We start from the raw sequence: 68,498 nt of genomic DNA, 5'->3' as shown, positions 1-68,498 counted from the left end.
GCCCAGTTACTGCATCTTAAATGAGCAAATATATCTGCTCAGCTAGAATGAAATGGATGCTGAAAGCAGTATCATCGCCGTGTAGTATGTCTCGAAACGAACGCAGACTCAGGATTCCGCACAAGGTAGACGGTATGAGCACGCTTTTTCATCCCATTCCCGCTCATGACGATGGTTAAGAGGACAACACGAGCGCTGTAGCAGCTACGCAAAATGAAAATCCCTTGCCCGCCGTAAGAATATGCGTAAAGACGGCGAATTTTTCCGGTAGGTGGGTCAGCACCTTATCATGGTAGAAAGCGGCGAAACACACACTAGGTCGTGAAGTGAAATCTCATTTGGATCGCGTTGAGTTACGCCGGCCCCAAGGGGTATCGCTGGCCCACTGAGCTGCCTCTCCTCAGCTCGCGCTGTAGAATCCATAAATTATGTGCTCAATCGTCACCTTTGCCCCTTACTAACTAACATCGCGCTCGCGTACGGTCGGATTTTGCTATAGGCCTCATGCGCTGGTATGGTGGCGCCACTGATGATGATGATGATCTGTGGACGTACCCTTTGTATCGGGCGGGCTCCAACATTGGTGCCCAGTACGTATAAACTGTTCACACACAAACCTAAAAAAGCAGCACACAAAAGCACACGAAATGACAATTTCAGAGAGCTCAGTTTCGTTCTCCGGGGAGCCGGTGCGTACGGTGACGGTCCATCACGCACTATGACTCACGTGCACACACACTGTCGTTGAGTTCAGTCTGCCTTTGCGGAATTTGAACCAGCGGCGCCCCCTGTCGATCCGCGCCGCATATTTTGCTCGTACCGTGCTTCGCCGGTCCGCGTATCCCGTGCGCAGGGCCAGCGTGACTACGCGAAGTGAGCCGTGCGTGAACTGTTCTGTGGCTTCGAATAAATAGGAAGCCCTGAGAAATACTAAAAAATAAAGGCTACTTCACCTGCGGAAAAAAAAAGAAACCAGACGCCAGCAACCATTTCTTCGGCATCAACGCAGGAAATTCAGGCCGAAACAGGGCCCTCAATATAGCCCTAGAACATGGTGTGATTCAAATGAATAGTTTAAAATGCAAGTGCGGCTGGGAGTAAGCAAAAATTATGGAATGTACATTTTAATTCGTCAGCATTTTTTGGTAATACCCCAGAGCTCAACCATTGTAACGCCTGGCATTTGCACAATAACGCACAATGGGAGATCGAAGTTAACGCGTCGTGATAGTGTAACTGTAGACCATTTGTCGAGTGAACTGAAAAATACATACCGGAAAAAGGAATAAAAATGAACTTGCTATATCGAGAAGTCTGCCTATTCACAACAATCACACGATTAACAAAACAAAATTATAAAGAACCCGGAAATGCAACCCGAACAACACAAAAAATTATTAATATGCACCAAATCCCAAACGCATTGCATTCGCACAAAAGGGCATAATTATTAAAACATTTGTTGTATAATAACGTAAATGTATGTTATTTGTATAAGAAAAACTAAAACTACCACTAGAGCTAGAAATGAACTAATGGAACAAAATGACAACCAATCCGCCGAACTCACATCTTCATTGATTCCAAAATACCACAAACTAGAACAGCAAACAAAATTACAAAAAAATCAGGCAAGCACCAATCTGGCCGTAATTAAAAGCCTCAAGTTAAACAGAAGCGGCATAGGAATCCATACACTTGTACAATTCTCTAAATTTCCCGAATTTTGTTGATATTTCACGTACATAATCCCTAGCCCTATACTACGTTGCGCAGGTTTCGTACGTGAGGATAGCAGTCGTCCTGCACTCGCCAAGGGGCGTATCATAAAGGCGTATCAACCCGTGAACGGCTGAAGAACGTCACGCTGTCTAAACACCTGCACAATTAGCGCTGCACAATTAGCCCTGATTACTGCCAAAATAATTGGTGACCATTTATTCTTAACATAAATGGTCAGCAACTATTTTGGCAGTAATCAGTGGTCACCGACATCGTCAATATATTGCATTAGCTAACTTTGACAAACGCAACCATTCCGAGCCACACTCAGACTGGTGGTTACACCCTCCCTTTTCCATTTTTAATGCGTGATCTCTCACGCCCTACTTGGCTCACTTGCCGAAAAAAGCACCGACCCCAGATTTCCGACACCGGGCCTGCCAGCAAAATTTCCATGGGCTACCAAACCAGTTAACAGAACTTCATTGGCTGCGTGTAGCCGCACACCCTTCATCAAATTCCCATTGGTTGCGACGACCTTTTTTCCTCATCACTTATACCAAGTGTTGGTAGCATGGCTGGCTTTACATTAAAAAATAGCTAACAGGTATTCGTGACTGTTAACTATGATTTTGGCCACACCCCGGCAATACCAGTTTCCAAGCCCAACATATGCATTGACTAGTGATGGTCACGTCTGTCCGATTCACGCATTTTCATTTAGCTACGACGCCTACATTCCGGCATCCCAAAAGTGCTCGAAAAGTTCACAGAAATGTGCATTTTTGTGTATATGGCCGGGATTCCAACACATGAATCCGGAACCAGCAGCAGAGCGTCTAGAACGCGCAGGGCTGGCACGGCCAGCTGCCGTGAGCTTGACATCTGGACACCGTGAGTCTTTGTTAGCTGAAGTAATATGTGCTCCGCAAAACATTGAAGCAGATGAAACAAGGTGTTTTGTTGTTTATTTGCTGCGTAATTAGCTGGGTAAAATCTGAAAGTCACTCATGTAGTCACACACAGAAAAACACGCACACACACACCCGTCACAGGAGTAAACCTTTAACTGTTTCCCTTTCTTTCAAGTCAACTTTACCAATCAAAGCCACACAGCCCCGTATTTTCAAACATTTATGGCTTCTTTAGCAGTTATTTGCAGTCACTGAGTAGGGTGCGCCGTAAGATGTTCATGATATGCAAATTTGAAAACCACATATATGTACCTGACATTGCAACACAAACATCTCTTAGCGGAAAGAAGCCCTAATTTTATTTTTATTTTGAATTCATTTATTACACGTATTAACTTCGTGTTTATTTTGCATTATCTTGCTCACAATTCATATGCCCCCTAAAATTTATTCTGATTGTATTCCCCGAATATATACATATGGAACATACTCTTCATCTGGAATGTACGTGCCACCTACGGGTGAAATGTTTTCATTTCGTCTGGAGCGAGCAACATCATCTACAGCGGCTGAGCTATATGCCCTTAAAGAAGCGATTGTTTACGTCTTACGCCACCAGCCGCGTCAGTGGAGTATCTTTACAGACTCCAAGGCAGCTCTGCAAATTCTGTCAAGGAGGAGCAGGTCTTCCCCTCACCATACCGCAGCCGCCGATATCTCCTACCTTCACCACCTCGCTTGCATTGCTGGACACACTATAAAATGGCAATGGATACCTGGCCACAGTGGTATTATTGGAAACCAAAAAGCCGATGAAGCGGCCCGTATGGGCCTTAACCACCGCAAATACCGCAAAGTGTACTTTACAAAAACAGACGGTTCCACCATGGCCCATCGATTTGCAGTAAGTGAAAGAAACCGGCTATGGCGCAGCAACGAACCCAATAACGAAGTATTTTTGCACGCGATTGACCCTGATTTGACATCAAAACTTCCTAGAGAGCTCCCTCGTAGGCTGGAGACATTATATCATCGCCTACGACTGAACTCGGCCTACACCAACAGTTACCTCTTTCGCCTCGGACTGACGACCAACGCGTACTGTGATAACTGCTCTTCCATAGAAACCGTCGAACATATCTTATTAGAATGTGTGGCCTACTTGGCACCAAGATCCCGTTTTTTTGAAGATATTGAACGCCTAGATCAAGGGCCGGTAACTGTGAAGACCATCTTAGGACCATGGACTAGCCCATCGAAGCAGCGTCAGGCCCTAAAAAGTTTGTTTTCATATTTGGAGGACATTGGCCACATTTCAAAATTGTAAATTCTGTAACACAATCTAAAAATAGTCCGCCAAGCCCGCCAAACCACGCCAGTGTTTTTTTGTTTGCTTCTTCGTTTTGTTTTCTCTCTCTTTTTTTTTCTGCCCACCTCTCTCTAGGGCCTGTTCTCCCTACATCCCCGACCCCTAGCAGAGAAGCATGTAGGTGATCACAAACGCCGGCAAAACTCTCTGCTTTTTCAATAAAGAGCCTTCTCTCTCTCTCTCTCTCATATTCAAAATATTCTAAATAATTGAAGATTCACAGAAAAGGCTATCTAAATACGTGCAAAACGTGGTAGTAATGCATTTTGAATGCGCAGAAAATACCATCTTAGATACGTGCAGAATGTGGTTGAAATTCATTTCGGAGGGACACAAAATTCTGTTTAAAATATGTTAAAAATGTGTTGCTAGTGTGTGCTAAGAACTGCCCTAAATACAATTAGAAAATTCTATTGCGCTGTGACGTAGGATGATTCGTCAACTTTCAGGACAGGAATATCTTTTTGTGGCTTCAAAAATTTTACAATAGGTTGTAGCCTAAAGATATGGCCTTTGTGTAAAGCTACACCGGCCCTGAACTGAATGGGGACAGCAAACGACTGCAAAAAACAAGTGTGCACACAAATTGGAATTGCGAACTTTGTTTATTGTACACCTAAGCCGAGTGTCCAATTTCGCCATTACAATCAGCAAGTTGGAATGAATGCAATTCAACCCCCTCTGTACCCAGCCTAGACGCGGCCTTACGCAGTTGACTCCCCCGCACTTTGCAGTTTCCAACGAAGGTAATTTCGCCAGAAGGCAGAATGAAAACAAAAGAAAAAAAAATATGAGTTAAACACAGATTTTTAGCACCAAATGCATGGCAAATCAGTCAGGTTTTGTCTCTAGTGGTGCCAACGTTATTTGATTGAATGATTGCAGTGTTTTAACGCGCCGACGCAGCGCAGGCGATGAGGCGCGCCGTAGTGGAGTGCTCCGGATTAATTTTGACCACCTGGGGATCTTTATTGTACGCCGAAATCTCGCACACACGGGCGTTTTTGCTTTTCGCCTCCATCAGAAAAGCGGCCGCCTCAGCCGGGAATCGAACCCGCGGCCTCGTGCTCAGCAGAGCAACGCCGTAGCCACTGAGCCACCGCGGTGGGTCCAACGTTATTCGATGGCTAATGTTTCTTATCTGCCCATTCAAAAGAGACCAGAGAAAAAATCTGTGATTCGCAAACAATACCACTTTAAGACACTTAAATAATGTATGTAGTATTAACCATATTGTATATTGCCTTGTGTACTTGCGTTTCCAAAAACATAGGAATGTTCGGCAAGGGGCGGTGGTATGTTTGCAGGTCATGTAGGGATGAAAATTAGAGGAGGAGGAGGATAAATTTTATTGGGAGCATCGTAATGTGGTGTGGGGCCCTCATTCCAGGACTCCATTGGAGACCCCTGCCGCTACGGCCCTTTCCACCAGCCTAAGCTGGGAATCGAGACCGGAGCTGGACAGCTCCTTCTCCCACTGCTCACGGGAAGGGTGCGCGATTCTTGGAATTTTGGGGTTTTCCGAACACTCCCATACCATATGGTACAGGGTGCCCGGGGAAGCGCAAAATTTGCACAGCTGGAAGTACTGAGTGGGATGGAGCAAGTGAAGTTTTGACGGATGAGGAAACGTATTTGTTTGGAGGAGCCGGAGGCAGTGCTCCTGCTCTTTGGTTAGGGATGCATGACCGGGGGGATATATCATTCTTTGGCACTTATGTCCCGTTATGTCCTGATACGTAACCAAAGGACACGCAGTCTCTAACCAACACCCTCGTGTCGCCTGGCGGGATAGATCTCGGGCGATGTCATGGGCGGTCGTGTTGCCCTTGAGGGTTGAGTGGGCTGGCGTCCAAATAATCTTTACTTTTCTTTCGGGTGGCTTTTGCAGCAGGATGTTCAGAGCCGTTTTGGAAATTCTACAACGAAGGAAGTTTCGGCAAGCCTGTTGCGAGTCCGTAATAACGGTATCCGCATTTGTCTGGGAGATGGCCAGAGCAATGGCCGCTTCCTCTGCCTGGGTAGTGGTTGTGAAGGGCAAGGTGATGCTGGTGAGGTGGTTCTCTGTTGAAGTAACCACGGCGGTCATGGCTCCCCTTCTGGCGTAGTCGGCGGCGTCGGTGTAAACCGTGCGGTCTCGGTCCCTGTGTCGTTTGTCGAGAGTGCGCGCTCTTGATTCTCTTCTCCCGGCGTGGTGAGTAGGGTCCATTTTGCGGGGTATAGGTGCAACGTCAATGTTTATTCTTATTTTTCGAGGTACGTCGCGTACTTGCTGGGATCTTTCTTCGGGGGACGCCATTCCCAGTCTGGTGCGGAGACTCCTCCCGCATGGCGTCGTGCTTAGTCGCAGACGCTGGCTGGCGAGGTGGGCCTCGACTAGTTCGGCGGCCGTGTTATGTAGGCCCAATTTCAGAAGCCTGTCGGTCGAGGTACTAATAGGGAGCCTCAGAGCATGCTTATAGGCTTTCCGGATCATGGTGTCAATCTTGGCCAAGTCGCCCTTGCTTAATATAGCATAGGGAATGGCGTAGGTAATGCGTGAGATGACGAAGTCCTCTACCAGACGAAGGGTGTCCGCCTCCTTCATTCCCCTCGCTTTGGTGGTTATTCTTCGGAGCATGTGGGTAATTTGTCCCGTTGTGTGATTGAGCCGGTTAAGAAGAATGGTGTTTGAGGAGTCCTCTTGAAAAGTCATACCGAGGACTTTGATGTGAGGTGACGGTAGGATGGTATGGCTGTCCAGGGTGATCTGAATGCCGGGATCTTGGACTTTTTTCCTTCTTCTCTTCCCGACCATAAGAAGTTCGGACTTGTGTGGTGAGCAGGAAAGCCCGCACGTCCTTGCGTAGTCACTCACAGCATCAGCGGCCAGCTGGAGACGGTCCTGCATCTCGCCTACCGAACCCTTGCCTGTCTACACTGTAATATCATCGGCATATAAGCCGTGGTGCAGATCCGGGATGGCCCCCAGGATGGTAGGTAGGCCTATAAGGGCTATGTTAAAAAGTAGGGGAGATAAAACCGCTCCTTGTGGTGTGCCTCTGCTACCCACGTCAATGGGACCGGAGGACAAGTCACCAAGCCTGAGGATGGCTTTTCTATTTGATAAAAAATCTCGGACGTAGTTGTAAGTCCGTGTTCCGCAGTCAAGGCTGTTCAGGTTGGTCAGAATCGCTTGGTGAGTGACGTTATCGAAAGCTCCTTTCAGGTCCAAGGCCAGGATGGCTTTCGGAGTGTGGCGGTTGGCTTGGCCCATTACATCTTCTTTTATCTGCAGGAGGATGTCCTGGGTTGAAAGGTGACGGCGGAAACCAAACATGGTTGATGGCATCTTGTTTGTTTCTTCCAGGTAGGATTGAAGTCTTTCGAGGATGATATGCTCGAGTAGCTTCCCCACACAAGAGGTGAGGGAGATCGGGCGGAGGTTTTCGATATCTGGTTTTTTCCCCGTTTTCGGAATTAAATGGACCTCGGCCGTCTTCCACTCCGCGGGGAGCGTACCGTCCCTCCAACAAGTATTCATAAATGCGGTTAGCGCAATCACCGAGGACGTATCAAGATTCGCCAATGCCTTGTTTGTTATTTGATCTGGTCCGGGAGTGGTGTTCCTGCGAATTTTTGCAAGTGCTGCCTTGACCTCGAAGATTTGAATGTCGTTGTCCAAATTGGGGTATGGCTGTCCTGTGTAGTTCAGGAAGGGTGGGGTGGAAGATTTTGGTGTATATCTTGTTTGACGTTCTTGAAGGAGGTCGTCCTGCGTACCGGGGAACGAGTGCATAACAGTGGCCATTACTCTGGCGGACTCACCCTTGCTTTTTGTCGGGTCTATAAGGTACCTCAACAACCTCCATGTCTTGGAGGTACTGAGAGTCCCCCTTAACTCGTCACAGAGTGAGAGCCAATTTTCTCGACTGAGCTGCTCTGCGTACCGGGCCGCTTCTTCAGTAAGCAAGGCAATGCGTCTCTTTAATTTCCGGTTATGTCGCTGTCGCTTCCAACGACGAATGAGACTCCTCCGGGCCTCCCACATGTGGAGTAGCCTGGGATCGACGTACGGTATTTGCGTCGTGAGGTGAACCTTCTTCGTCGTGGCTTTAATGTCCGCCCTGAATTCGCTGGCCCATTCCTCTATACTTTCAATTTCTTTCGGAGACTGAGTCTCTCGACGCTCTCGAAATTTGCTCCAGTCTGTGAGTTTCGCTTCCCCGACATAAGCACTGTAATTGTCCGCAAGGATTACGGTGGAGATTATGTCGTGGTCACTGCCCAGGTTCTCTCCAGTGTTACACCATCGAACTTGGTTAATGTTACGAATGAGCGTGAGGTCGGGGCACGTATCTCTGGTCACGCTGTTGCCCGTTCTCGTAGGTACCGACGGGTCAGTCACTAGCGTGAGATCCGCCTCCTCGATGGCGAGATTGAGTTCTGTACCCCTGCCATTCGTGTAGCCATAACCCCACAGGGGGTGTGCGGCATTAAAGTCCCCGACCACAATGAGCGGGTTACCTGCCGATTTGGTGACCGCCTGTTTAATAATAGAATGGATTTCAGACGTCCTGTGCTTTGGTCTGCAGTACATGTTTAGTATGAAAAGGCTGTTGGCCTTCCCCGCGTTTCTCGGTATCAGTTCTGACAAGATTCCTACTTGCTCTTGCTGAATTAAGGAGTGTTGAATCGCAGTTATGCTTTTCCGTATGAGGGTGCTTGAATTATGTCTTTCGGTGTCCCCGTGTGTAACATAGCCCGGTAGCTTTGCTGGCGCGTTTGTCTCTTGAAGTGCAATGACATCAGGCATTCCGCAGCCGGACCCCATGTACTGCATTAGAGAAGCGATTTTGGGTTTTATGCTCCTGCAGTTCCACTGCCATAGTATTAGCTCCTCCCTCTTCTTGCGTTCATTTGCCATGGTTGGCGATGTCGGAGTTGTCCTGAGTTTCTTGCAGTGATGGTCGCGCGTACGGTTTATCTCGACGCGAATGTCTGGTCAAAGTCTGCACACCTGGGCTTTCTAAGGCTTCTACGCGACTGGTTATAGCGGCGTTTGACTGTTGAAGCTGGGCTGCGGTAGCCGCTAGGGCGGCCACCTGTTGTGTCAGTGCTCTTATCTGCGCCGAAACCTCCGCTGTGAGGTTAGCTACTTGTTCTTTTATCATTTCGCCAACCATTTTGGTGATTGCCTCTGAGGATTGCTTAATTTCTTCTCTCATGTCTGATTTTAGCGGCTGAATTTCTGGTGAGTTTTGAACGTGTCCTTTGTTCTCGTCCACTTTGCGGCGTTTCTCAGGCGCACCCAAGTGGTTTTGAGTTTCTGCAGACTGGGTTACTGAAGTCTTTAAGGACAAAAATTCTTTTTTTAAGTTCTGAAGTTCGGCTTCCAGCTTAGAGCACTCAGCTTTAATCCTATCATTTTCAGCTTTTATCTGGTTACATTTCGTACACGCGGAGTTGGGGGCGTGATCAGTGAGAGAAAGAACTTCAGCCCAGCTCACCTTTTCATTCTCTGGTTGTGGATGGGAGCTGCTCTTCCTTCTCCGAGATCTGGACCTGGATGTAGACTGGGAGCTCCTCGATGTGGTAGTTGTCGGGATAGGAGCCGTCGACCTTGAGCTGCTGGACCGTCGCCGAGACGTGCTTCGTGAAGATCTCGACTGGGCCGCCGGAGCTTTCCGCTCGATTCCACGCTCCCGATCCAGAGCCTTACGCCGCAAAATGTAGGGCTCGCAGAATCGCTTGGGACATCCCTTGCTGGCCGTCAGATGGTTTCCCTTACACAGGGCACAGTAGGGCTTGCAGTCGTGTCCCGACTCAGGATTCCGCAGTCCACAGAGCTCGCAGGTTCGCACGTTCGGGTTTGGGCATACATCAGAGCCGTGACCCGTGGTGTTGCAGCTGCTTCAGTACGGCACAGTTTTCTTATAGAGGTAACACCTGACTTCAACCCCTTTGTAATACACGTAGAACGGCACTTTATGCCCAAGGAATGTGATCACAACCGTTCCTGTAGTGCCGAGGCGTCGACACGAGAGGAACTCATACCCCGGCAAGTACAGGTCGTCTAGAATTTGCTCCATAGTATAGTGGTTTGGAACGTCATGGATGACACCCTTTGCCGACTCGGAGGGAGCGAGCCCGTAGAGATTAATAGGGTAGATTCGGCCACCAATGTTCAATTGTCGGATTTGATTGAGAGTCCTGGCAGCTTGTTGATGAGGCGTGCTCACAGTCAAGATATTCTGGGTCTCATCTACACGAATGCGCAAGTCGGCTTCGCGCCACGTAAGTTTTGCTTCTTGCAGAAGCGCTTCGGAGAGCTGGGCAGGGCTAAGCTTGGCGAGAGCTAGGCCTTCTTTCGGCCTGATGACAAGCTTGTAGTCGTCTTTCGGCAGCGGCGGGGGCATACGCTTTGCGTTATGAATGCTCGGTTGAAGTATCGGCCGCGCAGGGGTAAGGTTCTGGTTCTTAGTGTCGCTCACCTTGGCTTTCCGTCTTTGGGCCCTACTTACATTCAATATCCAGCCTTCGTCTGGATTGCTTTCGATCGGCTCCTCTTCATTTGAACCGCATTGCATCTTGTCTTCATCTTGGGTATCGTCGTGCTGCTTGCTGAGAGGTTCAGTCGAGGCCATGGCCGAGCTCGCCATCGCCGCTGAGTGCGTACTTGTACTAGGCCAAACGTTAGGCCCAGCGCGGCGCCGCCGCCTCAGGGAGAAAACCGGCCATGAAAAACGAAGTGGTGCGCTAACGGGCAAACCTTTGGTATGCACAGGGTCCTGATGACTTCACGCACAACGTCCTTATGCTTTCGCAAGGAAGTATTGAAGTAGCGCACTTCTGGAAGGTCGGTTTTAGCAGAGCATCGCAGACTTGGCTGTTCAAGCCGACATCTTAAATTAGAGCAAATTTAGGAAAAATATTTGCTCATGCTACTGGACTTCCGCGAGCAGCAGCCGCCTACAAGCGAGTAATCCCGATAAGCAATAACGAGCAATTACGCCTGCTGCAGCACACACTGAAATCATTTTTATCATCCTCTTGTTGAAATAGAAAAAGTAAATACGTGCGTACTCGAAAAAGAATTCCACACAAAACTCGCACAAACTGTTACAGAGTCTGAAATTGCAAGTGCCTGCAGATTGTAAACGGATTTATGTTGAGAAATAATATAAGAAAAATGATCGAAGCCTCCGAAAAAATGCTAAATATTTGATTGAGTGTAATGCACAACTCCCCTAAGCCCTCTGGGTGACTTCGTTTGGAAAAATTTTTGTGTTTGATGAGATTAGTTACGCTCATTTTTAAATCACGCAAGCGTATGGTGCAACAGATATATAGCCACAAACTGCTATCCTGCATTGCAGAGCTTTTAAATCGGTATTTCTTTGTATATATAATCTGCGTTAGGATAAACGTCTGTTTCGTATTGGTTTTTTCCGCGCCTATTCTATATCTTTTTATGTACGTGCTCGCTAATGGCCTTCAAACTACTTCCAAACCGCAAAGAGAGGGGATAACCCATCAACTTTCTCTTTTGTTCAAGAAAAGAACAAAAAAAAAACCTTACACTTCAAAGAAACTTCAAACTTTAAGAAGAAAACATTCAAACGAACGCCCTCTTGGAGCCCCGGCATTGTGCTCCAGCGGGGAATACTAGCGCCATGTTGCGGTAGCCAGCAAAAACTCCCCGGGCGTGTTACTGGAGCGCGCACAGAGAGGGCGCACTGTGTCTTTGTCGAATTAGAGCAAATATGCACGAAACCGGTGCCTCTAGCCGCTCTAAAATATAGGGATATTGAAAAGGAGGTCAGCAGGGTCACCAGTGATTGTGATTCGAAACTGTGAGACCGCATAAAGACACTGAGATACCTGTAATTGTAGTTTAGATGAGCGTTCATTCCTTGTTAAAAACGAGTGTAATGCTGGACGTGATCCCGCCTGCTCTAGTGCGGGAATACAACATCGAATCCGCTCGTGGTCATAATGGTTACATTCTCCGGGAAAGTCGAGGGACGTCTCGAGTTAGAAAGGAGGTCTGGTCGAGCAGCGCGCGTGTGACGCTTTACAGGGCAGTGGCAGTAGGCCTCACGTACTGTCCAGACGGTGCCGCAGGGTAGGAGGCCTTCGGCAGTACATACATGCCTCCGCGTTTCGGCATGAGCGCGGCACTTTCAATATTCTTGCCGCACGGGATCCAGCCCATTAACAGGGTGAAATATACTCTTGGACACTCCATCCGGTACAAAATAAGAAGGATTCGGAGCGGAACTTGATTTACAGCGTCAAGCAAACGGCAGGTGAGTTACGGTGCTCTCCAACTAGCAAGTGCATCGTAATCGTATGATAGAAGTGCAGTTTGAGCGGAGCGGGCCCGGCCTGATCTAATAAGCTTTAAAACACGTAGAACGTTGAGCGACCGTCTGCCATTAGAAACAAAAGCGAATGCACTGAGCTATTATTGCACTACTTGTGTTGAGGGCTCCGTGCAGCGGCGATCGAAGGACGCTGCGTGCGCATGCCGCGCAGACTTCGCTATATGTGATTTTGCTCGTTTCAGATCGTTAGTAGCAATTTAAAAGTGCAACGTAATGGAGCAGTAGCCTGCGTTTGCTTTTCGTATGGATCAGTTGTATGCAACGGCGAGCGGTGGCGACGTATAAGTGATGGTGAAGTAGAACCTGCACAGATCAAATCGCGAGTACATGGAAGGCGTGACGCCTAGTCAGGGCCGATTCTGCGTCCTTGTTTCGCTTTTATTTTTTCTATTTGCCCTTCTACATCTCCTAGCTACTGTTCACATGGATTAGGCCATCTTGCTTTCTCAAACCAAGCATGTGTGTTAAGGAGAACTGGACCATTTCCACTAACGTGAAACCTAGGTAGGGGCGAAGCATGCAGTGCAAAAGAGTATTCGAAGATTTCCTTTCTCCTAAACACGGCGCGCGCTGATATACGCAACCTCCCAATTACGAAGACGGAGAAGAAAGGAAGTTCTAAATGGAGAACTGCGAATTTTAAAGTTAAAGCGAGTACGGAGCGAAATAGAAGCAAGCAAGCAAGCGCGAACGATAAACGGGTGTGTTCTTCTAGTACGCGTTTTTGCCAACGTAGATGAAACTTTCTATCTCGGGGCTGTGGAAAGCCAGTGTCCCAGTGTGTTCTTTTAGTACGCGTTATGTTCTAGCGCGAGGAGTTAGAAAACGAGTGTCGCAGTGTTTTACCCCCGTGACTACATCAGACCCCCATAAAAACCCCTAGGCCATCTCCACTCACGTGAAACCTGCAGCGAAGCATGCAGTGTATAAGTGTATCCTTGGCGCCTGGGCGTTTTTGTCAACGGAGATGAAACCACTGCAAGGGTAAAGGTATACAGCTTTGGTGTAGTGGAGTGGAGTGGAATAAACTTTATTATGTGCCTGCAAAACTCGCGTGCACGCACGCTAGTCGACCGGGCCTAGGTCACCGTCGGGGAGACGTCGTGGCTAGGTTTCTTCTCCCCACTTGCGGGGTGTCGGAAGCCTGCCTCGTTGTCGCCTCTTGGGCTTGCTGGACGGCCCAGAGTTGTTCTCCTTGGTCGTAGGATGTCAGCGCCGCTGCTAGTCGCGGCGGAAGGGTTCCGGACTTTGCTTCTTCGGGGTGTTCGTTGCAATTCCACAGCATGTGCGTTAGAGTAGCCGTCTCCCTTCGGCAGACCCTGCACTTGCTGTCTGGATAGGCATCGGGGTATTGTCTGTGCAGAAGTAGCGGCGTTAGGAGGGTTCCGGTCTGCAGTTGTCTGAAGATGACAGCCTGGGCTCTGTCCAGCTTGTCGCTGGGTGGAGGGAGAGTCCTGCGAGCCAGGCGATACGCTTTGGTGATCTCTTGGTAGTTGACAAGTCTGTCCTTAGTGCTGAACCAGAGTTGTGTGGCCTGTTCGTTGCCAGCGCGGAGAGATAGAGCGCGCGCTGCGACGTGGGCCGACTCGTTTCTGTTTTCGTTTGTCGCTGAGACCTTGCCTTCGTGTGCTGGAAACCAAGTGATGTGTTTCCGGTTATGAAGGTCGGCTCGCTCCAGGATGCGGGCCGCTTTGGGTGAGATCTCCCCTTTGGCATAATTCCGTACTGCTTGGCGTGAGTCGCTGAGGACTGTAGTGCAGCCTTGGTCGGCAAGCGCCAGGGCTATGGCCACCTCCTCGGCCTCCTCGGACTTGACGCAAGTTATGCTCGCAGCGGATCTTGTAATGCCTGCAGCGTCAACTACCGCCACGGCGTAGCGGCTGCCGCCCGCGTATTCTGCAGCGTCGACGAAGCGAGCGCCGGGGTCCTCGCTGAGTTTGTCCGTGAGGGCCTTGGCTCGGGCTTGGCGCCTGCCTTTGTTGTGTTCTGGGTGAACGTTCCTAGGTATTGGGTCTATGCGTAGGGCTTGGCGAACTTCGTTGCTGAGTGTGCTCTTGTTTCCTTGCTGTCGGTGGTATCTGATATGCAGTTTTTCGAGGATTTTGTGACCTGTCTTTGTTGCTGATAGCCGTTCGAGTTGAGACACTCTCTGTGCTTCTGCTATTTCTTCGAGCGTATTGTGGATTCCTAGTTGTAGCAGCAGATCGGTGTTCGTGGTATCCGGTAGGCCGAGAGCGATCTTGTGAGCCTTGCGTATCAGTATGTTGATCTTTTTCCTTTCACTTTGGTACCAGTGGTGATATGCAGCCACGTAGGTTACGTGACAGATCACAAACGCTTGAATTAGGCGGACTACATTGTCCTCCTTCATGCCTCCCCGTTTCGAGGTTACTCGTTTGAGTAGCCGGGTGGCGTTGGCTGTCTTGTATATGAGACGGTTGACCGTGTCCCCATTCCTCCCATGAGATTCGATGACCATTCCGAGGATTCTGATCTTAGGTACCGTGGGTATGATGGTACCATCTTTGGTGCGTATCGTGATCTTATCCCGTTCCCTTTGTGGTTTACTCTTGTGTTTTCTTGCCGGTTGGTACAAGAGTAGTTCCGACTTCTTTGGTGAACATTTCAGGCCAGTGTCTTGGAGGTACTCTTCGATCTCGTTGACCGCTCTTTGGAGTACTGTCTCGATGTTTCCGTCGCTGCCTTTGCATACCCATAGGGTAATGTCGTCGGCGTAGATCGTATGTTCGACGTCCTCAAGCTTCTCGAGTCTCTCGGCCACTCCGATCATGACGAGATTGAAGAGCATTGGGGAGATTACAGACCCTTGTGGGGTGCCCTTGTGCCCCATGGTACGTTCGCCGACTCTTAAGTCTCCCGCCAAGAGTTCGGCGCTTCTGTCTGTTAGAAAGTCTCTAACGTAGTTGTAGCTGCGCTCTCCCAGGTTGAGTTTCGATATTTGTCTTAGGATTGCAGCGTGTTCGATTTGATCAAATGCGCTCTGTATGTCGAGACCTAATATGGCTTTGTTACCGCTGGTTTGGCCGTCTATTACTTGGTGTTTGAGCTGAAGCATGGCATCTTGGGTGCCCAGGTGTTGCCTGAATCCGATGATCGTGTGGGGGAAGGCTTCTATTCGTTCGAGGTACTTTTGCCACCGATTGAGGAGGACGTGCTCGAGAACTTTTCCAACGCAGGACGTCAGCGATATAGGCCTGAGGTTTTCTGGGTCTGGGGGCTTGCCCGGCTTCGGGATTAGAATCATTTTGGCCTTCTTCCACTGTCGGGGGAGCTTGCCTGTTTTCCAGCATTCGTTGTAGTAATCTGTTAGGGCTTCTATTGACTGGTCATCGAGGTTCCTAAGCGTTCTGTTCGTTACCCGGTCAGGGCCGGGCGCCGATCTGCTGTTGAGGTCGTAGAGTGCCGTTCTCACTTCCTCGATGCTTATGTCGCGGTCTAGGGCTTCATTAGTCTCGCCAGTATAAGGGCCGTGTTGTTTCGCGGTCGACCGTGGCACGTACTTGTCCAATAGATGCATTTTGACAGCCGTCTCGCCCTTGGCCATTATCTCCTTGTGTATTAGTTTAGCCAGTCGGTCACGCTGATGCGATTTCGTCTTCGTTTCGTCTAGTAGCTGTCTTAGGATGTTCCACGCTTTGCCGTTGTGCATTTGTCCGTTGATCGCGTTGCAAAGCTCGTGCCATTGCTGTTTGCAAAGCTCCCGGCAGTGCTCCTCCATGTTGCGATTTAGCTCCGCGATCTTTTTGCGAAGTTTGCGGTTGAGGCGTTGTTTTTTCCAACGCGCGAGTATAGAGTTCTTGGCCTCAATCATGTGTGCCAATCGGCTGTCCATCTTGTCTACTTCAAGTTCAGTCTCAATCTCCTTAGTTGCTGCCTCGACGCTGCCTGTGAGGTCTCGGCACCAGGCATCGATGTCCGTGATCTGGCTTGGGTTTTCGTCGTGTTGCGATTCTCTTAGTTTCCTAAAGTCGTTCCAGTCAATCCATTTAAATTTACGTGTGCCAGCATGGTGTGCTCCAGGAAGAGGGATCTTGATTTCTATTATCAAGTGGTCGCTGCCCAGGTCCGTGGATGTGTTGTGCCACGTTGCCGGTTGCGAGCCAAAGTTCTTGATGAAAGTAAGGTCGGGCGTGGTATCTCTAGACACCGAGTTGCCTATCCTTGTCGGGTGAGCCGGCTCCGTAATGAGGACGAGGTCGAGCTCGTGTGCATCTTGCGATAAGTTTCTTCCTTTAGCGAGGCTGTAGCTGTAGCCCCAGGCCGGGTCAGCGGAGTTGAAGTCTCCCCCAATTAGGAGTCTATGCCGGTCTGCCGTCTTGCAGGCTCTGTGCAGGAGTGACCTGAAGCGTTGAAGTCTTTGTGTGGGACTGCTATATATATTGAGGATGAAGATGCTGCACATCCTTTTCCTTGTTGGTATTAGTTCGATGAAGGTATGCTCTATCTTGGTATTCTTGTAGTCGTGCTCTATGAAGGGGAGCCCTTTCTTGACGAAGGTGCAGACGCCTCGGCCCTCCGTCGGACTGGAGTGAGCTCTGTATCCGGGAAGGGTCGGGGCGTCCTCGAGTGTTTCTTGGAGTAGTATGACGTCTGGTGCATTCTTGGCGTATTTGATGTGCTGTTGTATTACCGCTCTCTTGCCGTTGAAGCTGCGGCAATTCCATTTTGGTGTAAAAAATCTTTTGTCTTCGAAGCCCGAAGTTCTCTAGCGCGAGTCGTAACCAAATGTGCCGGTGTTTTTCTAGCACGTGTTACGTTCCAGCGGGAGGCGTTAACGAGATTCCCAGTGTTTTAGTACCGTGACTGCATGAGACGACGATTACGACGACGACCACGTCGACGACGACGACAACAGGAGACGCCAGCAGCCCAGCCCCTAAAGGGCTGCGCCCCTTAAAGTCCACTCGCTCGACTTTGGGCTCGCACCTAAACGAGCATTTCTTGCCTCAAAAGGCCTTATCCATTTTGGAAAAAAAGCTCCCCTCGGCACTGCTAGTAAACTTAATCCACTCTTCATACATTGCATCGCGTTATAGTGCTCATTTCTGCACGCGTGCATCTCAAGGTAACACACCATATGCCTAGTGTCATTGCTTACCCCTGCTAGTCATGGTAGGTGTCAGCCCTGCGGGGATATTCTTTCGTGAGCCAATGAGCAACAGACGCCTTTCCCAAAGTCTGTGCTCATCGAACGACGGACCCTGGTACACCAGAAACAAAATAGAACATCAGCAACAAACTCAAAAACTCATATTCAGGGCCAGAACTCCAAAATTTTGTAACCCTGAATAAATCCGTAGATCGGCTTTGATCGCTCCGCTTGCTACTCCCGTAGATTTATATCAAATGGTACTTCCACAAGTATAAAGTGGGAAAAAATAATTCCCACCCTTGATTTCCCCGCCGGCTGGTACTTTCCGGTATTGGCGGTGAGATGTTTGAGTGGCGCCCCCTGGCTCTGACGTCGGCTTAGGGACTCGCGCCGCGGTCGTGTGCTACACTCCGCTGTTGAGTAGCAGCAGTGCCTGTGCTAGAAATCACCCGCTTTGATGCTTTAGTGCATTAAAAAGCGTATTTTTAGTAATTCAGTTATTTTTGCCAGCTTCTATTACATCTGAATAACTTCAAGCTGTATGTCCCACAAGTTTGCAACACACGAGGAGAGAAAAAAACAATTTTCTTTAGAGCAGTGGTCTGAAGATTGTGTTCAACCCGTCCTTTCTAGCTTGTTCGCGACGTTCAGCGCTCAGATAAGTATTCAAAATGCGTTGGCTTCCCTAAAGTATTTTTTAGATGTTCTTATGAAGACTCAGCAGTCTAGTGCCACATACACGCGCATCGCGCAGCAGTAAATAAAGCGGCTGTCTTCTATTTATTTCGCTGTTGACTTGTATCAGGTGAACGTTTCTTTTTCTTTGCCCAACGCATTAATCCCCACACCTACTAATAACACGTGTGTGAGAGTGCAGAATTCTGCACCGTCACAAACGTCTTATTAGTAGGTTTGGGGATGCTTGGGAGCCTCACAAAGATCGTGAGGATATGTTCCACAGGCTGTATGCATGGCATACATTCCTTCTTAACAAATTGGTTTCAGTTATGTCCACTTGCAAGAAAGTGCTTATCCGCATCATGCGCTGTTTATTCACATGCAAATACAATGAGAAGATTTGTGCTACACCGCCACGATCGCGCCTCAGACAACGTTGTCCAGAGTACGCGAAGGCCGATTTTATGCGCCGAATTTCTATCCTAACCATCTTTATCATAACGAACAGACCCTCAACCCGAACAATTATGACATGATTACGGTGTTTAAGGATTGATATACTCGCTAACGAACACAATGAACAGTATACGTGCATATATTACAAGAATCGAAAGAGATGAATATTTCCAAGCAGCTCTTTGTTGTTTTCCAACACTTCCTGGCGCAAAACACAAAAACAAATCCTGGTCTATATACTCGGGCTGGCGTGCTATGAATCGAAGGAAATTATTCTTACTTTCTTGTCCTGGACTGAGGACCTCGCTCACTAATCAGCTCTATTTTCCTGATAAATAAAGTTTTCTCCTCCTGCCGCTCCTCCTCCTTCTTCCCCTTTTGAGTGCAGTTTTCCTACAACGCAAATCTGAATATTGGGAAGACATGGCTGCGGGGAATGTACTTCAATATTCCTCGAGGTCTGAACAAACAAAGTGTTATTGTATCTTTACCGCAGACGTGACTCATTTTGCTCAATAATCTTCCAGTCTGGTTAGAAGCGTGGCATATAACCAGCACGCGCCTACACACACAGCGGGTTATGCGGAACTCAACCTACAGTTTTTGCAGCCCCATAATGCATGTCGGCAAACTTTCATGCCTTAAAAACGTAAAGTGATGTCATACAATACTTTCGAGCGTTCGGCAAGGTTGCAAAAAGTCTTACCATGCATACGATTACCGGGAATCGTAATGGCTTCTGCCAAAGCCGACAGCCCTGAAGGCCTGGTATTTGTTTTGGTCTTGCACTTTCGCTGTTGTCGGGATTATTACCACCTGGCTGTTCCCTTTGTTCGAAAGATTTGCTAATATACAAGGTGACCTGTGGCACCGAGTCTTCGCGCTCCGCAAAGGACCGGCTTCGCAAGGAATGGGGCGACGCCGGCAATGTTTCTTCCGTAGCGGTATCCAAAACAGTACTTTAACACACGCCTTGAGCTAGTGTATGCGATTTTATGTCTATTATTATGATGAACGTTACGCACACGCCAAATCTGGGGCGGACAAGCATCAGACGTCAACCGAGCGCAAAGAAACATCAGGGAGAGAGAGCCAGAGTGAAGCAGACGACAAATGCGAGAATCCCTAAGCCGAATTCACGGAGGCGCGCTTCGCACTTGGACTCGTACATTGAGGCCGTTCAAACAGACGTCCTGCGGGCTTATAACGCTCGCAAACCAGGGGCCCAGAACCTTTCTAAAGAGGAGCGCGAGGCACTTATGGCACTGGGTGATCGAACAGACATTGTCATAAAACCGGCCGATAAAGGTGGAGGTATTGTAATACTGAGTAAACCAGACTACATTCAAGAAGGCCACCTTCAGTTAAATAACGAATTTTTCTACCAAAAACTTGACGCGGATCCAACTGTTGAACATCAGGAAATAATAACAACAACACTAAATAATCTTGTCAAAATTGGGGAAATAGAGCCACGCCTCTGTAAAGCACTTATAGCAGCACACGCAACGCCAGGAAGCTTTTACATGCTGCCTAAAGTTCATAAAGAAGGGAACCCTGGTAGACCAATAATTTCGGGAAGAGGCACTCTCACCGAACCAATATCAAGCTACATAGACTCCCTGATTAAAAAAAATACCCGCTACCCATTCGGCGTATCTTCGTGATACTAACCACTTCCTACGGGAAATCGACAACATAAAAATCCCTGATGGTGCCTTCCTTGTAACTCTAGATGTAACTTCTCTGTACACAAATATACCTCACCGAGATGGGATTGAAGCCCTGGTTGAATCCTATAGCATACATCGGGATCACGAGTCGCCAAGTCCACAAGTCATTGAAACTTTGACCAAGCTAGTGCTGGAATTATATAGCTTTGAATTGCACAATCAGTATTACCTACAAATAAACGGCACTGCGATGGGTACTCAAATGGCACCCAACTACGCTAATATATTCATGAACGATCTCGAAACAAAATTCCTATGAACCCGTGAAATTAAGCCATTCTTTTACAAACACTTTCTGGACGATGTATTCCTTATATGGACCGGTACGGAGGAAGACTTAATCGACTTCATCGAGTGTTTCAACAAGGCCCATCCAAGCATCGCATTCACTTATACCTATTCAACCACGGAAATCAATTTCCTTGACGTGCATATAAATACAGACAAAGGAGAACTGATCACCACCGTGTACAAAAAACCTACCGATAGGCAGCGGTACCTGCACTTCGACAGTTGTCATCCACGCCACTGCAAAACGTGTATCCCATACTCGCAGGCCCACCGATTTAGGAGAATTTGTTCCCGCACCGAGGACTTCGAGGCAAACGCAGAAAACGTGCGCAATGTACTCGCGAAGCAACAATACCCACCACCCATAGTCAACGACTCTATTTGCAAAGCGGTCAACCTTGATCGCCAAGAGTTGCTGCACCATGAAAAAGAACTAAACCAGAAAGGGAGAGGCAACCTAGTTTTGACGTTCGGGGGCAATTCTCCAAACATAAACAAAATCTTGAAAAAGCACTTCAACATGCTACAACAGAGTGAACGGCTTTCGAAAATCTTCCCCACCCCTCCTCGGGTGGTATACAGGCGCCCCAAAAATATTAAAGATTACCTTGTACACGCCAAAACTGAGAGGGCACCCAAGGGTGGGTGTCGACCATGCGGAAAGGCACGGTGCCGCGTATGTAAACACATGCAGACAACCACGGTGGCAGAAAGCACCAACTCCCATTTCAAGCATCTAATTCACGCGACACTCGACTGCGACTCTTCTAATGTGGTGTACCTTCTGGAGTGCGTTGTTTGTGGCATCCAATACATTGGCCAGACGGACACGGCATTCCGCATGCGCTTCAACAACCGTCGCGCACATGTTCGTTCACTCCCGGATCTACCCTTATCACGACATATTAACTCCGAAAACCACCCGCTCGACTCCATCAGGGTCACACTTTTACAGAGTGGATTTTCTACTACAAGAGAACGCGAACAACGTAAATCTTACATTATTTACAAATTCAATACCGTAAAGGCAGGAATGAATGTTAGCCCGGGCATTATGTCGTCTATACATGCTGTTGATAATCTGGCTGCAGAATAATCCCCTATCTAAATTGTAAGTCTCTGTGTTGTTTAAACATGTAATCAAGCTATATTTTATTTATTCCCTTCCTGGGGTTTCCGCACAGGCGGCATATGCCACAAACAACATCGAGGCACCCGCCGCCATTAACTCCAACAAAGGACCGGCGCCACTCCCGCATCCTGGTAGAGGATTAGTTAAGCTCCTTTTCCCTGGTTCGTGGTCAGGGACCCTGTCGGCTGCCGGGACAGGGCAGAAGAATAGAGCTAAGAATGATGAATGGCGCTCGCCCGTCCTGCCGGTAGGCGGAATCGTGCATGCTTTGAGCCACAGTGCGGAGATCGTACCTACACTCGTAAAGAACCTTCCTGTTTGTTTTGTAGGGTTAGCGTCACTGAGACATGTGTGCTGCTGCGACCGCTTCCTGTCAACTCTTCCCGTAATGTCAGTGACCATTGGAATTCTGTGCCCCCCAGTGATGGTGTGAGAGCGTCCCTGTTGCTGCTTTGCACTTTCGTTTCTTAAGCAGAGCGGCCCCCCTCTGAAGCGGGCGCTACCTGTCACTCGTTCTACAAGCTGACGAACGATGGAGGACGGCGTTGTGAAAGAGTTGTGTACTCCTCTCTCTTTTCTGCATGTTTAAGTTTGTTTTTGTTTTGCGTTTTCTTTCTTTGCTCTTTTTTTCTCTCTCTCTCTTTTTTGCAAACCTTCACCTCACCTCGCCGAGAGTGCGTGTTTGTTGCAGCCTTTCTCCCCAAATCCCCCCTCTCTCTTTTTTCGGCGTCGTTGGACGACGACCTTATAAATACGTGCACAGAAATACGAAATGTTGTCTTGAGAAAGATCGGCATCCGATCGAAACGTCGACCAATAAACAGTTTTGTTAGAAGCTATCCCCATTTTTTACTATTTGCTACGGCAACCAAAGACAACCCTTCTCGCAATCTATATATATATATATATATATATATATATATATATATATATATATATATATATATATATATATATATATATATACATATAGGGTTTGGAAATGAGGGGCTCGTTAGGAAAATACAGAAAGAAATTCCGGCAGTCTTCAACGCCAAAGAAGGCATAGGGGAACGTTTAGGCTACTTTTTTACCGTTAGTGACGTTACATTATTTTTTTATTATTATTTACGTAAGAAAGAAAGAAACACACGCGCCCAGAGTGGGGACCGAACCCACGCCTTTCGATTAGATCTCGAATGCCTTACCAATTCTGCTATCTGGGCGACTGTGTTCTCCTTCACTTTCTGGGGTATTTATATTTACTACAACTGTATCTGACGCTTGAGGGTGGTAGCCAGCGCCACTTAGACTATACGGGGAGAAGGGGACCTTCTTTTCAACCCCCGGGGCGTGACGCGAACAGGCTGTACACGTTCGCGTGACAGGCTGTAGACGCCGGCGTGCGTCGGCGGCTCCGTTTCAACCCGATTCTTAACGCTGGTGTCAACAGAGATGTATTAATTGAACTCACATTGGAGTCGAGGCATTACTTTTTGTTGGATGGGTAGAGTTTTGAACGTCCAACAGAAATCATGTGCTTAGCACGGGCAAGTGCCGCCATTCCGCGGAGCCCGACGCAACCAGTGACGGCGCACTCACATGGTGGCCGGCATGCATGCTTCCCCAGGGAATAAAACTGATAGAGGGAATAGTGGTAACCCGCCGCGGTGGCTCAGTGGCTATGGTGTTGCGCTGCTGAGCACGAGGTCGCGGGTTCGATTCCCGGCCGCGGCGGCCGCTTTTCTGATGGAGGCGAAAAGCAAAAACGCCCGTGTGTACGAGATTTCGGCGCACGTTAAAGATCCCCAGGTGGTCAAAATTAATCCGGAGCCCTCCACTACGGCGCGCCTCATCGCCTGCGTTGCGTCGGCGCGTTAAACCCCACAATCAATCAATCAATAGTGGTACAAAGCAAAAATTATGCATGTATGTTTTAGAGGGAGAGGAGATCTTTATTACACAAGCGCACGCATACAGTTTTCCCAATGGTGTTTCTCGATATACTAGTCTGCGGATAAGGTGTGGCGCAAAAGGCAGTAGTTGAGTTAGAGGAGAACTAGAAACAAAGAGAAGAAAAAATAAACACAAAAGCGCATTTCTCAGGCCATAGCATAAAATGTAAACTCTCCGTGCTAAGGGTATCCATATTATGCAGCTTCGGCAGGACTGTCATAGAGATAGTCACATAATATAACAAGAGCTTTGGGCGAGGAGGACGGAGAGAGTCGTGGCTAGAAGTACCCGACTAATTGGTGGTGTTCCATGGTGCATATATTCAATCTTCTGCTACAGACCGTTCCTTGCTTCGGTGCAAGCGGAGAACTCTCGAAATACGCGATCAACTGCTTCCGGCGACCCCACAATCACCGCAATGTGACCATAAAATCTGGGGAATACGATACCAGTAGGACTTTGCAAATGCAGCGTTAGAGCAAAGTCGGTGATGAAGCGCCTACAATGGGCGGGATAGTCGTTCCCGAAACTTGATTTTATCGCGTGGGTGTTTTGCGTATAGGAAATCCTGATGACGACCCGCAAGGGTCCATAACGAGTTGTCTTCAGTCAAAACTAATGACCTGGTCACAACCGGGCATCGTTTTTGAGGAAAATCCTCGTTCCGTATACCTTTTCCAAACTCTTGCGTGCACCGTTATCCGCTTTCTTGTTTCCCATGACACGAATGTGACCTCGGAACGATGGAAGTGTTAGGCGACGACCAGCGACGTCGCACACGTCACGTCTGATGAACTTTATGAACTTTCGCACCCATACTGAGACAGTGAATCCGCGTATTAAATTCGCACTGGAAATGGTCGTGAATTCTGAAGCAACTAGCGACTTGCCGGCTCTCGATAGCGGATATTGATTCCGAAATAAATGGTCCTGAGTGTCTGTGCTTTGTGAAAATATTCTGAATGGCGTCTTTTTTATGTGCATCTCAGCCGAAGTATAGAAAGTCCCTTGAAGAAAGTGCTGCGACAATGCTTCATTAGCTCAAGGAGTAACAAATGTTTAGGAGCTGCACCGACGTGTTGCCGATCTTTGAACAAAAATTACGTCGTTGCAGAGAGAATTCTATCAGTGTGCACAAGTGTCCTGCAAAATCGCTGGACTTGAGGCATACTCTTTTTTTATTAACCCCGTAAAGGCCAAACATTACTCTAGGCAAATAAAAATTGTGAAAATGTGTGTGTCGATAACTAGGTCGCTAATTACGTCGCCAATGCGACTTAATTCTTACAAAACGAAAAATGAAATTTAAAGCCGGCTAGAAATGGATTAACGTATCACATATGATACAGTGGGCTTTTGCGCTACCTCTTTGCAGTCTCCTGGTATTCTGAATAGCAGTTCCGTTACTTTTTCACAGCGAAGCCGGATAGTTGTGCTGGTCAATGCCCCCATGAAACTGTTGTACACACCAGGAATCGCCGGGTGTGTGACAACAACGTGGATTTTGTACTTGTGGTCAAACTGGTTCAGCTGTTGTATGGGCTGTTTGTATGACTGTTTTTGAGACATTCTTTTCCCTGTTTGTTGCCTACATGGTACGACAAAGCTATAGATGACCTAGAGCATTTTACACATCATCGCTTGTCTCGGACGGGTAAGCTGTGACGGGGGACAGTAATCTTCAACGTCACTTTCCGAAACGACACTAAATCGCTGACATCTTCACCAACGACAATGCGGTCTAATATGTTCCTAACTTCAGCACGCAAAAAAACAATAATAGCAAAAAAAAACGTTCACAGTTGAAAGCTGTGTTGGAAAGCGGATCAGAAGCGATACTAAAGTTGAGCCATTAATGAACACCCGCTGTATCAAAATGTGATACCCGGGAAATTTGAAACAATGTCAAAAATAGGGTGGACGCCAAAATGATAGCAAGCATATCATTTCAGCTGTGCAACGTTTTGCGAATAAATGGCCAAATTTACGACAAAAAACGGAATAATCACTGTTTGTTGAGTAAAATGACGCCGGTTGATGCCACCGGCTGAGCTTTCCCATGCGGCCGGCTTTCTCGAGCTGCCAGCACACCCCCAGCGCCGCATTTGTGAACTACCCGCATCTGCAAACTTTGTCAGTGTATCAAAAACGATACTCTGGGTTTTGGTATAAGCTTTGTGTGGTTCATCGCCCCTTTCTGTCTTCTCAAACACCCCGTATCAAATGGGATGCCCATAGAGTTGTGTTGTTATTGGCACTTTGCACCGCCGCCGCGGTGTGGGCACCATAGTTTAGTTTACACTCAGTGCCCCTAAACAGGACGCTAGTATATTGCCACACCCCATGATCCACAGAAGCTTCACCGCCCTTTCCGATGTGCAGGCACCTGGAAGGCAGCAGCTCTAGTAGCCTGTACCGAACTGGGGGATAGTGCGTTCTCATGCACTATAATGCGCTTGAATAAAAACGGAGAAGCGCAAGTCGGGTAGTGGGAAGAAGAAAGCAACCAAGAAAAAGAGTGATAGGCTGGAGATAGTCGCACACGATTGGTCGGGGGCATAGGTTCACCTTTGTAAACATACAGCTCGACTACAACTATTGTTTTAATGGTAAAATATGTACTTTTTGTTTTTCTTTGCCATTGTGAGTACTTCAAGTGACATTCGAAATTATCTAGTTAGGATGAGCAGACGGCCTTCTCATCGCTTTAAACAACGTAGATAAGGCCACGATAAAAAAACGGCGTTGCAAAACAAAATGAACCGAAGAACAAGAATCGACTGCGCTGCTATTTTTTCCAGTTGCGGCATGCACCACAGAGAGAAAAGAGAGACGTCTTTATTCAGGGAGCAGAGGCCTTTTACAGGTTGTTATGGGCAGTGCTGGATGCCACTGCTCTAAACCAGCGTGAGCTCAACGCAAAAGCGGGAGCTGGACATCAGCGTCTCCCACTGCTTGGGGGAACGAGAATGACGTGGACGTAGCAAATCAGGATTCTGGGTAAATTCAAGAATAGTGTGCGTAAGTTTTCGGGACTTGGTACGGAACTTGCATCGGACTTCGTGTTGATTTGGGAACATCATGCGCATCCGTGTTGGGTGTGGTTACTTGTTGGTTTCCCCAAGCCTGAGGGTTTTTCCTTGGTGTTTTTTTAAAGCAAAGCTTTTGACCTCTACCTACCGATGGTTCTTTCGTGGCGTGCGGGACAAGAAACTCCAACGCGGCTGGGGATGAGGAGGGCACTTTTCCCTCACGGAGCACAGTGTAGATGGCGTGGCGATAGGGGGCTATTACCCAGCGTTCGCCGCACGCAGATGACTGCTCTCACCGGTGGGCGGAACGGCGGGACAGCTTTGTCATCTGCTTTAGCGACAGTTGTTTTGGGCCTGTTTTCGCCCTGCTTCGCGTTCATTGCGCGGTTTCTTCTCACGGCTTGATTAACATTTTCGACAGCACCTGCTGGGTTACAAGGAACTAACAGAACTAAGGAAGCGTACGGCAAAGATACGTTAAGGACTGCTTTGTAGGGCGGGAAAAGCAAATATAGCGACCACATACAGGCGTCTGACCGCTAGAGAAACGCTACCTTTTGTGCACGGCTGGCCGTGAATGCGACTCCATTTCCTAAACTGGCGAATACCAATTCGGTTGTTTTAAGATATATTACAAAAAGAGAAAGAAGCAACTGATAAATAGCGATTGTAAAAGTTCCATCAACTTTCTCGTACCTCTCAAACTTATTCTCCGCACTAACTAGTTTAAATCAGTAGGAATGGCAATCACTGAGCTCACATGCCAAATTGTTTTGGTGTTTGCGCTTGTGGCGCGCAGTGATGTAGCCCCGAGCTAGCACATCAGGATGGTTAGGTTCAGTAACCCTTCGAAATAAGCTCCTCTTTATTTTCTTTCCGCCGACACACGGCCGGGCTAGAGCGGCGGCGTCCGCCGCTCTACCCCGGTTGTGCCCGACGCTGCGGCGTTCGGGACGCCGCCCCCACGAATTCCTGGTAACGGCTGGCAGAATCTCTGGTTTCACCCTTTCTTGAGCCACGTGTGTGAATTCAAGTGACGTCGCTAGGCCACTTGCTGTGACCGTCATTTAAAGCTTTGCTTTACAACCCCCTTCACAGTGTGGATTGGAACCAATTTTTATTTAGTTGTGGGTTACTTGCCCGCATGAGTTCGCTTGTTCTAGTCAAGGCCATTCCGCGCAGCGAAAATGAATGACCAGCGAAGCTGCATAGCACCTGGTGTAGCATGTGTGTGTGTGTGGTGTCGGGGTATATTTATTTCGTTCTCCTGCAGAGTCGCACCACAGCACCTCACCAGGAGGAATCCTTGTACGTCCCACACAATTGGAGCGTTGCAACAAAAGCTTTTTAAGAAAGGTACGGAATAAAACATCCATTGCAAGTGGAGGCTGCTCCACATTTCGAGGGTTACCCCTACCCGAGTACTCGTTCTCGAACCAGCCTGTCGCATATAGCACAGCTGAATCGGAAACATCTTTCCAGAAAGTTACAAATTTCGCATATGCACATTCGTGCTCGTCCAATATAGTGGCGTGCTACCTACGTCGCTTCGCACCATTCTATTCCCCGCAGAAGTAGTCCTTACTTGGAGGGCACCGCACAGGCCTAAAATTAAGACGCGAACCATGCCCGAACCCGGGCGTCCAAAAGTGAGTCCAGCCCGGGCTCGCCCCGGGCCCTGTCATTTAAAACCAAGCCTAGGGAGGGCTCGCGTATGCGTGAAAACGGCCTGGATTAGACACTCGACGAAACTTTATTATATTTAGTTGAGTGCTCTTCGTCGCGGGTAATCAGAAGCGTCTAGTGTACACAACACTCATGGATTGAAATGCGAAGATTTAGGGTCTAATAGTGCACGTAGTCTAGCTTTCCCCGTCTTCAGTTCACGTCACATCGAGGTAATATCTCGTATTCTTATGTGACAGCAACCATCACCTTTGTTAACCAAATTCTTGGCGACATCACGTGGTTGTCTCTTGAATAAGTTGGTATGCTGAAATTTTTGCAGCCGCGTTTGAATACGCTAGTACTGTACGAGGTACGTGTATTGAAAGGCGTTACCTGCAGTGGTTTCTCAGCGAGGCTGTTTCCCAAGCACGTGAGTTCGATTCCCGGCCGTGGCATCCGCATTTCAATGGATGCGACATGAAAAGTAAAACACACGTGTGGGTGGAGAGCTGCAGGTCATGGGCGTCGGCAGGCGCACTAGCATTCGCCCCCTCCCCCGCGCTCCCCCTCTCCCCCGGAGTTGCAATGGGTCCCCCCCTCCCCCCCAAAAAATGCTGCTTACGGCATGCCCAAAATTTTTTAATGAATACGTTCCACGCTACGGCGTGCCTTGTAATCGTAACTTAACAACGTGAGGGTTCGAACTAGTTGGCACTCCATAGTGAAAATTTAAAGCGCAACAAATTTAGACACAAGACGAATTACACAAGGACTTTCTAATCGTAACTTTGTTATGTTGTACCACAAAATATGAAATCTTGATGCATAAAATTTTTTTAAATTAAGGTTTTGTCCCTATGAGACCACGAACGACGCGTACAACTTCCATAGAGAAAGAAGCGCGTGGGAGTAACCTGAAAACATTATTTTCAATGCTCTTTTCAAGACTTGACGTCAGAAATATTAACAACCCAGGCCCGCTGATTCAAGCCCGAGAATGGCCGCGCCTTTGGCTTATATCATGTGCCTCCCAATAAACGCTTCGGGCGACTCGGCCCACTGGCCGGGCCGGGTCGGGCGCGAATTTTGGGTTAGCCGGGGCCGGTGCAGTGCTCGAGACTGTCCTACTACAAAATCCGCCGCTTACGCGCAGTCTCCCTGACACAATCTTCGCTGCTAAGCAGCGCTCGATGTTCCCTACATAACTGGCGCTGAGGTTCATAGAGTGTCGTTTTGTAGACTGCCTGCCATTTCTCTCTGACAACCGAAATAATGATAGTGCGGAGCACAGAATGTTAATTAGTATGAATGGTGTCCAAGCTTCTCTTTTGCCACCCGAGGAGTCAGCACATACGTACCAATTTTGCTTTGTTTCTGATTTTAGACAATTGGGTGTTTGGCCACGCAGTCAAAAACTCTGTTGGAAGGTGGCCTAAAGCGTGCTGAAATTTAGTAGTAAATCTGACTACCTCAGTGCCATATAGGCGACAGTTGTCAACAAACATCTCGCCTCGCTTTGTCCGGCTTCTGTATTCGAATAACGCCAGGCACATTTAGCTTCTGCATCGTGTTGCCGCAGGTCTTCGTCAGCCTGTGTTTGTGCAAGACGTCAACTTCAATGGCTTTCATGTGGCATGGTGCTAGACGTGGCGGTTTTGGGTTTAGGTGTAATGAGCACCTGTATCTTAGATCGCCATGTGTGATTCATCCGTTCCTTGAATACATCCATGGCATACTTCCTTCGGTGTACACGGCTCCCAGGTTGCGCTGAGAAACAGGTTACAGAGTATGCCACACACAAATGCAAATTTAGGGTCAGTGGACTATTCGCTCGTTTAATGGTGATTGGTATGTGAAACGTGGAGGAGTTTTTCTGCATTAGGGAGTGGGTCGCGGGTGTTGTGATCAAGCTAAACAAGCGATAGAGTTTAAACATAGTACAGGCCTATGCGCCAACAACCAGCTCTGATGAAACCGTAGACAGCTTTTCCGAGGACATCAAATCAGCAGTGAAGAAGGCAACAAGACAGTTCACAATTGCGATGGGAGACTTTAGTGCAAAGGTCAGGGACATGCAAATGGGAGAAAGGTCAGCGGGAAAGTTCAGTATAGGCAATCGCAACGGTTGAGGAGACACTGGTGGGATTTCAGAGAGAAATAACCTGATGTTGATGAACACCTTCTATAGAAACTTTACGTGTCATCATCGTTGATGCACTGACATCACCATCATCGCTGCAGATCATCACGCGAGCGGCCATCTCGAGCTGCTTCATCCTTCTTAAAAAAGTCGCCATTAAAAGTCGTTGGGATCTGCAAGGTCGTTTCGTGGAGTTCTTCGTCAATTGGGGTTAGATTGCCACAATTTGGTGCCGTCAAAAGCGGTAATTGACAGCACAGACGACGAGCAGCGGGACCGCTACCTGAATTACGATGACTCCTGCTCCGGCGGACCAGATCCTTACCCACAATGACCTCCATCGAAAGAAAGTTACGGCGACGAAACACGCTGCGGGAGAAGCTGGACGGCATCGCCCGGAACGTCGAAGAAGGCCTACGCAATGGACACCTTACCACGCAGATGGACATGGCTATTTCTCTGGAGAGGATCAAATTTCTCTTTCGACAGATCCGAAAGCTCTACGAGGATATTTATCTCGACACCACCGACGACTTCGTTCCAGCGGAGACATCCGAAGAAGCAGCCTTCAACGACAGAATCGTACACATTATGGCGCAGCTTCGCTTTCGGTACCGAGACCATCCGAGTGGTGAGTCTGGTATTATACCTTCTCAGACACGCTCACCGCCGTCAGGGACCGTAGCCATGCGAGCGAAGCTACCAGCCCTTGCAATTGACCGAATCCGATGGCGATCGCTGAAAACGGGTCCAATTCTGGAACTAGTTTGAGAGTACGATTCATACCGATCCCGAACTTAAACCTACGGAGAAATTCCAGAACTTCATCAGCCTTTTAACGGGAAAAGCTGCGTGCGCAATATCCGGAATGCCTGCGACAGAGAAATGCCACAGTTACGCGGTAGCGCTGTTAAAATAACGGTTCGGAGATCAGGCGCTCCTTGTACGAGATCATATGCAAGCCCTCATCGAATTAAAAGCATTCGCTTCATCTTCAGACGTAAGGAGCTTGCGCAAAATCTATGAACAGGTTCAAGTTCATTGCTGAAGCCTAAAAGCCCTTGTAACGAACCCTACAACGTAGTGCTAGAAGCTACGATAAATTCTAGTGCGGACGCTACTAAGAGATCTGGTGCTTCGATTTTATCAGTGGTCGAAGATTCCTATGGCAAACAGTCCGAATGATGTTTCTCCTCTAACAACTACCGTCTACGAGAAAGACTTCGAACATCTTATGGCATTTTTGGGGCAAGAACGTGAATGTAGGGAAGCGATGGTGCCAAATACGTCAAGCTGTGAGCTCAAAGATGCGAATTCGAAGCAGAACCATGCAAGTCCCCAGGTGCCTTCCGTAGCATCCCTCCACGGCGCTACAAGTGGGACTAAGAAGTGCATCTTCTGTTTTTACTTGCATGACGCAGCGTCTTGCTCCTTTCAGTCGATAACCTTGGAGGAGAAGAAGTACGTTGTTTCTCGAGAGGGACGCTGCTTCCGCTGCTTTACCCAAGGACATCTTGCTAGGCAATGCAAGAGGAAAATTGTATGCCAGCACTGCTCCCGGCGACATGCTTCTTCCATGTGCGACAAACACAAAAGGAAGGAAGTCAGCGAGCAAGTCTCTACGTCTCCAGTCCAACTGATGTCCAGACAAGAGCGCTCTATTATACTGCTTCAAACGCTGAATGCCAAAGTGACCGGATCAACAAGAGCATTGAACTGCAGAGTTCTTTTAGACGGAGGGAGTCAATGCAGTGCCATTACGACGGAAGTCTCCAGGAGACTAGGCTGCGAGTTGGTTGGACAGGAAACCCTTACAGTGGGAGTATTCGGAGGAAAAGATACAGCACAGACCCTGAATAGAGTGCGTGTAAAGCTGAGTAGCCTGACAAGCAAATCTGCCATCTTTGCCAAAGTGACCGGATCAACAAGAGCATTGAACTGCACAGTTCTTTTAGATGGAGGCAGTCAACGCAGTGTCATTACGGCGGAAGTCTCTAGGAGACTAGGCTGCGAGTTGGTTGAACAGGAAACCCTTACAGTGGGAGTATGCGGAGGAAAAGATACGGCACAGACCATGAATAGAGTGTATGTAAAGCTGAGTAGCCGGACAAGCAAATCTGAGGTCTTTGTAGAAGCGCTTGAAGTCGAGTCGATCTGCAACCAGGCAATTCCATCCCCAGATGAAAGTGTGATTACTGCTCTGCCAGACAAGCTCATCGACACAAGGAGCGTGATGTGTAAGCATGCAGATCACGATGGCCTCGCTAACCTGAGTGGATCGGAGTTTTACTGGAACATTGTGAATGGAAATATTCACAGTTTGGCACATAATCTCAAAGCCATCGAGACCCGGCTGGGATGGACAGCACAAGGTTCAACAAAAGAAGGCGCACGCATAGTTCACTGCTCAAACGTCGTATCACTCTATGCCTATGCAGAGCCTTCAGACGTAGCATCCACCCTAAAGCAATTTTGGGAACTGCAAAGTATCGGCCTCAAAGATCAACCAGATCCTACAGACGACTCCGTGATGCTTGAGTTTAGAAGGACATCGCCGCCAAAAATGGTCGCTACAAAGTAGCTCTTCCCTGGAGAGAGGAAGTAGTTCTCCGACAACCTTCAAGTTGCTGAGAAAAGGCTGCCCCACCTCATGAGAAAACTGAAGCTTAGCGTTTCGGGGTTGAACGCGTACGACAAGGCCATCCGTCAGTACATTCATGATGGTACAGCAGAACGAGTGCCTTGGACCACGCCAAGCGACGGGCAGTATATATACCATCTTCCTCACATAGCCATCATTTCCGAAGAAAGAATAACAACTAAGATGGGGATTGTTTTGGACGCGTCATGGCATGCCAAAGGCGGGAAGTCATTAAATGACAACTTAGACGCCGGTCCAAACATGTATTCCGACATCGTAGCCTTGCTTCTGTGATGTCGTCAATACAAGATTGGTGTGTCTTCTGATGTTGAGAAGGCCTTTTTACAGATAAGTCTACGGGAGCCAAAACGCGACTCTTTACGTTTTGTTTGGTTTGAGAGTTGCCCTGAACTTGGTCAACCATTTACTCCCAAAGCGCTGTGGAGTATGTCTCGAGTCCCCTTCGGAGTAACTTCAAGCCCCTTCCTGCTAATGGCAACACCAGCATCACTTCAGGAGCCATATGGATTCTTATCCACACACCGCGGGACGTCTTCTCAAGTCCATATACATGGATGGTCTGGTAATCGGTGCACATACAGAAGAAGAAGCGATTGCTTTATACAATGACACCATCATTATTTTCAAATCTACTTCTATGGATATCAGAAAATGGGTTACCAACAACAGTACCGTGGCCTCTGTTTTTCTTGACAACCAGACTAACCCTCTACCGTAAGCTTGCCGCATTCAGAGACTTGGAAAGTTCTTGGACTGAAACGGGACGCAATGCAAGACGTGTTTGTTTTTCGGTCGCAATTATCCACGAATAAACGACCGGCTACAAAGAGATTGACACTGAAAGCTATTGCCAAAATATTCTACCCCCTCGGATTCATTAGCCCTGTTATTGTCACAGCTAAGATACTCCATTAATATTTGTGGAAAAGTCGTCTTGATTGGGACGATGAACTACCCGAAGACTTGGCGTACATTTGGCAGAACTGGTGGGACGAAGTGGATGCCCTTGAAGGGATTCCTATCCCACGGTTTTTCGGTCAAGGGCTCAATCAAGACATCGCGAAGGCTATGCGGCACGGATTCAGTGACGCCAGCCCTAGAGCCTAAGGTGTAGCTGCATATATCTTTTTGGAAGATTCGATGCAAGCTCTTAAGACACGTCTGCTTATTGCAAAAAGTCGAGTGTCACTCTAGCCAAGCTGGAACTAACGTCTGCTTCTTTAGCTACACGTATGAGCGAATACATTCGCGAAAACCTGAACCTTGACATCATAGAGACGCACCTATGGTCGGATTCTTTGATTACTCTATGTTGGACTCTGAACGAGGCCACTACTTGGAAGCCCTTTTTACAGAATAAAGTAAGCGAAATAAGAATTTCCAAATCAGGCAGTTGCACTAATGCCCAGGAAAGGGTAATCCAGTGGACCTCCTCACTAGAAGAATTTCACCCTGCCAATTGCAACAGTCCACATCGTGGTGGCAAAGGCCTGTCTGGATTGCTACACCTGAGTTTTGGCCTACAGAACCAATGCCTTCAGATGCACAAGGCAAACAAGTTACGGAGCAGACCAGAAAACCGATCCTGACGTCAAATGTCTCGAGTTGTGCCGTCGTCTACTTTACCCGATTTAGTTCCCTCTTACGCCTCCGTCGAGTGGTAGCTTGGATACACCGGTTCATACAGAACGCTCGTAACAGGAACAAGATAACGGGACACTCTACAGCTGAGGGAGTTGGGAAGGCCGAGCTTTACTGCATTCAGAGCACGGAATCAGCTGGTTTTCCTGAAGAACTATATTCTATAAAGAAAGGGCTTCCTCTACCACCAACCTCATCTCTAGAAGCAGTGAAACTGTTTCTTGATGATCAACGACTCCTGTGGGTACAACGAAGACTAAATGCCAGCCCTGAGGACTACAGCCAGAAACACCCTATTATTATTCCTCACAAATGTTTTATTACGCTGAACTGCTCGTACGATCAGCGCACACAAAGTTAGGCCATGCTGGTCTCCGTGACACTCTGGTTCACCTGCGAGAAATATACTGGATCATGAAAGGACGATAACTCGTCAAGAAATTGCTCCATGCCTTCGTTACATGCAAACGATGTCATTCAACAGCATGTGTTCAAAATGAAGCACCCTTACCCAAGGATCGAGTCATAGAGACTACTCCATCCGAAACCTGTGGAGTAGTCTTAGCTGGCTCACTCTGCGTAAAGACAACATCGTCAGACAACCGGACGTACGTCGTTCTTGTTTTGTGCGCAGTTACTAGAGCGATTCATCTTGAGCTGATACCAGACATGACATCAGTTTCATTCGTGCTATGCACCGTTTCGTTTCGAGACGCGGACTCTGTAATACGTTATGCAGTGACAATGCGCGTACATTCAAACACAGCGCCCGAAAACTCGCTGTTATGTAGAAAACACTCAATCACCCCGATGTGCAAGGTTATTTCACGTCTTCGTCCATTGCTTGGAAGTTTATCGTGGAAGCAGCGCCTTCGTGGGGTGGCTTTTATGAACGACCTGTGCGCTCGGTAAAAACATATTTGAGAAAGGTATTAGGCTGGTAGACGTAGCCGAAATAGCTACCATCATCACGGAAGTGGAAGCCATAATTATTCCCCGGCCACTCACGTTTCTTTACAACGATGTTACAGAACCTTCTCCCCTATCACCGGCATGCTTTCTTGTTGGAAAAAGGCTGACCTCGTCACCACCTTGGCTGCTGCATCTTAAGTAGTAGTAGTAGTAGCAGAAAACATTTATTGAGCTGAAATAAAATGACGGTGTCTTCTCAGATGTCGGACGGGGTGGTTCCCTGGTTTCGGGACCCATATACCGACAGCAGCTCCTGGCCCCTGGTCGCCAGCGCGAGCTGGATCGGCAGGGCGGGGCTGGACTGTAAGGTCTCCCAACGCTCATGGGGTGGGGTAGTGGAGGGTGGAGGGGGGGTGGGGGTGATAGGGGACTTGAGTGAATTGCACTTCGTCAGGATGTGTGCGAGAGTGCCTATGCTATTTGTGCAAAATGGAAAAGTGTCCTCTTCGGTTTCTGGGAACAATTTTTTCATCGGGACTGGGTGTGTAAGTGAACCCGCCTGAATGCGGATGATAATTGTTTGTTGTTCCCTGCTCAGGGTGCGGTGCAGCTCTGTACGTGAGCCCCGGGTTGGTGGTGTCGGTGTCCTGTCCCACCCGGAGGGTCATCGCTCAGGCATGATAATCGGCTATGACGTTGCCGGCTACCTGTGTGTGGGCAGGCACCCATACGATCTCTACGGCTCGCTCCGGCGCCCTGTTCTTCGTTAATATCGCGTCCGCCTCTGAGGAGATCACCCCTTTCTTGTACCCGCCGTATGCTCTTTTGGAGTCGGTGACCACCACCCTGGCACCCGGTTGGACGAGCGCCAGGGCTATGGCCACTTCCTCTGCTGTGGCTGACTCTCTGGTGTTGACTGCAGCGCTGTTTAGCAACCATTCCCCGTCGGTTACCATCGCTGCTGCATTGCTGCTGCCCTTGACGAGGGACATACCCACGTATAGGACTCCCTCAATCCGCTGCATTTTGGAATTAACCGCCTTAGCTCTGGCTTCTCTCCTGCCATCATTTTTCCCCGGCGTCATGTTCCGGGGTGAGAGCTTGGTGGTGATTGTCCCCATCCATTCAGTTGGGATGGACCTCTTGATTGTTGCTCTCTCCTTGCGCCACCCTATCTTATTCACCACCGCGCGGCCATGATTTGTTTGGCTCAGGCGGAGTCGCTGGTTAGACAGGTGGGCTTCTATGACTTCGTCGAGTGTGTTGTGTGCCCCCATGGCTTGAAGGCGCTGGGTCGACGAATAGATGGGTAGGCCGAGGGCTTGCTTGGTGGCCTTTCTGATGATGGTATCGATTGTGTTTTTTTGCGTCTTGTTGAGATTAAGATACGGGGCCGAATATGTTATCCTGGATGTAATGAATGCCTGAACGAGTCTGAGGGCGTCGTCTTCCTTCAGTCCTCTGTTTCTAGTTGAAACCCTTCTCAGCATGGCTAGGATCTTCTCCGCGCTGGTCTTGATCTTGTCGACGGCCGCATGTGCTTTGCCATTGTCTTGTATTGGGACACCGAGGATTCTACAAGTGTCTGTCGGCTTGACTTTGGTGCCGCCAATTTGGATGTGGATGTCTGGTGAAGGCTGCTTGCGGGGCTTCCCTGCTTGGATTACGAGGAGTTCCGACTTCTGTGGCGCGCAATTGAGTCCACAGGTCCTCACGTACTCGTGCACTGTGAGGGCTGCCGCCTGAAGTGTCTCCTCCATCCAGCCGTCGGAAGCCGCTCGCTCCGTGCATATAGTAATATCGTCCGCGTAGAACGCGTGTCTTATTCCCTCGATTTGGTCTAGCAAACGTGACAGTGGCAGTAAGGCCAGATTGAACAGGAGTGGTGATAACACTGCTCCCTGCGGGGTTTCCCGCTCCCCCAATTCAATGGGCTCCGATCGCTCTTCACCCACTGAGATTCGTGCCTTACGGGAGGACAGAAATTCTTTGACATATCCAAAAGTGCGCTGCCCGCACATCGTCTCGTTGAGGTTAGTGAGTATACTAGCATGAGTAACATTGTCGAATGCCCCTTTGAGGTCTAGGGCGAGGATTGCCCTGGGGCTGTTTCGCGTAGCTCTTTTGATCACCAGATCTTGAAGTTGTAGCATGACGTCCTCTGTTGATAGATGGTTGCGGAACCCGAACATCGTCTTCAGAAGTTGGTCGGTCATCTCAAGGTGTTCCTGAAGGCGACGTAGAACCATGCGCTCCATCACCTTGCCAACACAGGAGGTCAGCGATATTGGCCTCATGTTTTCGATCGCGGGGGCCTTACCCGATTTGCAATGAATCGCACCTCAGCCTCTTTCCACTCCGGCGGGAGGTGTGAGGTTTCCCAAGCCTTATTTATGTGTTCGAGCAGGGATTGTGCCGTCTTACCACTCATGTTGGCGAGAAACCTGTAGGTGATGGCGTCTCCCCCCGGAGTGCTTTTCATGTTGCTCTTGTCAATTGCTGTCCGCAACTAGGAGAGCGTGAACGGCCTGTCCAGGTCTTCATTGCTGGGTTCTGTGTATTTTCGCCGGGTCGGGTGTTGCCCTCGCTCCGTTTGAAGATAGTGGTCTTCTAGGGCCGTCATAAGCCGGTCGCCGTCTCCGTCGTAAGTGTTTAAAACCTTCGTCAGCAACCAGTTGTTTGCTGTCTTGCTGCCTGCGAGGTATATAAGGTGCCTCAGCAGTTTCCATGTCTTCCTCACGGACAACTGCCCCTGGAGGCGGTCGCATACCTGCAGCCAGTTCTCTTTGCTGAGAGCCACGTACTCTGAAATTTCGTTGTTAAGCTCGGCTATGCGACGCGCGAGCTTCCTGTTGCGCCTTTGCCTCTTCCAGCACTTCGTGAGCAAATGCCAGGCCGCCCACATTTGAGCGAGCCTGCTGTCGACGAAGGTACCTTCGTTGTAGTTGCAATTTTTGGGTGAATTACTCGAGGATCTTCTGCGTATCGGCCCATTTCTTGTACGAGGTATCTTGAAGCTCCTCTTCGTTCGCGCCCTCGCCGTCTTCTTGTGTGTTTGCACGCATCTTATCCCAGTACGTCAAGCGAGCTGTTCCCAGCTTGGCCCGGAAGTCTGGGCCCCGTATGATGAGTGTGATGATGGTGTGGTCAGAGCCCAGATCCTCGTCCTCACACTTCCACGAGATATCCAGCGTTCCGCTGAGCCATGACAGATCTGGTGTTGTATCTCTGGAGACGCTGTTGCCTCTTCTTGTGGGTACTTCGGGATCGTTGATTAGAGAAACGTTCAGGTCTTCCATAGTCTTGATCAAAGCCTTTCCCCTTTTGTATTGCAATTTGTATCCCCATAGGGTGTGTGGCGCGTTGAAATCGCCCAAAATCAAGAGTGGCCTGTTCCCGGCCAATTTGTTCGCGTCCATCACAACTCGATCGAATTCATATTGTCTTTGCGATGGTCTGCAGTAGACGCTCATGACGAAAATATTACTTTTGCTGCCATATTTCTTTGCGTGTATTTCTACCAGCGTGTGCTCACAACCGGCCTGTGCAGTAAGGTGTTGAGTAGCTGCTATGCGATTGTACACTAGGATCGCCGTACCCATTTTGGTAGGGTTGGTGTACGCAACGTATCCCAGAACATTTGGGACTCCCCTTGTCTCTTGTAACGTAAGAATGGCTGGCCTAGTGTCAACCTTATTCATGTAAAGTGCCAATTTCGTGTCTTTAAATCTAATTCCTCTGCAGCTCCATTGAAAAATGGTCGTGTGCTCTTTGCGGCCCATTTTCTTAGTCCTATTGTTACTTGGGGCCATTGTCCTTGTTGGCGGATATCTCTAGCCGTCCCCTTCTCTTTGAGATGGCCTCCTTGATCCTACTCGTTCGTTCCTTTTTTAACAATGTGGATTTTATTCTGACCTCGATGGCTGCCACTCGTGCCGAATACTTCTCGTGTTTAGTCTCGAGCGTGTTAAGTCGATCTATCCATGCGTTTCAGCGCCGCTAGAAGGATCGTTTTGGCATACGTTAGTTCTTTCTGTTCCTCAACAGGTGGCTGCGTAGACGTTTCGCTAGTCTGTGCCTCTTCAGCTTCCATGGCTTCCTGCTTCTGCGGTGCCTGTGTTTGGCTAGGAGTCGGAGCAGGTGACCTCCTACGGGGCATTTTCCGCGGGGCATCTGCCGCTCCGTTTATTTCTGCCTGGTCGTTTACCGTCCCCTGGTCTGCCTTAGCAACTCATTGATCTATTTTCCTCATGAGCCCTTTTATTTGGGCGCTCTGTTCTAATATCTGTGCGTTCTCCTTTGCAATGATCTTCTTAGGCTCCGCAATATCTGCACTTTTCGTAGTTGTAGTCTGAGATTTCGGGGAGGAAGGGTTGAAGGGGGGGGGGAACTCCGAATCGAGCGATTTGGGAGACCCACTGGCCCAGCCCACCTTTTTAGTCGCTGATCCTTGTTCTCCAGTCCATCCCCATGACCTCGAACGCTGTCCCCGTGCCGACGCCTCACCGTCCTTGAGCTCGCTCCACCGCCTCGAAATGCTCCGCCCGTCGGACGCCCCTCTCCCCACCGTCTCCCAGCGGCGGTTGCTGCTCTGCGCCATCTTTGAGCAGGAGCGCCCCTGCCGGCCGCTGCCGCCACCGCGCACCCGTTATTGCGATCGGCAGCGGCTGCGCCGGCGACCGTCGGCGCTCCTTGTCGGCGCCCTTGATCTCGAACCGTCGCTTCGTTGGGGTCCGCCTGCAGGACCTCTACGCTCCCGGCTTCGTCCTCGTTCTTGTCGTCTCTGGTGCTTTCTTTCCGAACGGCGTTGCCGAACGACGAAAGGAGTCTTGAAACGTGCTTTGCACGTTCTGTCCGCCGTGATGTGGCTGCCACCGCAAAGGCCGCACTTGGGCTCACACGCGTGATCGTCGGTGGGCTTGGCAGTTCCGCACCCTCGACAGATTTTATTGCTAGGTTCTGGGCAGACGTCCATTCTATGCCCCAACCGGCCGCAGTCTTGACATGCTTCAATCTGCTTTTTATTTAATGTGCACTCCGTGAGGAGGTTGCCGTACCTGACATATCTTGGGACTTTCTTTCCGGCAAACGCGATGACCACCGACCGAGATCGCCCGATGCGATTTGCTTGTAATGCCCTGGGGTTATAGTCCTGCACGACTTGCTGTTGGATATTCATGGCCGTGTCCTCGAGAGGAATGCCCCGAATCACGCCCTTAACGGTTCCATACGGTGCGGCCTCGTATGTACTGACCTCATATGCAGTTCCCCTGACGTCAATGCGCTCGACCGCCGCATAACGGTCAGAGTTCTCCCGCCGGGGGTTGCTTATTACGACAATCTTCTGGTGCCCGTTGGGGCAGACGACGTCCTCTCTTGCTTCTTTTGCTGCGACCTGCGCTGCCGCCGCCAGAGCTCGACTTAATTCTACTCTAGTCACTTCACTAGCGCAGAGCCCGCCACGTGGTCGGACGACGATCTTCATGTGGCCTCGCGGGAGCTCCGGCATCCGTGAATTCTTCAGTAGCCTTCCCTCGTGAATAGGGGGGCGCTTTGTACGCTCCGCTCCGTCCACGCCCGCCCTTGAGCTGCAGCTGGTGTCTCCGATGAAGTCAGACGTGGCCTTGGCCGCCTCGCCTCCGGTGCCGTGCGGCGCCACCGATTTGTTCAACTTTTCCCAGACCGTCTTCCAGCCGTTGGCTCGCGTGCATAAAGCCGGGTCAACTTCCTCCCCGTCGACTTCTATGTGCATGGCCGAAGCCATCTCTTCCGACAGCCGAGTAGCTTCCGCTGTCGCTATAAGTGTCCGCCCGAAACCCGCCTCGACTCCGGCGTGGTCGAATTGAAGGTTAGGGTTAGCGCGGTGGCGGCAGCCGATTTCACTCAAAGTCCTCTAGAATGCAAATCCGAGATCTCCCACCTGTGAAAGTGGTGTCCACATGGTCGGGAACACTTCACGGAGGTTTTTGTGAAAGAATCCGGTCAATTCGGATGAAAAAATCGCCGTGGTCGCGGTCGAAAGACGGAGCGAGGTAAACATGGGTGATGATGATCGTTGGATGTTTATGGCGCAAGGCCAACTGGGGCAAAGAGCGCCAAAACAATAGTCGATGATAGGGGTGAAACCTTAAACACTAAGTAAAATCAGCAAAAACAAAAGTAAAATCACAACACGACAATGAGCATGGCTGGTGTATAGGGCCAGATTTCATGATGCGTGATAGGAAATGAGGTTTAAAAACTTGACGTCGGACAAATACTCAAACACACGTTTCACGGAAACAATGGCGTCATCACCTAGGAAAAACGATGGATGTAGGGGGAGATGTTGTCTGTAGAGTTCTCTGAAGTGTTTGTGTCGTGTTGTGTGAAGTGCCTTGCATGTGATTAGTATGTGCACTACGGATAGGGCCTCTCCGCACCTGCCGCACTGGGGTCTAGGAGATCCCGTCAGCAGATACGAGTGCGTCGCATGGGTGTGCCCTATCCGTAGCCTTGCCAAGGCGACTTCTGTGTGTCTGTTGTGTGAGTCAGTTGTGTACCGTCCCAAGTGTGGCTTTATTACGTGTAGTTTGTTGTCTGTCTGTTCGTCCCAGTGTGTTTGCCATGTTCTGCGCAGGTGCTGTTTTATGTGAGGCTTGAGGTCTGTATATGGTACGCTTGTTATGTCGACAGTGTTCCTTAGTGCAGCAGCACCGGCCCTCTCGTCCGCCAACTCGTTCCCAGCGATCCCAGCGTGACCTGGGACCCAGCAGAGGAGCAGCCGATGCTTCTCCGCATACACCGACATGATAGTGTTGAATACAAGATTAATTATGTGGTTTTTGGGCTGTTTATGCGATGATAATGCGCGAACAACACTCAAAGAATCTGTGTAGATGATAGAATTGGGAATTTTATTTTCAAAGATATGTCGTACAATCAGTAAAATTCCGTACGCCTCTGCTGAAAAAATTGTTGTGTGCACGCTCATGGTTCTGGCTGCATTGAAATTTGGACTATGAGCAGCGCACGACACCATAGTGGAGGTTTTAGAAGCGTCACTGTAGAATTCAGCACGTGGGTATTTGAACTGCAAAGAAAGAAAGTGCTGAAGTATTGCAGCTCGCGGTACCCGATTTTTGTCAAGCTTTATAAAAGAAAGGTCACAGGACACAGGGCGAACTTGCCAAGGCGGTAAAATGTTTAAAGAGGATGACCTGTACACGTCTAAAAACGAAGCACTCAGATCCGAGGCTCGCTCTCTCGCTCGAAGTGAAAAAGGCGGAGTAATGGACGGGCGATTTACAAACAGCACAGATGTGGATGTATCGTTAAGGACAGGATAAAAAGGGTGGTTATTCTGAGATGAAATTTTAAAAGCATAAAGCAAGTCCATGTACGTTCGCTGGTTCTCAAGGCTCCACTTATTACATTCAACATATAGACTCTCGACAGGGCTAGTGCGAAAAGCACCCGACGCAAGCCGTAGCCCCAAGTGTAGTACTGGGTCAAGCATTCGCAATGCTGTTTTACTCGCCGACCCATATACCACACTGCCATAGTCCAAACGAGACCCAACCAAAGCAGTATACAAGCGCAGCAGGAGTTCTTTATCGGAACCATAGGATTGGTGTGAGAGAACCTTAAGGATATTCATTGTTTTAAGACATTTTTGTTTTAGTTGTTTCATATGAGAAATAAAGGAAAGTTTTTCATCAAGAATTATACCGAGGAACTTGTGTTCTTTTTTGACCGGAATCGAGACACCATTCAGTTTGATGTCTGGATCTGGCCTGATCCCACGCCTTTTGGAAAACACAACACAAGTGCTCTTGACTGGGTTCAGCTTAAAACCGTTCTGATCTGCCCAGCCTGCTAGTTTGTTGACACCAAGCTGGACTTGGCGTTCGCAGATTGACATATTGCATGATTTAAAAGAAATTTGCACATCATCTACATATATTGTACAGGAAATGGTTCGTGGCAACGCCTTTCGAAGTGAGTTCATCTTGACAATGAACAATGTGCAGCTCAAAACGCCGCCTTGAGGCACGCCGTTTTCCTGCAGGAAAACATTTGAAAGGGCAGTGCCAACTCTCACACGAAAGGTTCGCTCCGCCAGGTAGCTACGAAGTGTATTAAACATATTTCCCGAGACACCGAAGGCTTTTAGGTCGCAAAGTATCCCGTATCGCCAAGCGGTATCGTAGGCTTTCTCGAGATCAAAAAAGACCGTAGCACAAAACTGTTTGTGGACAAAGGCATCCTTTATATATGACTCAAGGGCGACGAGTTGGTCGTTTGTGGATCGCCCCACCCTGAAGCCGGCCTGGCAGCTCTCGAGAAGACCATTATATTCTAAGAAGTACACGAGTCTCCTGTTAATCATCTTCTCGAGAAGCTTGCACAGGCAGCTTGTGAGGGCGCAGGGTCGGTAACTGGCGGGAGAAGACGGGTCCTTACCCTCCTTCAAGAACGCCACTACAATAGCCTCCCTCCAAGATTTCGGAATGTGCCCCGAAAGCCATATGTTGTTGTATAAGTGTAGGAGTGTTTCAAGAGTATCTGGGTGTAGGTGTTGTATCATTGTGTATGTAATCTGATCTGCGCCTGGAGCTGAAGGTTTACATGTGCTCAGGGCAGTCTTCAGCTCATAAAGAGTAAATTCAGAGTTGTAACCAGATTTTGACCTGTTATTATCATGTAAGGACTTCTTTTCACAAGTGGTTTTATGTCTCAGGAAAGTGTTTGTGTAGTGTGCAGAGCTGGAAACGTGTTGAAAGTGTTGTGCAAGTGTGTTAGCCTGGTCTTCCAGTGTGTCCCCTGTTGTACTAACCAGGGGCAGGCTGTGTGTCTGTTGTCCTTTTAGTTTTCGTATTCGTGTCCAGACTTTGTGTGTGTCTGTGTACGAGTTAATAGATGTAAGGAAGGTGCGCCAACTCTCTCGTTTTGCCTCACGGCGCACACGTTTTCCTAACGCCTTGGCCCGTTTGAACAAAATAAGGTTGCCCGACGTGGGGTACCGTCGAAGGATACCCCACGCCTTGTTCTGGGCCTCTCGCGCCCGCCTACAGTCCTCATTCCACCACGGCCTCCTCTGATTGCGCGGAGCACCAGAGGCGTGGGGAATGGACTTCTCAGCGGCGTCGAGGATGTGCGCCGTGAGGAGTTGGGTAGCTTCTTCAACGTGTAGGTGTTCAATGGATGTGTGGTGTAGTTTAGATGTTTCTGTAAATGTACTCCAGTTCGCTCTATCTTCATTGAACCTGTTATGGGAAGATGGAGTGCTCGGGCCTTTACCTAAGTATGTTAATGTGGTTGGGAAGTGGTCACTGCCATATGGGTTAGTGCCAACGTCCCATTCTAGAGATGGAAAGAGTACTGCAGAGCCAATCGCCAAATCGAGGTGTGAATAACTATTGTGTCCTATATTATGGTATGTAGGCTTGTTTGTATTGAATAGACATGCTCCCGAAGATGTTAGATATTTTTCGATAAGGCGACCTCGGGCATCTGTGCGAGCAGAGCCCCAAAGAGAGTTATGTGCGTTGAGGTCGCCTAAAAGAAGGAAAGGTGTGGGTAGCTGATCCATAAGGCCCTCGAAATCCGAGCTCAAGAGCTGGAAATCAGGAGGGGTGTAAACTGAGCATAGAGTTATTAGCCTATTGAAAATTATGGTACGAATGGCAACAGCCTCAAGGACGGTCTGTAACAGGATAGAATGACACGCCAAGGACTTTCGGGCAATGATGGCCACACCCCCGGAAGATGTACTACCACCAACCCTGTCCTTCCTAAATACCTGGTAACTATTCAAAAAGTTTGTATGTCTGGAATTTAAGTGTGTTTCTTGTACACACATGACACTTGGCTGATTGGAATGCAGTAACTCATAAACATCATCAAGATTTTTAAGAAGGCCTCTGCAGTTCCATTGTATGATATTTTCTCTTCCCATTATTGAAGTTTAGATCTACTGGAGTATGTGTGTGTTTACGTGTCGGCTTTCGGGGCTTGTACTCTTGGAAGGGGCTTTTTCATTTTGTCTACTGACCTGGACGCCGGAGCCCGTTCCTTCCGCTGTGGTGCATGCCGGAACGGCTCGACGTCTAGGTCGTCATCTGAGGGCAAGGGGGTGCCCAGCGGACTGGGCCCCCTAGACTTGGACTGGGCACCCTTTGCGGTGCCCTTCGTTTTGGCCGCGACCGCCGACGGCGTCAGGAGCGCCCCGGGTGGCACAGGCGGTGCGGCGGAGGTGGGAACTGCTGCGGTTTCCTCCAGCTCCATCTCCTCCGGGCCCTCGCAGGCGCTTCGGGCCGGTGGAGAGGAGGAAACAGTGGGTGCAGCAGCATCCCCACGAGACGTGGTTGCCACCACAGCCGCTGCTGGCTCAGCGAGCAGTGCGGAGGCGGGTTGGGCTGCCTGAGGCAACCCAGAGGGGGGCGGGGGCGGGACCAAGTCCGACTCGCGGTACTGGGTCCCCGCCGAAACAAGACGCCGCTCCGCCCCCCGGCGAGCTGCGTCGGCGTACCTCCCCAGGGGGAAAGAGGCGAACCTCTTTCGCGCCTCGGGGAAGGAGATGTTCTCGGTTACTTTTACGTGAATTATCTTCTTCTCCTGGTGAAACTTCTCACAGCTGCGGGACCATGCCGCGTGCGGCCCCTGACAGTTTGCGCAGGTGAAGGTGGTGGAGTCACAATTTTCAGTGGGGTGGTCGTGTGCGGCGCATTTTGCGCAGGTCTGTTTGCCGCGGCAAGAAGTCGTAGCGTGCCCGAACCGCTGGAACTTGTAGCAGCGGCGCGGGTTAGGTATGTACGGACGTACACCACACCTAATGAAACCAGCATTGATGTGCTCAGGAAGTTTTGAACTGCTGAATGTTAAGACTACGTGCTTTGTTGGTATTTGTACATTGTCGCGACGGATGGTGATTCTCCTGACAGCTGTTACGCCCTGATCCTTCAGGCCTTCCAGAAGGTCGGCCTCTGTTTCACTTAGCAGATCTGGCTGAGATATCACCCCCTGCGAGCTGTTGAGGCTGCGGTGGGGTGTGACAGTGATGTCCAGATCTGCCATGCGGGTTTGGGTCAGGAGATTTGTGGCTTGCTGCTGCGTCACGACTTCAACCAACACTTCGCCTGTTCGTAGTTTTTTCGCTTCGAAAGATTTGCCAATGATTCCTTCAAGGAACTTGGAGACGAGGAATACAGATTGGGAGGAGACGGGTTTGGATTTGTCTATTGATTCGAGGACCAAAAAACGGGGATAGTTGTCATGTTTTGGAACGTTGATTGTTGGTAGGGGTAGAAAGGAAACTTCGGTGCGGCCCCTTTTCGGGGGCCGATCACGTCTGGGGGGGGGGGGTTTCGAAAATGCCATATGATACATTGAAAAGCAGGGAGACTGGGGTACTTTCTTCTTTGACCTTACCCTGGTAGCCAAAGAGGTCCCGGAGCTCCCTGCCTGGTAGACAGACAGGGAGCCCATCCGCCGGAGCTTGACCTGGGCTCCGACGGCCACCGTTCGTGGTTTCTAACCCTCCACCTATAAACACATTGCCACGGTTGGATCCAGCGTATGTTTGGGGGCTCGGGGTCCGCGGTATCGCCAGTACCGTCACCAAGATTGCTCAAGGTGCCCCGTGCGGGGGAGGTAAACATGGGTCTGTACTCCGTCTTCTTCTTGGTTCCCCTAAAAGGCAGTCAACGTCAACGGTGCTGGAAAGGATGTGGCGACAGCGAGAAAAAACATTAAACGAAATTTGGTCACGGTGGAAGGGGGAATACCTCTAGGAACTCCGATCTCAAAGCATGACACGCCGAAAGGCATCCAATGAGCTAAAAAACGATCGGTCATATTTGCCAACGATGACTCTAACCCAAGTGCATTAAGGAGTCTAGCTCGTATAGAGACGCTACATCCAGGTTGTGACAACAAAGTTCGCTCCTGCCCCTTGCGGTGTCCGACTGGACTAATCACAAAGCGACCAGTTGAACGTTTGTACCTGCTAAATGCGGACTGCACAGAGCTTCTTCCTGGTCGGGGAAGATATAGAAACTTTACGTGTCATCATCGTTGATGCACTGACATTACCATCATCGCTGCAATCATCACTCGAGCGTCCACCTCGAGCTGCTTCATCCTTCTTCAAAAAGTCGCTATTGAAAGTAGTTCCGATCTGCAAGGTCGCTCTTCGTTTCGTTGAGTTATTCGTCCCTTGGGCTTAGATTCCCACACGTTCTGTTACAAACGAAAGAATAGGAAATGGACAGGAAAAGTCCCCATAGTATATCAAAAACCAATTTGACTTCATTGTGAGAACTCAGGCATTGTTCTCGACGTAGAGGTGTTAAGTAAGATCTGGAGGAGCGATCATAGGATGGTTAGATGCAAGGTAAGGCTGAATCTCAAGCGAGAATTGAGGAAACTAGTCAAAACCAAGAAACCCCGCATGGCGTCAGTCAAGGGTAGACCACAGAAGGTTTAAATATCTCTTCAAAACAAATGCGCACTCCTAGACAATCAGAACGAGGCCAATGTAGACAAGCTAAACGGCAACCTTACATCGGCAATCACTGAATCAGCAGCAGCAGCTGGAAGAGAAGCTACATGTAAGGAAGAACGATAAAAGCTAAGGAAGCGGAAGAAGCAATTGCCAAACGTAAGAACAAGGGTCTCGTACGGCAGATCAGATTGCCTACCCCAGCTGTCAAAACTGATTAAAACAAACAAAAGAAAATACATTCATGCATATAAAATGGCAGTGATCGAGGAAACGCTAGCAGTAGGGGGAAACTTGAAAGCCACTAAGAAAAACCGAGAAATCGGAAAATGCTGGTTTTACGCACTGAGAGACAAACAGGGTATCATTAGGAAAATATTGGGCAAAATAATAAAGTTAGCAGAATGATTCTACACCATTCTGTACACCAGTGACGTTAGATCAGGGGAAACAACTTAGAGTACAGGTTCAACTTGCCTTGTCGCATTAGTAACTAAAGATGAGGTAGGAAAAACTGCCAAAGTCACAAAAAGAGGGTAAGCTGCAGATGACGATGGCACAACCGTGGATATCTCAGGGAAGGGAAAACTAGCTCTACTGGAAAAGCTCGCTGTAGTCTCTTTAGAAGGCTCGAAGAGTCAAAAAGTGCCCATAGCCTGGAAAAAACGCCAACATTAACCTGCTGGAAAAAAAGCCAACAGTAAGAGGTGGATCCCAAGGATCTCAATAATTTCAGACCCAGTGGCCTCGTCTCAGTTGTTTACAAGCTGTTTACAAAAGTTGTAGTTAGCCGCATAGGCGACCTCTTTGATTTGCAACTACGCAGACAGCAGGCTGGGTTTAGGAAAGGGTACTCAACCCAGGATCATATTCGTGCTGTAAATCGAGTAACAGAACAATCCACAGAATACACAAAACCCCTTTAAATGGCTTTTATAAGATATGAGAGAGCGTTTGATTCTATAATCACCACAGCCGTGCTAGAAGCACATGATACCAGTGAAGAGAGGAGGTTTACATAAAACATCTGGAAGACGTATATAAGGCATGCCCGTTGCGACCAACCCTCCACAAAGAAAGCAATAAATTCCCGATCCGAAAGTGAGCAAGACAGTGAGTTACAACTTTGCAAAAACTACATACAGCGTGTCTAGGGGTTAGGGGGGGGTTAGAGTATTGAGAAAACTTGTTAGTTAAACCGATGATGAAGGATAAACGGGGAATAGTTGAGCCATTTGAGGATTGGGGATGACATAGTCTTGCTGAGTGAGACTGCAGAAGACCTGCAAACAATGCTTGAGGAAATATAATCAAAAAGCACGTCCGTGAGGCTAAAAATAAAGCTGAATAAATTGAAAGTAAGGGGGAATAAGCACGAAAAAACATCTTTTTCAGTTTAGGAAAGGAAACGCTAGACGTACACTAATATAAATACAGCGGACAAATGGTTTTAGCTGAGCCCAAAAACGAGTGAGAATTCTGGAGCAGAATTGGTAAGGGTCAAGATCCCTCGCGAAGCACACTCGCCAAACACTGCCAAATACTTAAAAGTATGCTACCTCTGTCACTCAATAGAAAAATCTACACACAGTGTATGCTGCCGGTTATGACATACGGAGAGGGTGGTGGTGAAAACCTTTATTGAACATTTGTCACCCTGTAGTGGCGGCAGCCCCTGTAGCACCAGCTCCAGCGACATCGCTGGATCGAGCGCCGCTCCTCGCTCAGCAGCCCGATCGACAAGGACACAGGCTGCGTGGCCGCGCGAGCGCACGAGAACACGGGAGTCGCACTGGTGCTGACAAAATAGAATCTGGTTTTGCCTTGCGACGAACGGTCGTCCTGCCTGAGGCTCCTTCCTCTCGCCCGACATAGCGCCCTACAAGCCGAAGAGCAGCCTCTATGAGTGGGGTCCTCAGTCAAGGACTTCAATGGCGGACACTATCCGGCGGGCCCGCTTGATTAGCCGTTCCTTGTCTTGCGGGGCAGTGCTGGACAGAGCAGCCTCCCAAGAGGAGAGGGTGGGGATGCGTATATGAGTGAGCCTGTCTGGTGGAAGCGGACACTCCCATACAGAGTGATAGAGGGTGGGAGTGGGGCTCTGGCAAGTCGGGCAGTTGCTAGCGTATTGGGTGGGGTAGAAGAGGTGTTTGTGGTGCAAGTTTGGGAACGTGCGTGCCTGGAGCTGCCGCCATGACGTGGCGTCGGCGTGGGATAGAGAGTGGTGGGGTGGAGGTAGTGTTTTTCTTTGTGTGTGGTAGTAGCCGAGTGTGTGTATAGTTGAGAGGTTCGTGGGATGGGATGATGGAAGCTCATGTCATGGAGCCACCCTAGATCTGTCTGTCGGCTTCCCCTGATGACCGGTGGGTCATTTGTTGGGCCAGCGAATGTGCGTGCTCATTTCCAGGAAGGGAGGCATGGCCAGGGGTCCAGATGATACGAATGAAGGGAAGCTTGGATGGATCGGAGTGTTGAAGAATGTTGTTTGGTTGGATGGAGAGGATTCCAGAGGAATATGCCCGGCAGGTGGCTTGCGAGTCTGTTATAATTGCCCAGGTATCTTCGTCGTCAGCTTCCGCGGGTAGGGCGGTGGGGATTTGGTACACAGCCAATGCTATGGCTGTTTCCTCGGCCTCCCTGATGGAATCGGTGCGTACAGAGCAAGTTGTTTGCGCACTGCCAGAAACCGTAGAGGCCACTGCCACTTTAGCGTTGGGGTTAGCTGGGTAACTGGCTGCGTTGGTGTAAATCACATGTGGGTCATAGCCGTACTGGTGGGCAGCGCTTCGGCTCGGGCGCGGTGTCAGCCCTGGTTGGTCTCCACGTGCATGTTCTTGGGGAGCGGGGCAACTTGTAAACGTGAACGAAGGACAGGGCCAAGAGCCAAAGGGTTTGGTGGGAGAGGTGACGACGGCTCGGGGTATCCCAGGCGAGCGAGCACGTGACTTCCGGTGCGGGTGGTGCTAAGGCGGATAAGCTGACCAGCTCGTTGTGCCTCAATAATTTCCTGTATCGTGTTGTGGACACCGAATTGAAGAAGACGTTGCGTAGAAGTGTAGGGGGGAAGTCCCAGGGCAGCTTTGATTCCCGTCCGCAACGCAGTGTTAAGGCGCTGGAGTTCGGAGCGCAACAAAATTTCGAAGGTGACGTGGTAGGCAAGGCGGCTGATGATTAGGGACTGAACTATGCAGAGGGTGTCTGCTTCCATGAGGCCGGCGCACTTGTTGGAGATGTGACGGATCATCTGCTAGATTTGCGTGATTTGGGTTTTGAGGAGGTGAACTGTGTGCGTAGCGCGGCCGTTAGACTGTAGGTGGAGGCCTAGGACTGGGACTCGGGTGACGCACGGGATCAAATTACTGGTAAGGTAAACGGCTATTTCTGGCTTGGTTACTGGTCGCATGCGGGAATGCAACACAAGAAGCCCTGACTTCTCCGCTGGGTAAGACAGGCCCCCCAGGGAGGCGTAGTTCAGAACTAAATCTGCTGCCTCTTGCAGGGCGTCCTGTATTTGGCCGTTCGATCCACGCGTTGCCCACATGGTCACATCGTCCGCGTACAGCGCGTGGCGAAGCTCCGGAATTGCATTGAGTAGAGGAGGCAGCTTAGCCATGGCCACATTGAAGGGTATCGGGGATAGAACTGAGCCCTGGGGCGTTCCTCTTCCAGTCAGTTGAAAGGGTTCTGAGCGGTGCTCACCTAACCCTATGTTGGCTGTCCTTTCAGCCAGAAAGGCTCTGACGTAATTGTATGTGCGTTCTACACAATTTGATGATGGCAGATTGTCAAGAATGAGGTCGTGTGTGACGTTATCAAATGCACATTTTAGGTCGAGTGTCAGGATGGCGCGTGTTTGAGCTCTGTTGGGATGATCCACGATGCCGTGCTTGAGTTGGAGGAGCACATCCTGTGTGGCCAGGTGAGAACGAAAACCAAACATTGTGTCGGGGAAAAAGTGGGTGCCTTCGAGATGTGGTTGCAGCCTAGCAAGAATGATATGTTCGAGAAGCTTGCCCAGACACGAAGTGAGATGGGGCGGAGGTTGCCAAATGAAAGAGGTTTGCCCGGTTTGGGTATCAGGATCATGCCCGCGTACTTCCATTCCTGTGGTAGAGTGCCCTTGCGCAACGCATCGTTGTAGTAAGCCATCAACTGGGTTATGACGCGGTCATCCAGGTTGCGAAGTAACTGAAACTTGGTACATTTATAACCAACTTCAAACCAAACGCAGGTCGGTTCAACGGGCTATGAAAGAAATGCCGTCAGGTATATCACTCAGGGACAGGAAATGAGCTACATTGAACAGAAAACAAACTGCAGTAGAAGATACCATAGTTCAAATGCAGAAAAAGAACTGGACTTTGGCTGTCCTTGTAGTGAGACGAACCGACAACCGGTGGAAAATGAGTGCAACTGCGGCTGGGAAGAGATGGGTCTAGAAGAAGGGGAAGGCCATTATCCCATTACAGGAAAGAAATAAAAATTTCGGGCTTGAGCAGCGCAGACAGGAGCGGTTGGAAGTCAATAATAGTGGCCTTCCTACTGCAGCGGACCTAAGTAGGCAGATGATGATGATGATGATGGTTATGTGGAGGTTGCAGTCAGTGGGACTTTCGGTACCGTCGTTGGCACGTGGGCCGTTGTATTTTCGCATTACAGGTATATTAAACTCAAAAACTTTGTCTCACGCGTTTTCCGCAATTTGAGCTTCTGGTGATTTGTAAACTTAGACGGAGCTGGCAGCAGTTTTATGAACGGGGCGCAGAGCGCTTCGCTGGTTGTGGAGATGCGCAGTTTTAGCGTTTGTAACTGAGAAAATTACTCGTTCTTCAACGCGAAGTAAAACAACGAACATTACACGCAACTTTTAAACCGTTTCCAGGGGTTTTCTCTGCCAATATATTTCGGGTAATCTAGATATTTTATTGACTATGATGGCGGGAAAAAGGTATGAGGTCGTGCAGTCATACTCAAATGAAACCCCATACCCAAAATTTGAATCAGAACATGCAAAGACAAGACAAACTAATGAGTGGCCTAATTAAAAGTTGGAAACGTCTTCCCAACATCCCAACAGCGCACCCTTATGGACCTCCACGAATAGCGTTTTTTTTCAATTTCGGTTGATGTGCTTTATATACTCGTCTCCCCATTTTATTCGTCCATGATTGCAAAATGGTCCGGTCATTTTATTTTGAAATTATTTTTTAATATACACTGAAATGACCAATAAAAACGCAGTATATATATAAATATATATATATATATATATATATATATATACGATAGAGAAGTCAAACTGACAAACATAACAACATTTATTCTAACGTTTCGACCGGGGGCCGGTCTTTTTCAAAGATACAAATAGTGCAGATCAGTTGGGTTTAAATACATTTCAGTTGTGGGCGGGGCAAGAAAAACGTAGGCTCTACGCGACACAAAAAAGCCGCAGAACGCAAAAGGTGGACGAAAAAGAAAAAAAAAAGTTGGCTGGTTGAGTGCTGCCGGGGAACAGGGGGAAAGGGGCCTAATGAAGGCAGGCGAAGCTATAGGATAAGAGGAAGGCATTGCAAGGTACTGAAGTCACGACGGGAAAGCAAGAAGGTGAGAACTAAAGAGGGGCTCGTTTTAGCTCGTTTGTTGACCTGTTTCTGGCGGCAGGTGCCAGGTAGGGCAACCTGCAGGGTGTGAGAGTTTCAAAAATACAGAAAATATGCAAAGAACCAGAGGAAATTGACTGGTGAGGAGAAAAGGGTGGGAGAGCCCAGAGGTAATTACGGATGCCTAGTGCAAGCGTTAACACACATAAACAAAGGGAAAAAAGAAAAAAGAAAACGAGGGAAGGAAGAGGGGGATTGGGATTAGCGAGAGGGACGCGGAAACCGCAGAGGGAGGGGGGTGCGGGGGTGAAAGAGGTTCGAAGAAAAGACCAAGCGACCATGCGGGGATGAAAGAGGTTCGAAGAAAACACGTGGTTTCACATGGCGTGAAATTGCGGAAACGCTTTTTTGCGAAAAACGTGGCAGCCGGCCACGAGGCGTCCACGAGGTCATGCAATGCAAGGACAATACAATGCAAAGTAACGCTAATTTAAGCTTGATCACATAAATACCGAAAATAAATGGACATAAGGGTAAAAACACATACAAAAAAAGGAGATATACAGTGCCACCTGAAGTTTTTGAAGAGTATTCACGCAAGATCAACATTTCTTTACATACCCGCATACAGACGCACAGAAAAAACTATAAACAGAATATCACCACAGAAAAGACAAGCGGTTTTATCTACCCAATAGCAATTGTTCAGTGCAAAAGCACACAAAATAATAATCATACAAATAAAGAAAAAATTATAAAGCAAGGGGTACTATGGTGAAATCTATGTACATGTGGTATGGCAACTACACACAAGCAATACACTGACACAGTACAAAGTACAATATGTACACAAATTTAAAAAAAAAAGTAAGAACGTTTCTCGTTCAGAACAAAGTTTCTCAGTTGCTCGCTGCATCGGCCTTCTCCGGTGCCTGATTGGGCAGGCAAGACAATCGGCCTGTGTTTTCATTTATGCCGCTCAAGACAGTGTTAAACTTGTAAATAAGGTACGATTCACGGGCTTCACGATCATAATGCGTTTTGAAATTGGACTGCAGCACTGTGGCTGTGAATGCGTGGAAAGGGTGGCCTAGATTATTTACATGTTTAGATAGGGGAAGCTGTGGTAGGGACTTTATGTGTGCTCGGTGGTTGTTGATTCTCATTCTAAACGAATTCTCAGTTTGACCAACGTACTGGGCGTGGCATATGGTGCATTCAAGAAGGTAGACAATGTTTGCGCTGTCACAGTCAAAGTTTCCTCTTATCTGGAAAGAGAATGAAGACGTGGTGCTGGAGGCGACAGAGGCTTTAGTCATCATGGGGCATAGTTTGCACCTAGGCTTATTGCAGGGTCCGCTGCATGTGAAGCTGGGGGTGTTGACCTTAGATGACGTTACAATATCCCTGATGTTTCTCGCACGTCGGTACACGACGCGGGGAGGCTCAGGGAAAACACTTCCCAACTTTTCGCTTTGAAGTAGAATGTTGTGGTGCTTTCTAAGTATGCAGTTTACGCTGGAGGACGAAGCGGCATATGTTAGAATAAGGTTGGGGGTCGTATTCAAAGATTTGGATTTTCAGTTAGTTATCAGGTGGCGGCGGTCCTGTTTCTCAGACTTCCTAATAGCATCACTGATGACAGACGGTGGGTATTGTTGTCGTGTTAGGTCATTAGTTAGTTGTTGACAGTTAGAGGCAAAATCAGCTGGGTCAGAGCATATCCTTCTGAAACGTAGAGACTGACTGTATGGTATGCCGAGTTTACAGTGTTTGACGTGGTTGCTTTCGAAATGCAAGTACTGGTGTCGGTCCGTTGGCTTCCTGTACACTGAGGTCACAAGCTTGTTGTCCAATATCCTCACTGATACATCGAGAAAGTTGATGGTAGATGCGGAATACGAGTGGGAGAATGAAATGCTCTCGTGGGCGTTGTTGAAAGCGGTGATAAATGTTAGAAGTTTCTCTTCCCCATGGCACCAAATGAGAAAAATATCGTCAATAAACCTTCGATAGAAAAGAGGGTGAAGCTGTGCCTTGCTTAGAAATTCCGACTCCAATGTGCCCATGAAAATGTTAGCATAGTTGGGTCCTATTTTGGTTCCCATCGAGGTCCCGTCGATTTGCACGTAGTGCTTATTGTCGAACTCAAAGTTGTTCAGCTCCAAGACAAGCTTTAGAAGTACGCCGAGAGTTTCACCATCAATTGAATTGTCTTGGGCGGCATCATTGTATGCCTGGATGGCAGATCGGATGCCGTCCGAGTGTGGAATATTTGTATATAGCGAGGCGACGTCGAGAGTGACTAGCAGGCTATCTTCCGGTATAACTAGATCCATAATATCAGCCAGAAAATGGTTTGTATCCTTTACATATGAAGGTAATGTGGGAGGAATGTCTTTGATTAAACTATCGATAAAACTAGAGATGATTTCTGTTACTGTCCCTATACCGGAGATGATTGGCCTGCCTGGATCTCCTGCTTTATGTATTTTAGGCAACATATAAAATCGTCCTGGAACTGGGCTTAAAATTTGAAGTGAGGCTGCAGTTTTTTCCGGAAGTTTTTTGTCTTTGACGAGCGCAATCAGTGTCTGGCTTACCTTGTTCTTAAATTGCGGAGTCTGATCGGTGACAGTTGGTTTATAGAAAGAAGTATCGCTGAGCTGTCTTTCCGCCTCAGTGATGTAGTCCTGCTTATTCATAATAACAATTGCGCCACCTTTGTCGGCGGGTTTTATTGTTATGTCGGAGCGCTCGCTTAAACCTTTTAATGCCTTTTCCTCCTTCTGTGAGAGATTTTTGTGATGCGGTGATCGATTTTTACATTGAGCTAGAATGTCGCGTTGTACCGCCTTGATGTAGATGTCTAAGCATTTGTCTCTTTGAGGGGGAGGAGTCCAATGGCGTAGTGATGGGAGCCTAGTGTCCATATTAGGGTCTTGTGATTTGCCATAGTAATATTCGCTGAGCCTAAGCGTTCGGGAGAAGTTCTCTAGATCCTTATAGAGTTAGAATTCGTCTAGTCTGCCGGTTGCAGGGCAAAAACTCAAGCCTCTTGATAGCACGCGTTCTTCGTCTTCAGTGAGGGGGGTGTCGGAAAGATTTACTATGTGGCACTCTTTGAGCTGGGAGGGGTTCAGGTCAGGAATATTTTCGGGGCGTGCATGGGAAGGAAAAATAGACGTGTCTACTTTTTCAGGAAGGAAAGTTATGCCGTCCCGCAGCAGCTTTTTCTGTTTTGTTAGAATTAGTTGGCGCTCTTTGTTTTCTGCAAATACTTTTAAAAGGTTAATTTCATGGGGCGTCAAGTCTACCTGGTCAGTGTAGACTATCTAGGCCACCCTTTCCACGCATTCACAGCCACAGTGCTTCAGTCCAATTTCAAAACGCATTATGATCGTGAAGCCCGTGAATCGTACCTTATTTACAAGTTTAACACTGTCTTGAGCGGCATAAATGAAAACACAGGCCGATTGTCTTGCCTGCCCAATCAGGCACCGGAGAAGGCCGATGCAGCGAGCAACTGAGAAACTTTGTTCTGAAAGAGAAACGTTCTTACTTTTTTTTTTTAATTTGTGTACATATTGTACTTTGTACTGTGTCAGTGTATTGCTTGTGTGTAGTTGCCATACCACATGTACATAGATTTCACCATAGTACCCCTTGCTTTATAATTTTTTCTTTATTTGATTATTATTTTGTGTCCTTTTGCACTGAACAATTGCTATCGGGTAGATAAAACCGCTTGTCTTTTCTGTGGTGATATTCTGTTTATAGTTTTTTCTGTGCGTCTGTATGCGGGTATGTAAAGAAATATTGATCTTGCGTGAATACTCTTCAAAAACTTCAGGTGGCACTGTATATCTCCTTTTTTTGTATGTGTTTTTAGCCTTATGTCCATTTATTTTCGGTATTTATGTGATCAAGCTTAAATTAGCGTTACTTTGCATTGTATTGTCCTTGCATTGCATGACCTCGTGGACGCCTCGTGGCCGGCTGCCACGTTTTTCGCAAGAAAGCGTTTCCGCAATTTCACGCCATGTGAAACCACGTGGTTTCTTCGAACCTCTTTCATCCCCGCATGGTCGCTTGGTCTTTTCTTCGAACCTCTTTCATCCCTGCACCCCCCTCCCTCTGCGGTTTCCGCGTCCCTCTCGCTAATCCCAATCCCCCTCTTCCTTCCCTCGTTTTCTTTTTTCTTTTTTCTCTTAGTTAATGTGTGTTAACGCTTGCATTAGGCATCCGTAATTACCTCTGGGCTCTCCCACCCTTTTCTCCTCACCAGTCAATTTCCTCTGGTTCTTTGCATATTTTCTGTATTTTTGAAACTCTCACACCCTGCAGGTTGCCCTACCTGGCACCTGCCGCCAGAAACAGGTCAACAAACGAGCTAAAACGAGCCCCTCTTTAGTTCGGGTCTAGGCCCACCCGTCACAAGTCCAATCGTCGTAGGCCAACTCGTCACAGGTAAACTGGTCAGGAATGCCAACTCGTCACAGGGCATTTCGTACGAGGAATTCTCGTATCACCGGAATATTCGTCACACGGAAAACTCGCATTACGAGCTTGTTTTCTAAAGCGATGTTTCTGCCTGCTATATATACGTCGCCCATTTCAAAATACTGTAGGCGAGCGAGTGTTCTTTCAAAGTTTTTAACGCAGGAAGTTAGGTAAATATGCCGCCATACCGAGGTATATTAAAATGATAATAGCCTCCGAATATGTATTACATGGCATGCAAAAAAAGTAAACAAAATGTTATAAATGACGCAGTGAACCGGTTCTACATGAAATAAAAAAAGTTTATTGCACTCTCTTTGTACAGTTCTACTATTTGTACTATTGCACTGTTTTCTCGTTGCCTAGGCGTCTTCAACGCTGGGTTGCGACGTTGTTCACTTAATCACTACCGGAAGCGGATGTTGCGGGCAAATTTTCCAAGCGTATTGACTGTGCCTCAGCCATCGTGATCAGCCAGGATTCTTGCGATGCGATCGTTGATATCTTGGTATTTGCGAGCGAGCCGTGGTGGGTGCCGTCCGACGATGACTACTACCATCACCGTGAAAAGCGACAACGGAACAGGTTAACAAAAGGCCTCACAAGATTTTTTGGCTTGGGCTGGCCCGAATATGTATTCAGTGCAGTGAAATAAAGATTAATATTATTTGAAAAACAATTGCTCGCCGTGGTGGCGCAGCTGGGTATGACGCTGTGCTGTTGAGCCCAAGGAGGCGCGTTCGGTTCCCGGCCGCGGCGGACGCTTCTCTGATGGAGGCGAAAAGCGAAAACGTCAGTGTGTTCCAAATTTCGACGCACGCATATTAAACATCCCCAGGTGGTCAAAATGATTTCGGAGCCCTCCACTACGGCGCGCCTCCTCACTTGTATAGCGTCGGCGCGTTAAAACTCCACAATTAATCAAATCAACAAATAAACAATTTCAATGCGATGCCTAATGCAATGCCTGGTGGTGTGCCCTTCAGTGTTTACATAGAAAGAAATCCTCCAGCTTAGCTATGGTTCAAGCCTTGCGCGAGTTGGTGCAAGCTTCGCCAATTTTTATTTTTATTTTTATTCGCAGACTGAAAGTGGGGGTGCGGGTTGTATGCAAGGGCACGTTATACGCGCGAAATACGGACGTACACCACCTCAACACTGCTGACGATCAGCACTTGAAGAATTCAAATCGCGCTGACCTCTCCCCCCCTCCCCAGCAAAAGAAAAAAAAACAGCTCTTTATGCCCACCTGCTGCTCACACAGACCTCCGCACGCCCTCCTAAACAGCCGTAACGAATTTACCATTGCAAAAACCAGCCTCAGACCGGCTTTAAACGCCAATTTCCGGTCAGGGCTTCTAGACTTTTGTTCACACGGCCGCGGTGTAACGAAATTCATGTGACGAGAAGCCACCTGGCACGAGAGTTCCTATCTCGAGATGGCACTGTACGAAAAGGCCGGTGTGACGAGTTGGCCTACGACGAGTTTTCCGGTGACGAGTGGGCTTGTGACGAGTGGGCTCGTTCCCTTTAGTTCTCACCTTCTTGCTTTCCCGTCGTGACTTCAGTACCTTGCAATGCCTTCCTCTTATCCTATAGCTTCGCCTGCCTTCATTAGGCCCCTTTCCCCCTGTTCCCCGGCAGCACTCCAACAGCCCTCTACCCCCCCCCCCTTTTTTTTCTTTTTTTTTTCTTTTTCGTCCACCTTTTGCGTTCTGCGGCTTTTTTGTGTCGCGTAGAGCCTACGTTTTTCTTGCCCCGCCCACAACTGAAATGTATTTAAACCCAACTGCTCTGCACTATTTGTATCTTTGAAAAAGACCGGCCCCCGGGCGAAACGTTAGAATAAATGTTGTTATGTTTTTCAGTTTGACTTCTCTATCGTACAGCTAACCTCATAGCCAGGAACCTTTTCTCTTAACTATATCTATATATATATCTATATATCTATATATATATATATATATATATATTTATTGAGAGGACAAGGTTCACCGGAGAGGCCGATGTTCGGGGCGACCGTTTATTCGGAGGCTCCAGCAGGGAACGCGCGAGTACACACACCATGATGATGAGTATTCACAGAGATGAGGACGAGGTGCTAGAGCGCTTTTGCTAATGATGATGATAATGTACAGATGAAGAGGAAGCACTGATGGCAGTCCGATGATCCCCCACCAAGACCGACTGTGCCAACCGGTGCCGATACATTGCCCAAGGATGCTCACACTCCCCCCCCCCCCCTTGCGGAGTCGGCCGCCTGGCCGCGGGTCATTCTGGAGCCCGGCGTCCGAAGGCCTTCAGGCGAGATACATGGACTATTTCGACGCCACGGCGACGACGGTCTGTTACGGGGCCTATCGGTGCTATGCGGTAATTAACTGCAGAAGTCTCTTCGAGGACGACGTAAGGGCCGAGGCAACGCTGAAGGAACTTGTCACAGAGACCAGGCTTCCGTTCGGTGGTCCATAGGAGCACTTCATTACCAGGGTGAAAACTAACGGAGGAATGTGTCGAGTCGTATCTTGTCTTCCTGACTTGCTGATGAGCTTCAGTGTGCAAGCGTGCTTGTTCTCGGCAATATGCGAGCCGTGAAATGTACTGCTCATGGGTGGTGCGTCAGAGGAAACAGGGGCGGAGAAGAAAGTTGACTGGAAGGTATAGGAAGGTGAGCGGCCGAAGACGAGAAAGAACGGAGAGTAGCCAGTAGTACGCTGACGTGCAGTGTTATAAGCAAAGGTGACGAAGGGGAGGATAATGTCCCAGTTGCGATGGTCGGTGCTTATCTACATAGAGATCATGTCAGAAAGAGTTCAGTGGAAACGTTCGGTTAAGCCGTTTGTCTGGGGATGGTAGCCGGAAGTAGTCTTGTGCACGATGTTGGAGGCACGCAGCAGCTCCTCAACAATGGTCGCCAGGAAGGTTCGCCCGCGGTCGCTAAGAAGTATGCGTGGTGCACCATGGCGCAAAATGATGTGATGTAAAATGAATTCGGCCACTTCTGCGGCTGTCTCGGAGCGTACAGGTGCAGTTTCAGCATATCCTGTCAAGTGATCGACCGCCGTCACTATCCACCGGTGACCGGACTGCGTGATGGGCAAAGGTCCATACAAGTCGATTCCGACTGGCTGGAAAGGCGCGAAGGGACAAGGTAAGGGCTGAAGCAACCCGGCAGGGGGAGCCGTCGAACGTTTGCGACGCTGGCAAGATGCACACGAGGAAACGTATTTTGCGACAGTTGTTGAGATCCCAGGCCAGAAGTAGCGGCTGCGGACCCTGTCATAAGTCTTCGCAAATCCAAGGTGACCAGCCGTGGCATCGTCGTTACAAGCTTGCAATATCGATGTGCGAAGGGAACGGGGTACGACAGGGACCCATTTGTGGCCGGTAGGGTGGTGGTTGTGACGGTGAAGCGTGCCATGCAGGAGCTGGAACTTGTCGACTTGACGGCGAGCACGACTGTTGGGAGGTTGTACGCGGCCGGTAAGGTAGTCAATGATAGGACCACAGTATGCGTCCGCCCTCTGCAACGAAAGAAGTTCTGGAGGGTCTTCCAGGGCAGGAGACGTAACGGGTGCTACTTGGAGTACGGTTTTCGGGACCTCCCCAGCAGGTGACGGACTGGTGGTCAGAGGGCATCGAGACAGGGCGTCGGCATCGAGATGTTTCCGGCCGGACTTATGTGTGACGACGAAATCATACTGCTGCAGGCGGAGAACCCAGCGGCCTAGGCGTCAGGACAAGTTCTTGAAGGAAGACAACCAACACAGAGCGTGGTGGTCAGTTACGATGGTGAAGTGGCGGCCATAAAGGTATGGGCGGAATTTTTGAACAGCCCACACTACTGCCCGACACTCTTGCTCTGTGATGGTATAGTTTTTTTCAGCACTTGTCAGGGAACGACCGTCATAGGCAACTACTCTTTCCTGATTCTGGGCGTCCCGCTGCAGAAGGACAGCGCCAAGGCCGTGACCGCTGGCGTCCGTGTGGTGTATTGTGGGGCTCTTTTCGTCGAAGTGGCGCAGAACAGGTCGAGATGTGGGCGCGTCCTTAAGTGCTTGAAAGGCTGCTTCACATTCGCTCGACCAGTCGTAGGGCGTGCCAGACTTTAAAAGCTTGTGTAAAGGAGAAGCAATGGCCGCAAAATTACGCACGAAGCGACGGAAGTAAGAAGCCAAGCGGAGGAAGCTCCGTAGATCTTTTAAGTGGAGCGGACGAGGGAAATCGACTACAGCGGCGATCTTGCCAGGATCGGGTTCTATGCCCTCTTTGCTGACCACGTGGCCCAATACCCTAATAGTCTTACTCGCAAAGCAGCATTTCTTTGCGTTAAGCTGAAGCCCAGCGCGGGCAAGGCACGCTAATACTTCTTCCAGACGCTTGAGGTGCTCGGAGAACGTGGACGAGAAGATGACAATATCGTCAAGGTAGCAGAAGCACGTTTTCCATTTTAGGCCACGGAGAACAGTGTCCATCATCCGTTCAAACGTGGCCGGAGCATTGCACAGCCCGAACGGCATCACGTTGAACTCGTAGAGGCCGTCAGGCGTAGCGAATGCCGGCTTCTCATTGTCCGACTCACGCAGCGGAATTTGCCAGTAACCGGACCGTAGGTCCAGACTGGAAAAATACTCAGCGCCTTGAAGGCAGTCCCGAGCATCGTCAATGCGAGGCATCGGGTACACATCCTTCCGAGTGATCTTATTTAGCGCCCTGTAGTCAACGCAGAAGCGAACTGAGCCATCCTTCTTCTCCACCAAGACGACAGGTGAAGACCACGGGCTTGCCGAGGGGCGTATGATTTTGCGCTTGAGCATGTCGGCCACATTGTCTTCAATTATTTTTCTTTCTAATGGTGAGACACGGTATGGACGACGGCGAACTATCTCGGGGCCATCAGTTTCGATGCAGTGCTCTGTGGTAGAAGTCTGCGAAAGAGAGGGGGAGCACGAGTCGAAGGAAGCTTGGTATTTAGAGAGCACGTCTAAAAGATACTTTCTTTGGGATGGAGTGAGATCGGGGCTGATGACGGCACCAAGAAGAGGTGTGCGAGAGGCAGAAACCGAATTGGGTGGACACTGTGGAGTTACGGCAGGTGGGAGAACGGCGGCAATTTCGTCATTAACTGATCCAATCGTGCAACCCTTAAACAGCGGAATTGGTTCTGGTGTCGTATTCTGAACAGTAATGAGTGCAGTACCTTGCGTAAACCGGACAAGACCCGCAGCGACTATAATACCGCACGATAGCAAACGAGCAGAGGGCACCACAAGGACATCTCCCCCAGTAATGGCTCCAGCGGAAATCGGCAAGATGTGCTCGCAGCTAGCAGGTATAACACAATCTGCTGTCAAAGTCACTGACTCCGTTGAAGCGGAAACAATGAAGTCTTCTGTATACGAGATGTCGATGGCGGGTTGACGACATGAAATGATAGCAGACGTCGAAGAGAGAAAGTCCCAGCCCAATATCAGCTTGTGGGCACAAGGAGAGAGCACAGCACACAATATGTGGTGAGTAACTCCGGTGATCATAACCCTAACTGTACAGTATCCCGAAGGTGTAAGTGCAGTCTCATTAGCACCGCGCAAAGATGGCCCTACGTAGGGAGTCCTCATTTTTCGTAAACGTGCACACAAATCGGCATGGATAATCGAAATGCTTGCTCCCGTATCAATCAAAGCTTGTGCACGAATCCCCTCAACCGATACCGATAACATATTAGCTGGATGACCTGGGGGAATTTCAATTTTCGAAACTGGTGCAGTTTCCCCCCCCCCCCAAAACTGCAGGGCCTAGTTTCCCGCCAATTGGTTAGTCTCATGAGAGACAGGGCGAAGAGGAGACGACGTGCGGCGATACGGTGACGGAGATCGGCGGCGCACTTCTCGGGAATCGTGATGATAGGCTGGTTGGCCAGGTGGAGACGACGAGCGTCGCATAGGGGGCGTATAGGACCGTGGACGGTAACCGGAAGCAAAACGGAAGTCATCCCGTTCGTTGACATCGTAGCCGCGTCTTTCGTCTTGCTGGCGTCGCCTGCAGAAACGATAGATGTGACCAGGGATTCCACAATAGTAACACGTTGGCCGGCGAGTGCGGAGGTCCTGGCGGGGGTGTCGCCACGTCGGTTGGAAGGTCTGCGGGCGGGAGACCGCAGGAACAGCTGCCACAAACCCAGGGTGAGGCTGAGCAGCGATTGGCGCCAACGGCAAGGGCGTTCGGCTTACGACTTCGCAATACGACGGGTTGGTTGCCGCTGTCGGTAGAGGGGACGCTGAAAGGCAGGACATAGACGCCAGCTCCTCTTGAACTATTTCATGAAGCCCAGGTGCAGGAGCGCTGCGACGAACGCTGCACTGCATAGTGACGGTTGGTTGCCGAGCGCTCACGAATTATGGCACGAATCATCGTGCGTAGCTCATCATTGGCCAGATAGGCAGGTGCCAGTGAGTCATTGTGTAGGCGGATGGATTGCAGCTCGTCCAATCGTTGACACGTCACGACCACATCGGCTACCGTCGCTGCGTTCTGCACAGCAAGGGCTGAAAATGCAAACTGGCCGATCCCCTTCATAATGTGACGCACCCGATCTGCCTCTGGCATACCCCCTTGACCCGACGGCACAGCGCAAGAACGTCCTCTATATACGACGTATACGTCTCTTGGGCATGTTGCACGCGATCGTCCAGCTCTTTCTTCGCGGCGTCAGAACGAGCAGCGGACGAGCCGAATTTCTGGCGTATCTGCCCGGTGAAATCGGGCCAGTCAGCGATTCGGCGCTCGTTGTTGAAGAACCACGTCTTGGCTGCTTTGTCGAGGACCACGAGACGTTCTGCAGCTTAGCGCGGTCTTCCCACCTGTTAAAGGCGCTGACTCGTTCGTAGCTATCGAGCCACTCCTCAATATCTTCGCAACGAAGGCCAGCGAACGATGGCGGGTCGCGCTGGCGGGTCGTAATGATACACTGCGGCGGTGCCGGGTTGGGGGCAGTGTTGGCCGATTCTCGCGTCATGGGCATGGCTGGGCCAGGCAAGTGGGACCGGAACGCAGCTCCAGGAGTGGGACCGAAGAGGTACGAAGCGGGACCGAAACGCACCCTCCACCACTTGAGAGGACAAGGTTCACCGGAGAGGCCGATGTTCGGGGTGACCGTTTATTCGGAGGCTCCAGCAGGGAACGCGCGAGTACACACACCATGATGATGAGTATTCCCAGAGATGAGGACGAAGTGCTAGAGCACGTTCGCTAATGATGATGATAATGTACAGATGAATAGGAAGCACTGATGGCAGTCCGATGATCTCCCACCAAGACCGTCTGTGCCAACCGGTGCCGATAGATTGCCCAAGGATGCTCACCATATATATATATATATATATATATATATATATATATATATATATATATATATATATATATATATATATATATATATATATATATATATATATATATATATATATATATATATATATATATATATATATATATATATATATATATGTTAAGGGGTTTATTGGTGCTCAGGAACACCGAGGAAGCAGTCAGTAGACAAGGGGTGATGCCGAGCCAGCTGAACCTCGATAAGAGAGCGGACGGCAGCGGAAGACGCCTGCGGCGGTTGAAGAGCACAGATGGCGTAAAGAGCACAGTGGCGTCAGTATAAGAGGCACAGCCCAGAAGCGCGGAAACAGAGCACTGCGGCGGAATGGTAGTGTCCTCGCTGACGACAAGTTTAGCGGCGTTCGCTTTGTCACTGTACACGTCACACTGTGAAGTAAACTCAACCTCCGCACGCGCACAGTCAATGACGGCATTGTGGCGAGTGAGGAAGTCCCAGCCCAGAATAACGTCATGGGAACACGAAGGCAGCACGATAAGTTCGATTATGTACAAGAGGCCTTGGATGGTGACACGAGCTGTGCACGCCGCCAATGCTTGAATGTGTTGCGCGCTCGCAGTACGCAGCGAGAAGCCACCCAATGGCGTCATCACTTTTCTGATCATCCGACAAAAGTCTTCACTAATCACTGACACAGCAGCGCCTGTATCGACTAACGCCTGTGTTGGTCTGCCTTCTACTAATACGTCGATAACGTTCAGGGGAGAAAAACGAGGCCTTGAAGAGTTCGACCTTAACGCAGTTCTTGCCTCAGGAACTGCGGTTGCTAGTTTTCCTCTTCGGAAGCGGGTTGCCGTCGACGCATCGGAGAAATAGAGCGGCGACGCGGAGACGACGAGCGACGATTCCCAGAAGTGCGGTGGTCAGCAGGTGAGGGACTGATGTGATATCCATCGGAGACATCGTGGGGGACTGGCGGCCTGTTGGACAAACCATAAGTCGGCGGTCGGAGAACAGCAGTGGCTGGCGGTATGCGGCGGCAATATTTCGCGACATGCCCGGCATGACGGCAAAGGAAACAAATTGGGGGGTTGTCCCACGTTCGCCAGCCATTTTTAAGCTGGGCAGGAGGCCGAACTGGGGGAAATGGGGCCATCGGTGGTACCGGGCGCTGATAAGATGGGGCGGCCTGACGTGGAGGGACTCCCATGGTGTCAGGACACGTCATAATCGGCGCCGGGGGCGACCGGGTGGCAGTTTCTGCATACGTCATCGGCGCGGTTAACGCAGTCATGTGATGAGGATCCACAACGACAGTACGCGGCAGGGCTTCAGCTACTTGCTCCTGAATCACCCACCTGAGTGTCGGCACAACAGGGGACGGAGTCTCGGTAACGCAAGGCAGCAGAGAAAGCTGACGAGCGACTTCCTCACGGACAAGTTCCTTTATGCGCGACAACAAGGAAGGGCTTTCGGGGTGACCAATCAAACTTGCTAAAATGTCGTCAGGAGCTGAAGGCCGCCGCGTGAGGCTTCGCTGACGCCGAAGCTCGTCGAAACTCTGGCAGAGGTTTACTACGTCAGCAATTGAACGTGGGTCCCTCGCCAAGAGCTTCTGAAAGGCATCGTTGTCTATACCTTTCATGACGTGCTTGATTTTATCAGCTTCGGCCATGGATGGATCGACACGCCTGCATAGGTCCAGAACGTCCTCGATGTAACTGGTAAACGTTTCACCAGTTTTCTGCGCACGGGTGCGCAAGCTTTGCTCTGCGAGCAGTTTGCGCACGGCGGGACGGCCAAATGCTCTCAAGAAGCGCGTCTTGAACTCGGACCAGGTGTCTATGCCCGCGACGTTGTTATTAAACCACGTCTCGGTGAGTAAAGTTAAGTAGAAGCCCACGTTGTTGAATTTCATCACATCATCCCACCTGTTGTACGTGCTCACGCGTTCGTACGCCGACAACCAGTACTCGACATCCTGGTCTTCCGCTCCGCTGAATTTGGCAGGATCTCGTTGCCGGGTCGCGCCAGAACAGATGATGGTTTGGGCCGGAGGAACCACGGGCGGGTCAAGCATGGCCGTAGGGATGGTCCGACTGCGAAGTTCCAGGGTGGGGACAAGGACTCCGCACTCTCCACCAAACTGTTAAGGGGTTTATTGGTGCTCAGGAACACCGAGGAAGCAGTCAGTAGACAAGGGGTGATGCCGAGCCAGCTGAACCTCTTCTTCACAAGCTCCTTCTGATGATGATAGATGAGGTGTGCCAAAAGCACGGCAGTGATGATGATCCACGATAATGCACGACAATGGCGCTGTCAGGGAATGTCCCGTCGTCTTCGCTACAATATATATATATATATATATATATATATATATATATATATATATATATATATATATATATATATATATTAAATGAGGGGCTCCGTGAAATAAGACAGAAAATAAGGGTTGGCAGTCAAAAAAACCTCGGGAAGCAAAGGGGAGGTTGTGGTGGGTCATAGAAAGAGATGAAGAATTTTTTTAGTCAAAAAGAAAGTGGTTGTGGTTGAATCGAAAGAAAGTGGTTGAGTCGTTGAGTAGTTGAGTCGAAAGAAAGAAAGCGGCGGGCATTTTTTCACCACTTTCTTTTCGACTCAAAAAATTCTTCATCTCTTTCTATGACCCACCACAACCTCCCCTTTGCTTTCCGAGGTTTTCTTGACTGCCAACCCTTATTTTCTATATATATATATATATATATATATATATATATATATATATATATATATATATACAACACAGAAATAAGAGTT

The 68,498-nt window shown here is 49.1% G+C and overlaps 1 protein-coding gene across 1 annotated transcript; it reads right to left on the bottom strand.

Moving 5' to 3' along the window:
* Positions 1-9,498: 9,498 nt before the first annotated feature.
* On the bottom strand, positions 9,499-36,435 carry LOC144175539 (uncharacterized). The gene is made up of 4 exons (XM_077704612.1): positions 36,386-36,435; positions 15,408-16,720; positions 13,995-14,270; positions 9,499-9,653 (listed from the first exon to the last, which is right to left on the bottom strand). Exons 1-4 carry the CDS (start codon positions 36,433-36,435, stop codon positions 9,499-9,501), a joined length of 1,794 nt encoding a protein of 597 aa, XP_077560738.1.
* Between the last annotated feature and the right edge of the window lie 32,063 nt (positions 36,436-68,498).

Source organism: Haemaphysalis longicornis, unplaced genomic scaffold (genome assembly GCF_048455015.1).
Source record: "Haemaphysalis longicornis isolate Haplotype H1 unplaced genomic scaffold, Haemaphysalis longicornis Haplotype H1 scaffold_3, whole genome shotgun sequence".
NCBI lineage: Eukaryota > Metazoa > Arthropoda > Arachnida > Ixodida > Ixodidae > Haemaphysalis > Haemaphysalis longicornis.
This window is presented reverse-complemented; position numbering and strand designations above follow the sequence as displayed.

Bases quoted from the DNA above. Each gene is read 5' to 3' on its own strand.
- LOC144175539 (XM_077704612.1), bottom strand. From the start codon at position 36,435: ATGACCCTCCGGGTGGGACAGGACACCGACACCACCAACCCGGGGCTC. The intron at 16,721-36,385 runs GTACAGAGCTGC...ACTCCTGCACAG, and splicing joins ACCACCAACCCGGGGCTCAC to AGCCTGCAAGACGGCAGACC. The intron at 14,271-15,407 runs GTAACAAAGCCA...TCGACGCTGCAG, and splicing joins AATAGACGGCCAAACCAGCG to AATACGCGGGCGGCAGCCGC.